The 72,089-nt window shown below is 46.4% G+C and overlaps 1 protein-coding gene across 1 annotated transcript; it reads right to left on the bottom strand.

Moving 5' to 3' along the window:
- Nucleotides 1–21,718: 21,718 nt before the first annotated feature.
- LOC311118934 (GDNF family receptor alpha-4-like) lies at nt 21,719–70,752 on the bottom strand (the record flags this gene model as incomplete). The annotated part of the gene is made up of 9 exons (XM_084193684.1): nt 21,719–21,886; nt 28,015–28,202; nt 34,847–34,981; nt 41,114–41,223; nt 51,538–51,655; nt 52,041–52,265; nt 62,817–62,897; nt 66,254–66,535; nt 70,542–70,752. 9 exons carry the CDS (start codon nt 70,750–70,752, stop codon nt 21,719–21,721), a joined length of 1,518 nt encoding a protein of 505 aa, XP_084049810.1.
- Nucleotides 70,753–72,089: the final 1,337 nt, after the last annotated feature.

Genomic DNA, 72,089 nt, shown 5'->3' with positions numbered 1-72,089 from the left:
TGTATAGAACAGAGAGAGGACTGCTGTATAGAACAGAGAGAGGACTGCTGTGTAGACCAGAGAGAGGACTGCTGTCTAGACCAGAGAGAGGACTGCTGTGTAGAACAGAGAGAGGACTGCTGTGTAGAACAGAGATCGGACTGCTGTGTAGAACAGAGATCGGACTGCTGTGTAGAACAGAGATCGGACTGCTGTGTAGAACAGAGATCGGACTGCTGTGTAGAACAGAGAGAGGACTGCTGTCTAGACCAGAGAGAGGACTGCTGTGTAGAACAGAGAGAGGACTGCTGTGTAGAACAGAGAGAGGACTGCTGTGTAGAACAGAGAGAGGACTGCTGTGTAGAACAGAGAGAGGACTGCTGTGTAGAACAGAGAGAGGACTGCTGTGTAGAACAGAGAGAGGACTGCTGTGTAGAACAGAGATCGGACTGCTGTGTAGAACAGAGATCGGACTGCTGTGTAGAACAGAGAGAGGACTGCTGTGTAGAACAGAGAGAGGACTGCTGTGTAGAACAGAGAGAGGACTGCTGTGTAGAACAGAGAGAGGACTGCTGTGTAGAACAGAGAGAGGACTGCTGTGTAGAACAGAGAGAGGACTGCTGTATAGAACAGAGAGAGGACTGCTGTGTAGAACAGAGAGAGGACTGCTGTGTAGAACAGAGAGAGGACTGCTGTATAGAACAGAGATATAACCATCATATTGAGGTCAAGATAGTCTCCTATACAGAACGTCACAATACTATGTACCATGCAGCCGCTACTGACTCCTTCTGTTAAATGCACAAGTTAAAAAGTAGGAAGCATGAGATTTGACTCACCACAGTAACAATATTTAACATTTAAGTCATTTAGCAGACGCTCTTATCCAGAGCGACATACAAATTGGTGCATTCAACTTAGGATAGCCAGTGGGACAACCACCACTGGGGGAGGGGGGGTGTAGAAGGATTACTGTTAGACTATTCCAGGTATTCCTTAAAGAGGTAGGGTTTCAAGTGTGGTTAAAGACTTCGTAACTTAATTGTAGTCACCATCTGGTTTCCCTGGAAGTATAAACATCGTTTTATGTTTTTGGGTTATTACATATTTATCAACTTATTTCCGTATATCTTCGGAACTACCCACATTGCACTATTTCTCAACGTCATATGGAGGATCTACTCTGTGGTACAGAGTTCGTATGCGAGCTCAGTAGCAAGCTCATGCTCATCACAGACTTTGTGGCTGTGTTATCTAGTGAGAGACCATTAGAATTGCAGTCTCTGGTGCCTTCTTGCCGTGGACTCAAAACGAAAGAGAAAATCCTACCTGCTCTAATTGTGTAGAACCTCGTCTGTTCTCCTTTTTACTTTTGTCAACTTCTCGGCATGTTCTCTGTGTAGTAGGCTATGGGAGTTTGGTAACTTTTTCCACCTTGGCTTAGTGCTAGCATGCTAGCTGACTTACATCCGGAATCTATCTCTTTTGGATTTTCCTCGACTGTTACCATCGGATGGGCCCCAGCCATCAATCTGTAAATCTCTCTCTGCGCTTTTGATCTGCGGTTATGTTTTAGTTATGTTGTGTTCTGGCTGGTCTCCAGTAATTGGGTTCCAGCTTGCCGACCATAGTCGTGGTGGTTGGCTAGGCTAATAGCTAGTTGGCTAGGCTGGTTAGGCTAATAGCTAGTTGGCTAGGCTGGTTAGGCTAATAGCTAGTTGGCTAGGCTGGCTAGGCTAATAGCTAGTTGGCTAAATAGTTCACGTTAGCTGGCTGGCTAGCTTGCTAAGATAACTGCATATAGCTAACATTCTTTGATAGCTGGTTAGTTGGCGTTATGTATTTCCAGAACTTTGGTTTATTTTCATGTAAGCTAGGTGTTGATAGCAACTGACTGACTCATTCAGTGCTAATGTAACATTAGCAGGCTGGTATGGCTAACGTTAGCAGGCTAGTTAGTTAGCAACCTTGCAAGTTGATTTGTAACAATAAATTCATAGTATTTGCTTATAAGTTGGCAGAAAATTCAATTGAAACCAGTAGTCATGAGTGCAAACAATTTGGTTTAAATTGAAGTTATACATTTGAAGTTAAATTATGTTGGAGTTTACGTTATCGGCAATAGGCTGGCTTGCTGTGTCCTCCATATTACATCACACCCGGGAAAAACATTTTCTGACATGACTTGGGCATTCTGATCAGTTTTATATAATAACTCCAATAATAGAAAAAATGAGGTGTAACTTTTTATTGGGACTTTTGATGCGTAAACTAATGTCAATCCATATGTTACATGCGGTTACGTTTATGCTACCGTCCCTTTAAATGCAGCATCACATACAGACAGAGCTGTAGGAGAGAACAGACACATCATGGGCTATGTAACGCACTACCTTTGGAGCAGGGTCTATAGGCTGGGATTTATTCAGCCCCAGATCGGTTTATGCTGTCTATGGTCCTTGACATGCCAAACAGATCTGGGACCAGGCTAGTTCATGTTTTCTTCCCCTGTTGTGTTTTGTTCTGTTGGTGTCCTGACTACTCCAGCCTCCTCTGTTAGGCTGGAAAGCCCCAGTCAGATTGTGTAGTTTCAGCAGGAGCTACCAACCACAACCCTGCATGTTAAAGCCACTCTACGCTGGGCGAGCTACCAACCACAACCCTGCATGTTAAAGCCACTCTACGCTGGGCGAGCTACCAACCACAACCCTGCATGTTAAAGCCACTCTACGCTGGGCGAGCTACCAACCACAACCCTGCGTGTTAAAGCCACTCTACGCTGGGCGAGCTACCAACCACAACCCTGCATGTTAAAGCCACTCTACGCTGGGCGAGCTACCAACCACAACCCTGCATGTTAAAGCCACTCTACGCTGGGCGAGCTACCAACCACAACCCTGCGTGTTAAAGCCACTCTACGCTGGGCGAGCTACCAACCACAACCCTGCATGTTAAAGCCACTCTACGCTGGGCGAGCTACCAACCACAACCCTGCGTGTTAAAGCCACTCTACGCTGGGCTGGTTCATTCCTGTACAGGCGCTCAGTTTTCCCCTCTGTTGATGTCCCAAACACACCTCAATACCCGCAGCTCTCTGCCTGTAAGTCCTCATATAGCCATAGTCAGGCTGTGTGGTTTACGGTCTCCTCCATGTGTCTCTCTCCTAACAGATAATAACACTCTGTTTCCTGACAGAGATCTCCTGTCTGAGGAAGCTGACAAAGAGACTGTTATAACACAGTTATAACAAGAAAACACCTTCCTGTGTAGTCTCCTCTGAGAGCCTCAAACAAGAAAACACCTTCCTGTGTAGTCTCCTCTGAGAGCCTCAAACAAGAAAACACCTTCCTGTGTAGTCTCCTCTGAGAGCCTCAAACAAGAAAACACCTTCCTGTGTAGTCTCCTCTGAGAGCCTCAAACAAGAAAACACCTTCCTGTGTAGTCTCCTCTGAGAGCCGGTAGCCTCAAACCCTCCTAAACGTTCCCATCGTTTTCACATGGCTGGTCTCATTGTTTAGAATCCTCTTGTCCTCAACCTGGGTATCTTATCTTAACCTTAACCTCTGTTCTTGGGTATCTTCAACCTAGTAACTAACAGGCTCCAACCCACCGGGCTGAACTTCTGAAGGACTATCTATGGGGCATTAAATTGGTAGGGCTTGGGGAGGGATTTGACCCGTGTATTGGTAGGGCTTGGGGAGGGATTTGACCCATGTATTGGTAGGGCTTGGGGAGGGATTTGACCCGTGGATTGGTAGGGCTTGGGGAGGGATTTGACCCGTGTATTGGTAGGGCTTGGGGAGGGATTTGACCCGTGGATTGGTAGGGCTTGGGGAGGGATTTGACCCGTGTATTGGTAGGGCTTGGGGAGGGATTTGACCCGTGTATTGGTAGGGCTTGGGGAGGGATTTGACCCGTGTATTGGTAGGGCTTGGGGAGGGATTTGACCCGTGTATTGGTAGGGCTTGGGGAGGGATTTGACCCGTGTATTGGTAGGGCTTGGGGAGGGATTTGACCCGTGTATTGGTAGGGCTTGGGGAGGGATTTGACCCGTGTATTGGTAGGGCTTGGGGAGGGATTTGACCCGTGGATTGGTAGGGCTTGGGGAGGGATTTGACCCGTGTATTGGTAGGGCTTGGGGAGGGATTTGACCCGTGTATTGGTAGGGCTTGGGGAGGGATTTGACCCGTGGATTGGTAGGGCTTGGGGAGGGATTTGACCCGTGTATTGGTAGGGCTTGGGGAGGGATTTGACCCGTGGATTGTGAAGGCAGTGTAAGCTTCCTCTCTTCTCCTCCCGTCTTCACAGCAGCAGCTGCTCTCCATCTATATCTCGCTGGGACAGACATGCTGGGGGCCAGTTAGGGCAGACATGCTGGGGGCCAGTTAGGGCAGACATGCTGGGGGCCAGTTAGGGCAGACATGCTGGGGGCCAGATAGGGCAGACATGCTGGGGGCCAGATAGGGCAGACATGCTGGGGGCCAGATAGGGCAGACATGCTGGGGGCCAGATAGGGCAGACATGCTGGGGGCCAGATAGGGCAGACATGCTGGGGGCCAGATAGGGCAGACATGCTGGGGGCCAGATAGGGCAGACATGCTGGGGGCCAGATAGGGCAGACATGCTGGGGGCCAGATAGGGCAGACATGCTGGGGGACAGATAGATTTTATTACATTTAGTAATAATCACACAAAGGGAGGAAATAATGTTCTCTGTAAATGAGTGTAGGCCTATGGCAAGAGAGGCTGTTGTCAAAGGCAACCACTATTATGGGATGAGTGTCTCTGTGACCTGTAGACCTCTATTATGGGATGAGTGTCTCTGTGACCTGTAGACCTCTATTATGGGATGAGTGTCTCTGTGACCTCATACAGTAAATCACTCTACAGATAGAGAAGCAGGCAGGGGGTCCAGCATGTTCAACCACTCCCTGTACCCTTTCCTCTACCTGGGGTGGCACCAGTCCCCTGTACCCTTTCCTCTACCTGGGGTGGCACCAGTCCCCTGTACCCTCTCCTCTACCTGGGGTGGCACCAGTCCCCTGTACCCTTTCCTCTACCTGGGGTGGCACCAGTCCCCTGTACCCTTTCCTCTACCTGGGGTGGCACCAGTCCCCTGTACCCTTTCCTCTACCTGGGGTGGCACCAGTCCCCTGTACCCTTTCCTCTACCTGGGGTGGCACCAGTCCCCTGTACCCTTTCCTCTACCTGGGGTGGCACCAGTCCCCTGTACCCTTTCCTCTACCTGGGGTGGCACCAGTCCCCTGTACCCTTTCCTCTACCTGGGGTGGCCCCTGTCAGCTCGTGCCATCACACAAACCCAAAGGAACTAGTCTCAGTTAACAGAGATACACAACAACCCCCTGAAACATACATACCCTGGTGTCCAACATTATTATTATGGTCTCCAAGCCTCAAATTCCTCAGACTTTTCTGTTTGATCTCTCCTCTCTCACTCTTCCTCTTTCTCCTCTCTCTCTTCCTCGCTCTCTCTTCCTCTCTTCCTCTCTCTCTCTCTTCTCTCTCTCTCATTGTAGATACTTGAGGAAATAGTTTGTTAATATGTATAATTTAGCAGCGATGCATTTTTATTTATTTAAATAATGACAAAGTATTGTGAATTATAAATATCTTGATTGGTTTTGAAAATCAAACTCCTGATGCTTTTAAAATGCGAGTAACAGTAATGTGATATTTTGTATGTAAGACGGCAGATGTTAAGCAGATCAAAACGCTCAACTAGAAAAGTGATTAAACTATGTTGAAACTGAGGATTACTAGCTAACTGATGATCTTGTAATTTACAAATGTAAATAAAATAATAACAAATGTTTTATAATTAAATGGTCAAATTCACCAGTTGTTGTCTATCTTTAAAGCTGTGTTTTAAGTGAGAAGTTGGTCTGATGCTGAACGAAAAAAAGCCTAATTCGCATGAGCACCACAATGCCTCCTCCACCCATGCTCCACCAAGGTACACCCCAATGCCTCCTCCACCCATGCTCCACCAAGGTACACCCCAATGCCTCCTCCACCCATGCTCCACCAAGGTTTTCCAGCACACAGCTTTGATCTACTACAGTAGCTGTGTTGGCATTGTACTTCATGCTATGTTTAGGCAGGTTGCTTAGGATTCAAACCTTCTCAAACAGCCTAATTCATACTCTTTGAGGAGCTGCTTCCATAATAATGGGATTTGTACCACATACAAGGTAAAGTATTGGATTCTTCACACACCACAGTAAGACATTATCCCATTACGGTACTTTTTCAACTTTTTTTTATTTTTTTTAATGAAAGCAAGCTTTGCTTTGCACCTCAGGCTTGATTGAGCTGTTTTGTCTTGTTGTAATGTGGTGCCTGCCTTTATTTCCTTAAACCTTTATTTTAGCAAAACATGCCATTGAAAAAAATATATCATAATAGCATCCTTTTTTGGCCTATAACAGGTGCCCAACATAACAGGTGTGTTGCAGCTCGGATAGATAGAGCCCGTCTGCATTCCTGGTTTCTGTAACTGTTAGCTTACCTGTGTAATATTGACATAAGCTCAGAAACACTTGTGTTTCAAACAGGGTCCTGTTTTATCATTGCTGTGCTGATCAGTGGACAGGTCATTACCTCATTACGGGGGTGGCAGCGTCATGCTGTGCCGATCAATAGACAGATCATTACCTCATTACGGGGGTGGCAGCGTCATGCTGTAGGGGTGCTTTGCTGCAGGAGGGACTGGTGCACTTCACAAAATAGATGGCATCATGAGGAAGGAAAATTATGTGGATATATTGAAGCAACATCTCAAGACATCAGTCAGGAAGTTAAAGCTTGGTCTCAAATGGGTCTTCCAAATGGACAATGACCCCAAGCATACTTCCAAAGTTGTGGCAAAATGGCTTAAGGACAACAAAGTCAAGGTATTGGAGTGGCCGTCACAAAGACCTGACCTCAATCCTATAGAACATGTGTGGGCAGAACTGAAAAGGGTTGTGCGAGCAAGGAGGTCTACAAACCTGACTCAGTTACACCAGCTCTGTCAGGAGGAATGGGCCAAAATTCACCCAACTTATTGTGGGAAGCTTGTGGAAGGCTACCTGAAACGTTTGCCCAAAGTTAAACAATGTGAAGGCAATGCTACCAAATACTAATTGAGTGTATGTAAACTTCTGACCCACTGGGAATGTGATGAAAGAAATAAAAGCTGAAATAAATCATTCTCTCTACTATTATTCTGACATTTCGCATTCTTAAAATAAAGTGGTGATCCTAACTGACCTAAAACAGGGAATTTTTACTAGGATTAAAATGTCAGGAATTGTGAAAAAGTGAGTTTAAATGTGTTTGGCTAAGGTGTATGTAAACTTTCGACTTCAACTGTATCTTTTTTTTCAGGTTGACTAAGAAAACTAAATGTGTATATTAGTTGTTGTTGAGTCAATTATACCATGCCAATTTTAAGTCTAGATTCAATCTGGACCGTGGAAGATCTGCGCTTTATGAGAGAGAGGAACAGGAAGCAGCTTAGTCAGTTGTCTCTGTCTCGGTGCAGAAGAACATCAGAACACCTCCTGACTGATTCACTCCCTTTTTAATCACATAACAAACCAATCAGAACAGACCAGGGCAACAGAACTGTGCTGGGGTCAAATAGTGATGGGAGACAGAGGCTTCCAGGACAGGGCAGGATGGGTTCAACTGTTTTAGATGGTCCTCTGTAGCTCAGCTGGTAGAGCACGGCGCTTGTAACGCCAAGGTAGTGGGTTCGATCCCCGGGACCACCCATACACAAAAATGTATGCACGCATGACTGTAAGTCGCTTTGGATAAAAGCGTCTGCTAAATGGCATATTATTATTATTATTATTATTACTTGACTAGGGTTGCAAAAATCTGGTATTGTCTCACAAAATTCCCAGGTATTCCAGAAATCCCGGATGGAAGATTGTTGGAATCAGAAGGGAATAAGCAGGGAATCCAAAAATCCTCCAACCAGGATTTCTGGGAATTTTCGGAAAGTTACCTGAATTTTTGTAACCCTATCTGTACCAGAGCCCAGGACCGGGTTGATCTGAGGAAGGTTCAGGTTGGGTCACTGTAACCCTATCTGCCCAGCACCGGGTTGATCTGTGCTATGAGGAAGGTTCAGGTTGGGTCACTGATGATCAGTTCATCAAACCCCGGTCTCTCATCACTAGAGTCAATATTTAACATGATAACATCAGTTCATCAAACCCCTGTCTCTCATCACTAGTCAACATAACATGATAACATCAGTTCATCAAACCCCTGTCTCTCATCACTAGTCAACATAACATGATAACATCAGTTCATCAAACCCCTGTCTCTCATCACTAGTCAACATAACATGATAACATCAGTTCATCAAACCCCGGTCTCTCATCACTAGAGTCAATATTTAACATGATAACATCAGTTCATCAAACCCCTGTCTCTCATCACTAGTCAACATAACATGATAACATCAGTTCATCAAACCCCTGTCTCTCATCACTAGTCAACATAACATGATAACATCAGTTCATCAAACCCCGGTCTCTCATCACTAGAGTCAATATTTAACATGATAACATCAGTTCATCAAACCCCTGTCTCTCATCACTAGTCAACATAACATGATAACATCAGTTCATCAAACCCCTGTCTCTCATCACTAGTCAACATAACATGATAACATCAGTTCATCAAACCCCTGTCTCTCATCACTAGAGTCAATATTTAAAATGATAACATGGCTTTTTAAATAAACACTGTTCTGTTTGTCCCATGTGGGGAGTAGTTCCCTGTGAAAGGTACACTCGGAAATTGCATTCGGAAAGTATTCAGACCCGTTGACTTTATCCACATTTTTGTTACGTTACAGCCTTATTCTAAAATTGCTTTAATTGTTGTATGCCAATTTACATTACATTTACATAAGTATTCAGACCCTTTACTCAGTACTTTGTTGAAGAACCTTTGGCAGCGATTACAGCCTCAAGTCTTCTTGGGTATGACGCTACAAGCTTGGCACACCTGTATTTGTGGAGTTTCTCCCATTCTTCTCTGCTGATCCTCTCAAGCTCTGTCAGGTTGGATGGGGAGCGTCGCTGCACAGCTATTTTCAGGTCTCTCCAGAGATGTTTGATCGGGTTCAAGTCCGGGCTCTGGCTGGGCCACTCAAGGACATTCAGACTTGTCCCGAAGCCACTCCTGTGTTGTCTTGGCTGTGTGCTTGGGGTCCTTGTCCTGTTGGAAGGTGAACCTTCACCCCAGTCTGAGGTCCTGAGCGCTCTGGAGCAGGTTTTCATCAAGGATCTCTCTGTACTTTGTTCCGTTCATCTTTCCCTCGATCCTGACTAGTCTCCCAGTCCCTGCCGCTGAAACACATCCCCACAGCATGATGCTGCCACCACCATGATTCACCTTAGGGATGGTGCCAGGTTTCCTCCAGGCATGACGCTTGGGATTCAGGCCAAAGAGTTCAATCTTGGTTTCATCAGACCAGAGAATCTTGTTTCTCATGGTCAGAATCCTTTAGGTGCCTTTTGGCAAACTCCAAGCGGGCTTCATGAGCCTTTAACTGAGGAGGGGCTTCAGGTTGTCAGAGTGACCATCAGGTTCTTGGTCACCTCCCTGACCAATCCCCTTCTCCCACGATTGCTCAGTTTGGCCGGGCGGCCAGCTCTAGGAAGAGTCCTGGTGGTTCCAAACTTCTTCCATTTAAGAATGATGGAGGCCACTGTGTTCTTGGGGACCTTCAATGCTGCAGAATTTTTTTAGTACCCTTTCCCAGATCTGTGCCTCGACACAATCCTGTCTCGGAGCTCTACAGACAATTCCTTCGACCTCATGGCTTGTCTTTTGCTCTGACATGCACTGTCAACTGTGGAACCTTATATAGACAGGTGTGTGCCTTTCCAAATCATGTCCAATCAATTGAATTTACCACAGGTGGACTCCAATCAAGTTGTAGAAACATCTCAAGGATGATCAATGGAAACAGGATGCACCTGAGCTCAATTTTGAGTCTCAAAGCAAAGGGTCTGAATCGTTATGTAAATAAGGTATTTTTTAAATATATATTTTTATACATTTACAATCATTTCTAAAAACCTGTTTTCTCTTTGACATTATGGGGTATTGTGTGTAGATTGAGGATTTTAAAAAATGTAATACATTTTAGAATACGGCTGTAATGTAACAAAATGTGGAAAAAGTCTAGGAGTCTGAATACATTCCGAATGCACTATATATACAAAAGTATGTGGACACCCCTTCAAATTAGTGGATTCGGCTTTTTCAGCCACACCCATTGCTGACAGGTGTATAGAATCGAGAACACAACCATGCAATCTCCATAGACAAACATTGGCAGTAGAATGGCCTTACTGAAGAGCTCAGTGACTTTCAACGTGGCACCGTCATAGGATGCCACCTTTCCAACAAGTCATTTCGTCAAATTTCTGCCCTGCTAGAGCTGCCCCGGTCAACTGTAAGAGCTGTTATTGTGAAGTGGAAACGTCCAGGAGCAACAACGGCTCAGCTGCGAAGTGGTAGGCCACACAAGCTCACAGAACGGGACCACCGAGTGCTGAAGCGTTTAAAAATCGTCTGTCCTCGGTTACAACACTCATTACCGAGTTCCAAACTGCCTCTGGAAGCAACGTCAGCACAATAATTGTTCATCGGGAGCTTCATGAAATTGGTTTCCATGGCCGAGCAGCCACACACAAGCCTAAGATCACCATGCGCAATGCCAAGCGTTGGCTTGAGTGGTGTAAAGCTCGCCACCATTGGACTCTGGAGCAGAGGAAACGCGTTCTCTGTAGTGATGAATCACGCTTCACCATCTGGCAGTCCGACGGACGAATCTGGGTTTGGCGGATTCCAGGAGAACGCTATTGTCGAGATCAGTGTGGAGGAACTTGACTGGCCTGCACAGAGCCCTGACCTCAACCCCATCGACCAACTTTGGGATGAATTGGATTGCCAACTCCGAGCCAGGCCTAATTGCCCAACATCAGTGCCCGACCTCACTAATGCTCTTGTGGCTGAATGGAAGCAAGTCCCCGCAGCAATGTTCAAACATCTAGTGGAAAGCCTTCCCAGAAGAGTGGAGGCTGTTATAGCAGCAAAGGGGGGGACCAACTCCATATTAATGCCCATGATTTTGGAATGAGATGTTCGATGAGCAGGTGTCCACATACTTTTGGTCATGTAGTGTATGTACTGTTTGCCCCATGTGGGAAGTAGTTCCCAGTGAAAGATAGGCTGATATGGGACATGGTTAGTCTTTGGCTGTGTCCCAATTAATTCTCCTCCCTCCCGAAGTGTGCACTTGTACACTTCCCTTAATGGATTTGAAAGGAAAGGGACCTGTCTGTATATGGAAACTCCCACTCAAGCCCATGCCAAGACCAAGCCGATGCCAAGACCAAGCCGATGCTACATTTGTGGGGAGTAGTGAACAAGTGCACACTTCTGGAGGTACAAGAGATCATTGGGACGTAACCTCTGACTGTAGAAAGGTAGGCTGAAACATGGAACATGGGAAGAGTGAATAGACTTACTGAGATCCATCCATATCATCTGTCTTCCCCAGGATCTCCACAATGGCAAAACATAATAGCTATATTTTTGGTGTGGTGAAGTCCACTTACATTAAAGTGGATTTACTTCTCTCTTAACATCTTAACCATCGTTTCATTTGAATATCTACATTATCACGGAATCTCTCCCAGATACAAGTATAATAAGAGTCCCAAATGGCACCCTATTCCCTATATAGTGCCCTACGCTCTATTGGCCCTGATCAAATGTAGTGCACTATATAGGGAATAGGGTGCCATTTGGCCCTTTACCTTCTTCCTCCTCCTCTCACCCTGTAAATAATGTCATGACAACAGAGATGTGCTTTACCAGATGTCATGACAACAGAGATGTGCTTTACCAGATGTCATGACAACAGAGATGTGCATTACCAGATGTCATGACAACAGAGATGTGCTTTACCAGATGTCATGACAACAGAGATGTGCTTTACCAGATGTCATGACAACAGAGATGTGCTTTACCAGATGTCATGACAACAGAGATGTGCTTTACCAGATGTCATGACAACAGAGATGTGCTTTACCAGATGTTTGTAACTTAAACATTACTATACAGTACCAAACGGTTTAGTCAAAGGTTAATTAACAGCATGTTGTACACATTCTCATCCTATGTAGTTGTGCTCAGTGTGGCTGGTAACAAAGTGAACTATGACATCACTTAGTGTGGCTGGTAACAAAGTGAACTATGACATCACTTAGTGTGGCTGGTAACAAAGTGAACTATGACATCATAACTGAAGTAAAAAGGTAGATGTAAATAAAAGAGGAGAAAGTTGCTTGAAGACGGAGTTTAAGGATATGTCCCAAATGTCACCCTATTCCCTATATAGTTTACTCCTTTTGATGAGAGTCAAAGTTAGTGCACTACATAGGGCCTAGGGTGCCATTTGGGATGCAGGCTAATTCTCTGTTCTGATGTTGTGCTGTTGTGTCTATCAGGACAGTTGGTATTGGAGGAGGTGAGTCTTCAGAATGTTCACGTTAATATATTACATGATGGAGGAAAGTTCTGAATGTTCTGGAGCCGTTAGAACTCGGTCGGTCCATTCTGACAGAGAGTTCAGCTGATCTGAGTGTTCCATAGAAAACAGAGTTCAGCTGATCTGAGTGTTCCATAGAAAACAGAGTTCAGCTGATCTGAGTGTTCCATAGAAAACAGAGAGTTCAGCTGATCTGAGTGTTCCATAGAAAACAGAGTTCAGCTGATCTGAGTGTTCCATAGAAAACAGAGAGTTCAGATGATCTGAGTGTTCCATAGAAAACAGAGAGTTCAGATGATCTGAGTGTTCCATAGAAAACAGAGAGTTCAGATGATCTGAGTGTTCCATAGAAAACAGAGAGTTCAGCTGATCTGAGTGTTCCATAGAAAACAGAGAGTTCAGCTGATCCGAGTGTTCCATAGAAAACAGAGAGTTCAGATGATCTGAGTGTTCCATAGAAAAGAGAGAGGGAAATGAGAGTAGTCTGTGAAGGGGGCAGGAAGGAGGGGAGACAGAAAATACCATCCTCTTCTTTACACATGTACAGTGCCTTCAGAAAGTATTCATACCCCTTGACTTATTCCACATTTTGTTGTGTTACAGCCTGAATTCAAAATTGATAAAAGTTGTTATTTTACATACAATACCCCATAATGACTAAATGAAAATATGTTTTTAGACATTTTTTGCAAATGTATTGATAATGATAAACAGAAATATCTAATTTACATACAGTGAGCTCCAGAAGTATTGGGACCGTGTCTTGTTGTTGTTCTGGCTCTGTACTCCAGAAGTATTGGGACCGTGTCTTGTTGTTGTTCTGGCTCTGTACTCCAGAAGTATTGGGACCATGTCTTGTTGTTGTTCTGGCTCTGTACTCCAGAAGTATTGGGACCATGTCTTGATGTTGTTCTGGTTCTGTACTCCAGAAGTATTGGGACCGTGTCTTGTTGTTGTTCTGGCTCTGTACTCCAGAAGTATTGGGACCGTGTCTTGTTGTTGTTCTGGCTCTGTACTCCAGAAGTATTGGGACCGTGTCTTGTTGTTGTTCTGGCTCTGTACTCCGGAAGTATTGGGACCATGTCTTGTTGTTGTTCTGGCTCTGTACTCCAGAAGTATTGGGACCATGTCTTGATGTTGTTCTGGTTCTGTACTCCAGAAGTATTGGGACCGTGTCTTGTTGTTGTTCTGGCTCTGTACTCCAGAAGTATTGGGACCATGTCTTGATGTTGTTCTGGTTCTGTACTCCAGAAGTATTGGGACCGTGTCTTGTTGTTGTTCTGGCTCTGTACTCCAGAAGTATTGGGACCGTGTCTTGTTGTTGTTCTGGCTCTGTACTCCAGAAGTATTGGGACCATGTCTTGATGTTGTTCTGGTTCTGTACTCCAGAAGTATTGGGAGTGTGTCTTGTTGTTGTTCTGGCTCTGTACTCCAGAAGTATTGGGACCGTGTCTTGTTGTTGTTCTGGCTCTGTACTCCAGAAGTATTGGGACCGTGTCTTGATGTTGTTCTGGCTCTGTACTCCAGAAGTATTGGGACCGTGTCTTGTTGTTGTTCTGGCTCTGTACTCCAGAAGTATTGGGACCGTGTCTTGTTGTTGTTCTGGCTCTGTACTCCAGAAGTATTGGGACAGTGACTATGTCTTGTTGTTGTTCTGGCTCTGTACTCCAGAAGTATTGGGACAGTGACTATGTCTTGTTGTTGTTCTGACTCTGTACTCCAGAAGTATTGGGACCATGTCTTGATGTTGTTCTGGCTCTGTACTCCAGAAGTATTGGGACCGTGTCTTGTTGTTGTTCTGGCTCTGTACTCCAGAAGTATTGGGACCATGTCTTGTTGTTGTTCTGGCTCTGTACTCCAGAAGTATTGGGACCATGTCTTGATGTTGTTCTGGTTCTGTACTCCAGAAGTATTGGGACCGTGTCTTGTTGTTGTTCTGGCTCTGTACTCCAGAAGTATTGGGACCGTGTCTTGTTGTTGTTCTGGCTCTGTACTCCAGAAGTATTGGGACCGTGTCTTGTTGTTGTTCTGGCTCTGTACTCCAGAAGTATTGGGACCATGTCTTGTTGTTGTTCTGGCTCTGTACTCCAGAAGTATTGGGACCATGTCTTGATGTTGTTCTGGTTCTGTACTCCAGAAGTATTGGGACCGTGTCTTGTTGTTGTTCTGGCTCTGTACTCCAGAAGTATTGGGACCATGTCTTGATGTTGTTCTGGTTCTGTACTCCAGAAGTATTGGGACCGTGTCTTGTTGTTGTTCTGGCTCTGTACTCCAGAAGTATTGGGACCGTGTCTTGTTGTTGTTCTGGCTCTGTACTCCAGAAGTATTGGGACCATGTCTTGATGTTGTTCTGGTTCTGTACTCCAGAAGTATTGGGAGTGTGTCTTGTTGTTGTTCTGGCTCTGTACTCCAGAAGTATTGGGACCGTGTCTTGTTGTTGTTCTGGCTCTGTACTCCAGAAGTATTGGGACCGTGTCTTGATGTTGTTCTGGCTCTGTACTCCAGAAGTATTGGGACCGTGTCTTGTTGTTGTTCTGGCTCTGTACTCCAGAAGTATTGGGACCGTGTCTTGTTGTTGTTCTGGCTCTGTACTCCAGAAGTATTGGGACAGTGACTATGTCTTGTTGTTGTTCTGGCTCTGTACTCCAGAAGTATTGGGACAGTGACTATGTCTTGTTGTTGTTCTGACTCTGTACTCCAGAAGTATTGGGACCATGTCTTGATGTTGTTCTGGCTCTGTACTCCAGAAGTATTGGGACCGTGTCTTGTTGTTGTTCTGGCTCTGTACTCCAGAAGTATTGGGACCGTGTCTTGTTGTTGTTCTGGCTCTGTACTCCAGAAGTATTGGGACCGTGTCTTGTTGTTGTTCTGGCTCTGTACTCCAGAAGTATTGGGACCATGTCTTGATGTTGTTCTGGTTCTGTACTCCAGAAGTATTGGGACCGTGTCTTGTTGTTGTTCTGGCTCTGTACTCCAGAAGTATTGGGACCGTGTCTTGTTGTTGTTCTGGCTCTGTACTCCAGAAGTATTGGGACCGTGTCTTGATGTTGTTCTGGCTCTGTACTCCAGAAGTATTGGGACTGTGTCTTGTTGTTGTTCTGGCTCTGTACTCCAGAAGTATTGGGACCGTGTCTTGTTGTTGTTCTGGCTCTGTACTCCAGAAGTATTGGGACAGTGACTATGTCTTGTTGTTGTTCTGGCTCTGTACTCCAGAAGTATTGGGACCGTGTCTTGTTGTTGTTCTGGCTCTGTACTCCAGAAGTATTGGGACCGTGTCTTGTTGTTGTTCTGGCTCTGTACTCCAGAAGTATTGGGACCATGTCTTGATGTTGTTCTGGTTCTGTACTCCAGAAGTATTGGGACCGTGTCTTGTTGTTGTTCTGGCTCTGTACTCCAGAAGTATTGGGACCATGTCTTGTTGTTGTTCTGGCTCTGTACTCCAGAAGTATTGGGACCATGTCTTGATGTTGTTCTGGTTCTGTACTCCAGAAGTATTGGGACCGTGTCTTGTTGTTGTTCTGGCTCTGTACTCCAGAAGTATTGGGACCATGTCTTGATGTTGTTCTGGTTCTGTACTCCAGAAGTATTGGGACCGTGTCTTGTTGTTGTTCTGGCTCTGTACTCCAGAAGTATTGGGACCGTGTCTTGTTGTTGTTCTGGCTCTGTACTCCAGAAGTATTGGGACCATGTCTTGATGTTGTTCTGGTTCTGTACTCCAGAAGTATTGGGAGTGTGTCTTGTTGTTGTTCTGGCTCTGTACTCCAGAAGTATTGGGACCGTGTCTTGTTGTTGTTCTGGCTCTGTACTCCAGAAGTATTGGGACTGTGTCTTGATGTTGTTCTGGCTCTGTACTCCAGAAGTATTGGGACCGTGTCTTGTTGTTGTTCTGGCTCTGTACTCCAGAAGTATTGGGACCGTGTCTTGTTGTTGTTCTGGCTCTGTACTCCAGAAGTATTGGGACAGTGACTATGTCTTGTTGTTGTTCTGGCTCTGTACTCCAGAAGTATTGGGACAGTGACTATGTCTTGTTGTTGTTCTGGCTCTGTACTCCAGAAGTATTGGGACCATGTCTTGATGTTGTTCTGGTTCTGTACTCCAGAAGTATTGGGACCGTGTCTTGTTGTTGTTCTGGCTCTGTACTCCAGAAGTATTGGGACCGTGTCTTGTTGTTGTTCTGGCTCTGTACTCCAGAAGTATTGGGACCGTGTCTTGTTGTTGTTCTGGCTCTGTACTCCAGAAGTATTGGGACCGTGTCTTGTTGTTGTTCTGGCTCTGTACTCCAGAAGTATTGGGACCGTGTCTTGTTGTTGTTCTGGCTCTGTACTCCAGAAGTATTGGGACCATGTCTTGATGTTGTTCTGGTTCTGTACTCCAGAAGTATTGGGACCGTGTCTTGTTGTTGTTCTGGCTCTGTACTCCAGAAGTATTGGGACCGTGTCTTGTTGTTGTTCTGGCTCTGTACTCCAGAAGTATTGGGACCGTGTCTTGATGTTGTTCTGGCTCTGTACTCCAGAAGTATTGGGACTGTGTCTTGTTGTTGTTCTGGCTCTGTACTCCAGAAGTATTGGGACCGTGTCTTGTTGTTGTTCTGGCTCTGTACTCCAGAAGTATTGGGACAGTGACTATGTCTTGTTGTTGTTCTGGCTCTGTACTCCAGAAGTATTGGGACAGTGACTATGTCTTGTTGTTGTTCTGGCTCTGTACTCCAGAAGTATTGGGACCATGTCTTGATGTTGTTCTGGCTCTGTACTCCAGAAGTATTGGGACCGTGTCTTGTTGTTGTTCTGGCTCTGTACTCCAGAAGTATTGGGACCGTGTCTTGTTGTTGTTCTGGCTCTATACTCCAGAAGTATTGGGACCGTGTCTTGTTGTTGTTCTGGCTCTGTACTCCAGAAGTATTGGGACCATGTCTTGATGTTGTTCTGGTTCTGTACTCCAGAAGCATTGGGACCGTGTCTTGTTGTTGTTCTGGCTCTGTACTCCAGAAGTATTGGGACCGTGTCTTGTTGTTGTTCTGGCTCTGTACTCCAGAAGTATTGGGACCGTGTCTTGATGTTGTTCTGGCTCTGTACTCCAGAAGTATTGGGACCGTGTCTTGTTGTTTTTCTGGCTCTGTACTCCAGAAGTATTGGGACCGTGTCTTGTTGTTGTTCTGGCTCTGTACTCCAGAAGTATTGGGACCATGTCTTGTTGTTGTTCTGGCTCTGTACTCCAGAAGTATTGGGACAGTGACTATGTCTTGTTGTTGTTCTGGCTCTGTACTCCAGAAGTATTGGGACCATGTCTTGATGTTGTTCTGGTTCTGTACTCCAGAAGTATTGGGACCGTGTCTTGTTGTTGTTCTGGCTCTGTACTCCAGAAGTATTGGGACCGTGTCTTGTTGTTGTTCTGGCTCTGTACTCCAGAAGTATTGGGACAGTGACCATGTCTTGTTGTTGTTCTGGTTCTGTACTCCAGAAGTATTGGGACCATGTCTTGATGTTGTTCTGGTTCTGTACTCCAGAAGTATTGGGACCGTGTCTTGTTGTTGTTCTGGCTCTGTACTCCAGAAGTATTGGGACCATGTCTTGTTGTTGTTCTGGCTCTGTACTCCAGAAGTATTGGGACCATGTCTTGTTGTTGTTCTGGCTCTGTACTCCAGAAGTATTGGGACAGTGACTATGTCTTGTTGTTGTTCTGGCTCTGTACTCCAGAAGTATTGGGACCATGTCTTGTTGTTGTTCTGGCTCTGTACTCCAGAAGTATTGGGACCATGTCTTGTTGTTGTTCTGGCTCTGTACTCCAGAAGTATTGGGACCATGTCTTGTTGTTGTTCTGGCTCTGTACTCCAGAAGTATTGGGACAGTGACTATGTCTTGTTGTTGTTCTGGCTCTGTACTCCAGAAGTATTGGGACCATGTCTTGTTGTTGTTCTGGCTCTGTACTCCAGAAGTATTGGGACCATGTCTTGTTGTTGTTCTGGCTCTGTACTCCAGAAGTATTGGGACCGTGTCTTGTTGTTGTTCTGGCTCTGTACTCCAGAAGTATTGGGACAGTGACCATGTCTTGTTGTTGTTCTGGTTCTGTACTCCAGAAGTATTTGGACCATTTCTTGATGTTGTTCTGGTTCTGTACTCCAGAAGTATTGGGACCGTGTCTTGTTGTTGTTCTGGCTCTGTACTCCAGAAGTATTGGGACCATGTCTTGTTGTTGTTCTGGCTCTGTACTCCAGAAGTATTGGGACCATGTCTTGTTGTTGTTCTGGCTCTGTACTCCAGAAGTATTGGGACAGTGACTATGTCTTGTTGTTGTTCTGGCTCTGTACTCCAGAAGTATTGGGACCATGTCTTGTTGTTGTTCTGGCTCTGTACTCCAGAAGTATTGGGACCATGTCTTGTTGTTGTTCTGGCTCTGTACTCCAGAAGTATTGGGACCATGTCTTGTTGTTGTTCTGGCTCTGTACTCCAGAAGTATTGGGACAGTGACTATGTCTTGTTGTTGTTCTGGCTCTGTACTCCAGAAGTATTGGGACCATGTCTTGTTGTTGTTCTGGCTCTGTACTCCAGAAGTATTGGGACCATGTCTTGTTGTTGTTCTGGCTCTGTACTCCAGAAGTATTGGGACCGTGTCTTGTTGTTGTTCTGGTTTTGTACTCCAGAAGTATTGGGACCGTGTCTTGTTGTTGTTCTGGCTCTGTACTCCAGAAGTATTGGGACCGTGTCTTGTTGTTGTTCTGGCTCTGTACTCCAGAAGTATTGGGACCGTGTCTTGTTGTTGTTCTGGCTCTGTACTCCAGAAGTATTGGGACCATGTCTTGATGTTGTTCTGGCTCTGTACTCCAGAAGTATTGGGACCATGTCTTGTTGTTGTTCTGGCTCTGTACTCCAGCAATTTGGATTTGAAATGATACATGACTATGAGGTTAAAGTGCAGACTGCCAGCTTTAATTTGAGGGTAATTTTCATCCATATTGGGTGAATCGTCACTTTTTGTACCTAGTCCCCCCATTTTAGGGGACCAAAGGTATTGGGACAAATTCACTTACAGTATATGTGTATTAAAGTAGTCAAATGTTTAGTATTTGGTCCCATATTCGTAGCACACAATGATTACATCAAGGTTGTGACTCTACAAACTTGTTCGATGCATTTGCTGTTTGTTTTGGTTGTGTTTCAGATTATTTTGTGACCAATAGAAATGAATGGTAAATAATGTATTGTGTCACATTTTGAGTCACTTTTATTTTAAATAAGAATAGAATACATTGAGTTTACAAAACATTAGGAACACCTGCTCTTTCCATGACAGACTGACCAGGTGAATCCAGGTGAAAGCTATGATCCCTTGTTGATGTCACTTGTTAAATCCACTTCAATCAGTGTAGATGAAGGGGAGGAGACAGGTTAAAGAAGGATTTTTAAGCCTTGAGACAATTGAGACATGGATTGTGTATGTGTGCCATTCAGAGGGTGAATGGGCAAGACAAAAGATTTGTGCCTTTGAACGGGGTATGGTAGTAGGTGCCAGGCGCACCGGTTTGTGTCAAGAACTCCATGCTGCTGGATTTTTCACGCTCAACAGGTTCCCGTGTGTATCAAGCATGGTCCACCACCGAAAGGACATCCAGCTAACTTGACACAACTGTGGGAAGCATTGGAGTCAACATGGGTCAGCATCCTTGTGGAACGCTTTCGACACCTTGTAGAGTCCATGCCCCGATGAATGGAGGCTGTTCTGAGGGCAAAAGGGGGTACAACTCGATATTAGGAAGGTAAAGGGGGGGGGGCAACTCAATATTAGGAAGGTAAAGGGGGGGGGGGCAACTCAATATTAGGAAGGTGTTCATAATGTTTGGTATACGCAGTGTATGTTTCTAAACCCTTCTGCATTCATGTGGATGCTACCATGATTACGGATAGTCGTGAATAATGATGAGTGAGAAAGTTAGACGTACAAATATCATGATGTGATGAGGCATATATGTGGGGAAAGGTATACAATTTCTAGAATAATGAACGTTTCCAAGAGCACAGTGGTCTCCATTATTGGGGAAATGGAAACATATGGAACTACCCAGACTCTGTCTAGGGCTGGCCGTCCGACCAAACTGAGCAACCGGGCAAGAAGGACCTTGGTCAGGGAGGTGACCAAGAACCCAATGACCACTCTGACAGAACTACAGAGTTCCTTGGCTGAGGTGGGAGAACCTGCCAGAAGGACAACCGTCTCTACAGCACTTCACCAATCTGAGCTTTATGGGTGAGTGGCCAGACGGAAACCACTCCTGTGAAAAAGGCACATGACAGCACGTCTGGAGTTTGCAAAAAGGCACGTGAAAGACTGAGAGCATAAGGCGAAACATTGTGTGATCTGATGAGATAAAACATTTCCTCTTTGGCCTGAATGCAAAGCGCTATGTCTGGAGAAAACCAGGCACAGCTCATCACCCGTCTAACACCATCCCTACCGTGAAGCATGGTGGTGGCAGCATCATGCTATGGGGGTGCTTTTCAGCAGCAGGGACTGGGAGACTGGTAAGGATAGAGGGAACAATAAATGGAGCCAAATACAGGCAAGTCCTGCTTCAGAGTGCAAACGACCTTAGACTGGGGCGAAGATTTAGGTTCCAACAGAACAATGACCCCAAGCAACGCTGGAATGGCTTCAGAACAAGAATCTGAAAGTCCTTGAGTGGCCCAGCCAAAGCGCAGACTTGAATCCCATTGAAAATCTGTGGAAAGACTTGAAGATTGCTGCTCACCGCCGCTCCCCATCTAATTTAACAGAGCTTGAGAAAATCTGCAGGGAAAAATGGGAGAAAATCCCAAAATCCAGACGTGCAAAGCTGATACAGACAAACCCAAGACGACTCAAAGCTGTAATGGCCGCCAAGAAGGGGCTTCCAGAAAGCCTTGAGCCAAGGGTGTGAATACTTACATGGGTTCACTTTGTCATTATGGGGTATTGTGTCTAGATGGGTGAGATTTCTTTTGAATTCAGGCTGTAACACAAAGTGTGGAATATGTCTAGGGGTATGAATACTTTCAGAAGGCACTGTACATACATCTCTCCCTTTCTCTCTCTCTCTTTCTCTCTCTCTCTCTTTCTCTTTATCTGTCCCTGTTTCTCTCTCTCTCCACTCCCAAGTCAGTCGGTCTGTAGTGTAGTCTATGGAGCCCCAGGGTTGGGGCTAGCCAGCAGAAGGGAGAGGCCCAGTGGAAGGGACCATCCCAGGGCAGACAGGTGGAGGGGAGGGGCTCCATGGTCCACCAGCCCTGGGGACGGCAGGGTCCAGTCTTCCCCATCACCACCCCACAGTCTATCGTTCTCATTCACCTGCATGGGGAGACACAAACACTGTTAGGAAATAGCAGTTTAAAATGTATTTCATGCACCTGGGGAGAAGGGAATTGTTTGATCAAAAAGACAGCACTACTCCGCAATTTGTCCTGACATCACAGGCTGTCTCCTGCACGTAATGCAATTACAGTACAAAATAAAGATGGCCTGAGAGTGTACTGTTCATCAAGCTGTCTCACTACAGAAACAGGAGATAGACTAGTGTCCTGTCCAGGGGGTGTACTGTTCATCAAGCTGTCTCACTACAGAAACAGGAGATAGACTAGTGTCCTGTCCAGGGGGTGTACTGTACATCAAGCTGTCTCACTACAGAAACAGGAGATAGACTAGTGTCCTGTCCAGGGGGTGTACTGTTCATCAAGCTGTCTCACTACAGAAACAGGAGATAGACTAGTGTCCTGTCCAGGGGGTGTACTGTTCATCAAGCTGTCTCACTACAGAAACAGGAGATAGACTAGTGTCCTGTCCAGGGGGTGTACTGGTACATCAAGCTGTCTCACTACAGAAACAGGAGATAGACTAGTGTCCTGTTCAGGGGGTGTACTGTACATCAAGCTGCCTCACTACAGAAACAGGAGATAGACTAGTGTCCTGTCCAGGGGGTGTACTGTACATCAAGCTGTCTCACTACAGAAACAGGAGATAGACTAGTGTCCTGTCCAGGGGGTGTCCTGTACATCAATCTGTCTCACTACAGAAACAGGAGATAGACTAGTGTCCTGTCCAGGGGGTGTACTGTACATCAAGCTGTCTCACTACAGAAACAGGAGATAGACTAGTGTCCTGTCCAGGGGGTGTCCTGTACATCAAGCTGTCTCACTACAGAACCAGGAGATAGACTAGTGTCCTGTCCAGGGGGTGTACTGTACATCAAGCTGTCTCACTACAGAAACAGGAGATAGACTAGTGTCCTGTCCAGGGGGTGTACTGTACATCAAGCTGTCTCACTACAGAAACAGGAGATAGACTAGTGTCCTGTCCAGGGGGTGTACTGGTACATCAAGCTGTCTCACTACAGAAACAGGAGATAGACTAGTGTCCTGTCCAGGGGGTGTACTGTTCATCAAGCTGTCTCACTACAGAAACAGGAGATAGACTAGTGTCCTGTCCAGGGGGTGTACTGGTACATCAAGCTGTCTCACTACAGAAACAGGAGATAGACTAGTGTCCTGTCCAGGGGGTGTACTGGTACATCAAGCTGTCTCACTACAGAAACAGGAGATAGACTAGTGTCCTGTCCAGGGGGTGTCCTGTACATCAAGCTGTCTCACTACAGAACCAGGAGATAGACTAGTGTCCTGTCCAGGGGGTGTACTGTACATCAAGCTGTCTCACTACAGAAACAGGAGATAGACTAGTGTCCTGTCCAGGGGGTGTACTGTACATCAAGCTGTCTCACTACAGAAACAGGAGATAGACTAGTGTCCTGTCCAGGGGGTGTACTGGTACATCAAGCTGTCTCACTACAGAAACAGGAGATAGACTAGTGTCCTGTCCAGGGGGTGTACTGGTACACCAAGCTGTCTCACTACAGAAACAGGAGATAGACTAGTGTCCTGTCCAGGGGGTGTACTGTACATCAAGCTGTCTCACTACAGAAACAGGAGATAGACTAGTGTCCTGTCCAGGGGGTGTACTGGTACATCAAGCTGTCTCACTACAGAAACAGGAGATAGACTAGTGTCCTGTCCAGGGGGTGTACTGGTACATCAAGCTGTCTCACTACAGAAACAGGAGATAGACTAGTGTCCTGTCCAGGGGGTGTCCTGTACATCAAGCTGTCTCACTACAGAACCAGGAGATAGACTAGTGTCCTGTCCAGGGGGTGTACTGTACATCAAGCTGTCTCACTACAGAAACAGGAGATAGACTAGTGTCCTGTCCAGGGGGTGTACTGTACATCAAGCTGTCTCACTACAGAAACAGGAGATAGACTAGTGTCCTGTCCAGGGGGTGTACTGGTACATCAAGCTGTCTCACTACAGAAACAGGAGATAGACTAGTGTCCTGTCCAGGGGGTGTACTGGTACACCAAGCTGTCTCACTACAGAAACAGGAGATAGACTAGTGTCCTGTCCAGGGGGTGTACTGTACATCAAGCTGTCTCACTACAGAAACAGGAGATAGACTAGTGTCCTGTCCAGGGGGTGTACTGTACATCAAGCTGTCTCACTACAGAAACAGGAGATAGACTAGTGTCCTGTCCAGGGGGTGTACTGGTACATCAAGCTGTCTCACTACAGAAACAGGAGATAGACTAGTGTCCTGTCCAGGGGGTGTACTGTTCATCAAGCTGTCTCACTACAGAAACAGGAGATAGACTAGTGTCCTGTCCAGGGGGTGTACTGGTACATCAAGCTGTCTCACTACAGAAACAGGAGATAGACTAGTGTCCTGTCCAGAGGGTGTACTGGTACATCAAGCTGTCTCACTACAGAAACAGGAGATAGACTAGTGTCCTGTCCAGGGGGTGTACTGTACATCAAGCTGTCTCACTACAGAAACAGGAGATAGACTAGTGTCCTGTCCAGGGGGTGTACTGTACATCAAGCTGTCTCACTACAGAAACAGGAGATAGACTAGTGTCCTGTCCAGGGGGTGTACTGTACATCAAGCTGCCTCACTACAGAAACAGGAGATAGACTAGTGTCCTGTCCAGGGGGTGTACTGGTACATCAAGCTACCTCACTACAGAAACAGGAGATAGACTAGTGTCCTGTCCAGGAGGTGTACTGTACATCAAGCTGTCTCACTACAGAAACAGGAGATAGACTAGTGTCCTGTCCAGGGGGTGTACTGTACATCAAGCTGCCTCACTACAGAAACAGGAGATAGACTAGTGTCCTGTCCAGGGGGTGTACTGGTACACCAAGCTGTCTCACTACAGAAACAGGAGATAGACTAGTGTCCTGTCCAGGGGGTGTACTGTACATCAAGCTGTCTCACTACAGAAACAGGAGATAGACTAGTGTCCTGTCCAGGGGGTGTCCTGTACATCAAGCTGTCTCACTACAGAAACAGGAGATAGACTAGTGTCCTGTCCAGGGGGTGTACTGTACATCAAGCTGCCTCACTACAGAAACAGGAGATAGACTAGTGTCCTGTCCAGGGGGTGTACTGGTACACCAAGCTGTCTCACTACAGAAACAGGAGATAGACTAGTGTCCTGTCCAGGGGGTGTACTGTACATCAAGCTGCCTCACTACAGAAACAGGAGATAGACTAGTGTCCTGTCCAGGGGGTGTACTGGTACATCAAGCTACCTCACTACAGAAACAGGAGATAGACTAGTGTCCTGTCCAGGAGGTGTACTGTACATCAAGCTGTCTCACTACAGAAACAGGAGATAGACTAGTGTCCTGTCCAGGGGGTGTACTGTACATCAAGCTGCCTCACTACAGAAACAGGAGATAGACTAGTGTCCTGTCCAGGGGGTGTACTGGTACACCAAGCTGTCTCACTACAGAAACAGGAGATAGACTAGTGTCCTGTCCAGGGGGTGTACTGTACATCAAGCTGTCTCACTACAGAAACAGGAGATAGACTAGTGTCCTGTCCAGGGGGTGTACTGTACATCAAGCTGCCTCACTACAGAAACAGGAGATAGACTAGTGTCCTGTCCAGGGGGTGTACTGTACATCAAGCTGTCTCACTACAGAAACAGACCCTCAGAACAGCCTCCATTCATCAGGGCATGGACTCTACAAGGTGTCAAAAGCATTCCACAGGGATGTTGGCCCATGTTGACTCCAGTGCTTCCCACAGTTGTGTCAAGTTGGCTGGATGTCCTTTGGGTGGTGGACCATTCTTGATACACAAGAGAAACTGTTGAGCGTGAAAAACCCAGCAGAATTGCAGTTCTTGGCATTTGTTGGTGAGACTATCCTATTCTACAATTGGTTGGTCATTACCTGGTCTATAATCACTAGGCAGAGATAGACTGGCTGAGCACAGTGTAGCGTAGAGAGAAGCAGAGAGGAGAATTAAGTGTTGATAATTGACTTCCTGTTACCCCACTTAGTTACTGTAGGAAAGCCTGGTACCTCATCATCAAACCTGTTTAACAGCCTCCTCCTCTCTCCTGGTACCTCATCATCAAACCTGTTTAACAGCCTCCTCCTCTCTCCTGGTACCTCACCATCAAACCTGTTTAACAGCCTCCTCCTCTCTCCTGGTACCTCACCATCAAACCTGTTTAACATCCTCCTCCTCTCTCCTGGTACCTCACCATCAAACCTCTTTAACGGCCTCCTCCTCTCTCCTGGTACCTCATCATCAAACCTGTTTAACAGCCTCCTCCTCTCTCCTGGTACCTCATCATCAAACCTGTTTAACAGCCTCCTCCTCTCTCCTGGTACCTCACCATCAAACCTGTTTAACAGCCTCCTCCTCTCTCCTGGTACCTCATCATCAAACCTGTTTAACGGCCTCCTCCTCTCTCCTGGTACCTCACCATCAAACCTCTTTAACGGCCTCCTCCTCTCTCCTGGTACCTCATCATCAAACCTGTTTAACAGCCTCCTCCTCTCTCCTGGTACCTCATCATCAAACCTGTTTAACAGCCTCCTCCTCTCTCCTGGTACCTCACCATCAAACCTGTTTAACAGCCTCCTCCTCTCTCCTGGTACCTCACCATCAAACCTGTTTAACAGCCTCCTCCTCTCTCCTGGTACCTCACCATCAAACCTGTTTAACAGCCTCCTCCTCTCTCCTGGTACCTCACCATCAAACCTGTTTAACAGCCTCCTCCTCTCTCCTGGTACCTCACCATCAAACCTGTTTAACAGCCTCCTCCTCTCTCCTGGTACCTCATCATCAAACTGTTTAACAGCCTCCTCTCTCCTGGTACCTCACCATCAAACCTCTTTAACGGCCTCCTCCTCTCTCCTGGTACCTCATCATCAAACCTGTTTAACAGCCTCCTCCTCTCTCCTGGTACCTCACCATCAAACCTGTTTAACAGCCTCCTCCTCTCTCCTGGTACCTCACCATCAAACCTGTTTAACAGCCTCCTCCTCTCTCCTGGTACCTCATCATCAAACCTGTTTAACAGCCTCCTCCTCTCTCCTGGTACCTCACCATCAAACCTGTTTAACAGCCTCCTCCTCTCTCCTGGTACCTCACCATCAAACCTGTTTAACAGCCTCCTCCTCTCTCCTGGTACCTCACCATCAAACCTGTTTAACAGCCTCCTCCTCTCTCCTGGTACCTCATCATCAAACCTCTTTAACGGCCTCCTCCTCTCTCCTGGTACCTCATCATCAAACCTGTTTAACAGCCTCCTCCTCTCTCCTGGTACCTCACCATCAAACCTGTTTAACAGCCTCCTCCTCTCTCCTGGTACCTCACCATCAAACCTGTTTAACAGCCTCCTCCTCTCTCCTGGTACCTCACCATCAAACCTGTTTAACAGCCTCCTCCTCTCTCCTGGTACCTCCCCATCAAACCTGTTTAACAGCCTCCTCCTCTCTCCTGGTACCTCATCATCAAACCTGTTTAACAGCCTCCTCCTCTCTCCTGGTACCTCATCATCAAACCTGTTTAACAGCCTCCTCCTCTCTCCTGGTACCTCACCATCAAACCTGTTTAACGGCCTCCTCCTCTCTCCTGGTACCTCACCATCAAACCTGTTTAACAGCCTCCTCCTCTCTCCTGGTACCTCATCATCAAACCTGTTTAACAGCCTCCTCCTCTCTCCTGGTACCTCACCATCAAACCTCTTTAACGGCCTCCTCCTCTCTCCTGGTACCTCATCATCAAACCTGTTTAACAGCCTCCTCCTCTCTCCTGGTACCTCATCATCAAACCTGTTTAACAGCCTCCTCCTCTCTCCTGGTACCTCATCATCAAACCTGTTTAACGGCCTCCTCCTCTCTCCTGGTACCTCACCATCAAACCTGTTTAACAGCCTCCTCCTCTCTCCTGGTACCTCATCATCAAACCTGTTTAACAGCCTCCTCCTCTCTCCTGGTACCTCACCATGGCTGTTAGAGCCGGTTCAAAACACACATTAGGACTGTGTTCCAAATGTAATAATAATAATAATAATAATAATAATATAACAATGGTAGGCCTTGAAATATGTCACCCTATGCACTATTCACCTGAGTGGGTATCTGTGCTCTCAGGACATTAAGTTCCGTTTCCATGGTGATGCCAGGGACTGTGGTTGCCAGGCGCTGGATGTGGTTGTTGAGGGTAGCGAGAGCTGGGCTGGGCATGCCTGGTTGGTTTGCTGCTCCTGCGGAGGACTGCTTGTCTGTCCTGTTCCCAAACGCCAGCATGGCTTTCTCTGTTCAGAATGACAGAGTAGAGTCAAGTGAGGGGCGTGTGTGTGTGTGTGTGTGTGTGTGTGTGTGTGTGTGTGTGTGTGTGTGTGTGTGTGTGTGTGTGTGTGTGTGTGTGTGTGTGTGTGTGTGTGTGTGTGTGTGTGTGTGTGTGTGTGTGTGTGTGCGCGTGCGTGCGCGCGCGCAAGCTCTCGTCCAGGGGTCTCCAACCTTTTCTAACATGAGAGCTGCTTTTAAAACATGTCGCCAGTTACTCATTTAGTCTAGCTTTCAAATTGGCCCATTCTTCTTCTCTCCCCTGGTAAGAACAGTGGGATAAATACACCTGTAGGTAGAGTCCAGTAGGATAAATACACCTGTAGGTAGAGTCCAGTAGGATAAATACACCTGTAGGTAGAGTCCAGGAGGATAAATACACCTGTAGGTAGAGTCCAGTAGGATAAATACACCTGTAGGTAGAGTCCAGTAGGATAAATACACCTGTAGGTAGAGTCCAGTAGGATAAATACACCTGTAGGTAGAGTCCAGTAGGATAAATACACCTGTAGGTAGAGTCCAGTAGGATAAATACACCTGTAGGTAGAGTCCAGTAGGATAAATACACCTGTAGGTAGAGTCCAGTAGGATAAATACACCTGTAGGTAGAGTCCAGTAGGATAAATACACCTGTAGGTAGAGTCCAGGAGGATAAATACACCTGTAGGTAGAGTCCAGTAGGATAAATACACCTGTAGGTAGAGTCCAGTAGGATAAATACACCTGTAGGTAGAGTCCAGTAGGATAAATACACCTGTAGGTAGAGTCCAGTAGGATAAATACACATTTAGTATAGCTTTCAAATATGCCCATTCTTCACCTCTCCCCTACAACTCTTCCCCGGTCCTTGGTGTACAAAATACAGTTGAAGTCGTAAGTTTAAATACACTTTGGTTGGAGTCATTAAAACTCGTATTTCAACCACTCCACACATTTCTTGTTAACAAACTATAGTTTTGGCAAGTCGGTTAGGACATCTACTTTGTGCATGACACAAGTAATTTTTCCAACAATTGTTTACAGACAAATTATTTCACTTATAATTCACTGTATCACAATTCCAGTGGGTCAGAAGTTTACATACACTAAGTTGACTGTGCCTTTAAACAGCTTGGAAAATGATATCATGGCTTTAGAAGCTTCTGATAGGCTAATTGACATCACTTGAGTCAATTGGAGGTGTACCTGTGGATGTATTTCAAGGCCTACCTTCAAACTCAGTGCCTCTTTAATTGACATCATGGGGAAAAAATTGTAGACCTCCACAAGTCTGGTTCATCCTTGGGAGCAATTTCCAAACGCCTGAAGGTACCACGTTCATCTGTACAAACAATAGTACGCAAGTATAAACACCATGGGACCACGCAGCCGTCATACCGCTCAGGAAGGAGACGCGTTCTGTCTCCTAGAGATGAACGTACTTTGGTGCGAAAAGTACATATTAATCCCAGAACAACAGCAAAGGACCTTGTGAAGATGCTGGAGGAAACAGGTACAAAGTATCTATATCCACAGTAAAAGGAGTCCTATATCGACATAACCTGAAAGGCCACTCAGCAAGGAAGAAGCCACTGCTCCAAAACCACCATAAAAAAGCCAGACTACAGTTTGCAACTGCACATGGGGACAAAGATTGTACTTTTTGGAGAAATGTCCTGATGATACAAAAATAGAACTGTTTGGCCATAATGACCATAGTTATGTTTGGAGGAAAAAGGGGGACGCTTGCAAGCCGAAGAACACCATCCCAACCGTGAAGCATGGGGGTGGCAGCATCATGCTGTGGAGGTGCTTTGCTGCAGGATGGACTGGTGCACTTCACAAAATAAATGGCATCATGAGGAAGGAAAATTATGTGGATATATTGAAGCAACATCTCAAGACATCAGTCAGGAAGTTAAACTTGGTTGCAAATGGGTCTTCCAAATGGACAATGACCCCAAGCCTACTTCCAAAATTGTGGCAAAATGGCTTAAGGACAACAAAGTCAAGGTATTGGAGTGGCCATCACAAAACCCTGACCTCAATCCTATAGAAAATGTGTGGGCAGAACTGAAAAAGTGTGTGCGAGCAAGGAGGCCTTCAAACCTGATTCAGTTACACCAGCTCTGTCAGGAGGAATGGGCCAAAATTCACCCAACTTATTGTGGGAAGGTTGTGGATGGCTACCCAAAACGTTTGACCCAAGTTAAACAATTTAAAGGCAATGCTACCAAATACTAATTGAGTGTATGTAAACTTCTGACCCACTGGGAATGTGATGAAATAAATAAAAGCTGAAATAAATAATTCTCTCTATTATTATTCTGACATTTCACATTCTTAAAATAAAGTGGTGATCCTAACTGACCTAAGACAGGGAATTCTTACTAGGATTAAATGTTAGGAATTGTGAAAAACTGAGTTTAAAATGTATTTGGCTAAGGTATATGTCAACTTTCGACTTCAACTGTATGTGTTTTCTGTCAATTTAACTGGTAAAATAATGGTTAATAAACAACTCTAAAATTATATTTGGGATTTTCCAGAATTCTGTTTTCTCTGTTTTATGTTTCCTGGTTTGGGATTTTTTTTTCATTTTTTATACATTTTTTATACTAGAAAAAACAAACATAAAATGAGTTCTGAGTCATAATTCCCCTTTAATTATTATAGAGAGGAATGTTTCTGCTGCAGCACGTCATGACAGAGTTAATAATCACCACCCAATTGATACAAATAATCATTATACGGTATAGTTCTGTCAGGTAAGCCTACTTTGCAATGCAAATAGTCTGGGTAGCCATTTGGTTAGCTGTTCAGGAGTCTTATGGCTTGGGGGTGGAAGCTGTTAAGAAGCTTTTTGGAACTGGACTTGGCGCTCCGGTACCGCTTGCCGTGCGGTAGCAGAGAGAACAGTCTATGACTAGGGTGGCTGGAGTCTTTGAACATTTTTAGGGCCTTCCTCTGACACCGCCTGGTATAGAGGTCCTGGATGGCAGGAAGCTTGGCCCCAGTGATGTACTGGGCTGTACGCACTACCCTCTGTAGTGCCTTGCGGTCGGATGCCGAGCAGTTGCCATACCAGGCGGTGATGCAACCAGTCAGGATGCTCTCGATGGTGCAAATGTATAACTTTTTGAGGATCTGAGCACCCATGCCAAATCTTTTCAGTCTCCTGAGGGGGAATAGGCTTTTTCGTGCCCTCTTCACGACTATCTTGGTGTGTTTGGACCATGATAGTTCGTTGGTGATGTGGACACCAAGGAACCTGAAGCTCTCGACCTGCTCCACTACAACCCTGTGGATGAGAATGGGGGCGTGCTCTGCCCTCCTTTTCCTGTAGTCCACAATCATCTCCTTTGTCTTGGTCACGTTGAGGGAGAGGTTGTTATCCTGGCACCACACGGCCAGATCTCGGACCTCCTCCTTATAGGCTGTCTCATCGTTGACGGTGATCAGGCCTACCACTGTTGTTTCGTCGGCAAACTTAATGATGGTGTTGGAGTCGTGCCTGGCCATGCAGTCATGGGTGAACAGGGAGTACAGGAGGGGACTGAGCACGCACCCCTGAGGGGCCCCCGTGTTGAGGATCAGCGGGGCAGATGTGTCGTTACCTAACCTTACCACCTGGGGGTGGCCCGTCAGGAAGTCCAGGATCCAGTTGCAGAGGGAGGTGTTTAGTCCCAGGGTCCTTAGCTTAGTGAAGAGCTTTGAGGGCACTATGGTGTTGAATCCAGAGTGACTTACAGTTGGTGCGTTCATCTTAAGATAGCTAGGTGGGACAACCATATTTCACAGGCATAGAAAGTAAAAATTTTCCTCAATACCGTAGCTGTCAGTCAGAGCTGGGGGGGTCAAGTGCAAGTGCTAGTTAAGTGTTATTTTATTTTGGGTCGAGGTGAGGAGGAGGATTATTTAAGATACTGTTTGAAGATGTTTTCGGAAGCTAGACAGAGACTCTGCTGTCCAAGTTTCAAGGGGAAGCTGGTTCCACCATTGGGGTGCCAGGACAGAGAAGAGCTTGGACTGGGCTGAGCGGGAGCTGACCTCTCATTGGGGTGCCAGGACAGAGAAGAGCTTGGACTGGGCTGAGCGGGAGCTGCCGTCCCATTGGGGTGCCAGGACAGAGAAGAGCTTGGACTGGGATGAGGGGGAGCTGCCCTCCCGTAGGGGTGGGAGGGCCAAGAGACCAGAGGTGGCAGAACGGAGTGCTCGGGTTGGGGTGTATAATAGGGCCTATGGTCCAAACAAAGGTTCCTCATACCCACAAGCTGGTGTAAATAGCAAATCTGATGGTTCGTATAGATCTGAACAAAGCCGATGAGCTGGCTGTTTTTAACTGCCCTGCCGTATCACAGACCGGGAGTGGATAGGCTATATAGCTATAGCTGCCTTTACTGGCTTGGGATACGCGTCGTCTGCTAGGTTAACGTTGAGTGAACATAATCCTGGTAGAACGTGAGTGCAGACTGGGGGTCGTCAAACGTGTGGCAAGCTCCCTGGAAGGTAATCCTCAGGTCTAGCCGGGTGAATCAGGCCAAAACTGACTCCTGCCTTGTGAAGGTGGGCTTTTACGCCTTTGTATGCAGCCTTAAGATTCACGTTCTCTGTTCTCAGCGTGTTGTATTTGGCCTCCAGCTCGGTTAGCCATTCGTCGATGTTAGTCTTCGAAGTTTCCAAGTACTTGATTGTTTGTGCTTGGGTGGAGACAGTTTCTTGCGATGTCGTCACTGTTGACTGGAGTTCTGTCATAATTTCAGCACCGCCGCCATGTTTTTCTGGGTCCCAGACATATCAAAAACACTCCCCAATTGTTGCTAAAGCCAGTAAATCTGCAAAGTGCGTACTCTTTTGGAAAATTAAAAAGTTTAAGGCCTAAAAATATCGACCCTTAGCGGAGAAGACGTCTTTTCGTAGCCATGTTGAAACCAAGCCCCCCTAGTGCATTACTTTCAGCCTGAGCCCTATGGGCCCTGTGCATTGGATGCTTCTTTCATTAGGGTCATAGTGTGATGCGGACCACTAGTCCATGAACCATTAGAACCGAACGCCGCCATTAGAAATGTGTTCATCCTTATCATAACTTCTACTGTACCAGATGGCGAGAGACGGAGAGAGAGAGATGGAGAGAGAGAGATGGAGAGAGAGAGAGAGAGACAGAGAGAAAGAGAGTGAGAGAGAGTGACCGAGAGAGAGAGGAGACTAAAGTTTTGACTAAAGTCTCTATAATGGCTTGGCTCTATAGAGATGATTGAGTGAGTCTCTATAATGGCTTGGCTCTAACGAGATGATTGAGTGAGTCTCTATAATGGCTTGGCTCTATAGAGATGATTGAGTGAGTCTCTATAATGGCTTGGCTCTATAGAGATGATTGAGTGAGTCTCAATAATGGCTCTATAGAGATGATTGAGTGAGTCTCTATTATGGCTTGGCTCTATAGAGATGATTGAGTGAGTCTCTATTATGGCTTGGCTCTACAGTGATGATTGAGTGAGTCTCCATTATGGCTCTATAGGATGATTGAGTGAGTCTCCATTATGGCTCTATAGAGATGATTGAGTGAGTCTCCATTATGGCTCTATAGAGATTATTGAGTGAGTCTATAATGGCTTGGCTCTATAGAGATGATTGAGTGAGTCTCTATAATGGCTTGGCTCTATAGAGATGATTGAGTGAGTCTCCATTATGGCTTGGCTCTATAGAGATGATTGAGTGAGTCTCTATAATGGCTTGGCTCTATAGAGATGATTGAGTGAGTCTCAATAATGGCTCTATAGAGATGATTGAGTGAGTCTCTATTATGGCTTGGCTCTATAGAGATGATTGAGTGAGTCTCTATTATGGCTTGGCTCTATAGAGATGATTGAGTGAGTCTCTATAATGGCTTGGCTCTATAGAGATGATTGAGTGAGTCTCAATAATGGCTCTATAGAGATGATTGAGTGAGTCTCTATTATGGCTTGGCTCTATAGAGATGATTGAGTGAGTCTCCATTATGGCTCTATAGAGATGATTGAGTGAGTCTCCATTATGGCTCTATAGAGATGATTGAGTGAGTCTCCATTATGGCTCTATAGAGATGATTGAGTGAGTCTCCATTATGGCTCTATAGAGATGATTGAGTGAGTCTATAATGGCTTGGCTCTATAGAGATGATTGAGTGAGTCTCTATAATGGCTTGGCTCTATAGAGATGATTGAGTGAGTCTCCATTATGGCTTGGCTCTATAGAGATGATTGAGTGTCTCTATAATGGCTTGGCTCTATAGAGATGATTGAGTGAGTCTCTATAATGGCTTGGCTCTATAAGGAGTTTATAAATGAAATACTCTCTCTTCTATCTTCTTTCTATGAATGATTTCCTTCCATGTTATTTAGGTATAACTGATGACGGATCTCCAGTGCCAGACAGGCATCTGAACCAACACCAGTTTATTGTACAGTATGACGAGGGTCTGAACCATTTGTTCATAGTGTTAGTGGTGTTATGGTAGGCACATTAGATAGTGTTACTACGGTTGGAGTGTGTTGGCGGCAGTGTTACTATGGTTACTACAGCTATAGTGTGTTGCTGTTGATTGACAGTGTTTCTACGGTTACTATAGTGCACGTTGAATGGCGCTTTCACTCACTCAGGCAGACGTTGTCATGGAAATATTCAAGGAAGTCATCGCACTGCTCCTTGTAGTTCCCGGAGGCCGAGCACGAACACCACGGACCCACATTAGACGTTGAGTTATCCAGGTAGTTAGGAGTGATGGCAGTGCCTGGAGAGAGAGAAGGCAGGGGGGGGTGGAAGATGGGGGAAGAGAGGGAGGGATGGAAGGAGGGGAGAGAGAGGGAGGCAGGGAGGGAGGGATGGAAGGAGGGGAGAGAGGGAGGCAGGGAGGGATGGAAGATGGGGGAAGAGAGGGAGGCAGGGAGGGATGGAATGAGGGGAGAGAGAGGGAGGCAGGGAGGGATGGAAGATGGGAGAGAGAGGGAGGCAGGGAGGGATGGAAGGAGGGGAGAGAGGAAGGGAGGGAGGGAGGGATGGAGGGGGGGAGAGGAAGGCAGGGAGGGAGGGATGGAGGGGAGAGAGAGGGAGGGAGGGATGGAAGGAGGGGAGAGGGAGGCAGGGAGGGAGGGATGGAGGGGAGAGGGAGGCAGGGAGGGAGGGATGGAGGGGAGAGAGGGAGGGAGGGAGGCAGGGAGGGATGGAAGATGGGGAGAGAGAGGGAGGCAGGGAGGGATGGAAGATGGAGAGAGAGGGAGGCAGGGAGGGATGGAAGGAGGGGAGAGAGAGGGAGGCAGGGAGGGATGGAATGAGGGGAGAGAGCGGGAGGCAGGGAGGGATGGAAGATGGGGGAAGAGAGGGATGGAAGGAGGGGAGAGAGAGAGGGAGGCAGGGAGGGATGGAAGATGGGGGAAGAGAGGGAGGCAGGGAGGGATGGAATGAGGGGAGAGAGAGGGAGGCAGGGAGGGATGGAAGATGGGGGAAGAGAGGGATGGAAGGAGGGGAGAGAGAGGGAGGCAGGGAGGGATGGAAGGAGGGGAGAGAGGAAGGGAGGCAGGGAAGGAGGGGGGAGAGGGAGGCAGGGAGGGATGGAAGGAGGGGGGGAGAGGGAGGCAGGGAGGGAGGGATGGAGGGGGGGAGAGGGAGGCAGGGAGGGAGGGATGGAGGGGAGAGAGAGAGAGGGAGGCAGGGAGGGAGGGATGGAGGGGAGAGAGAAGGAGGGAGGGAGGGATGGAAGATGGGGAGAGAGAGGGAGGCAGGGAGGGATGGAAGGAGGGGAGAGAGAGGGAGGCAGGGAGGGATGGAAGATGGGGGAAGAGAGGGAGGCAGGGAGGGATGGAAGGAGGGGAGAGAGAGGGAGGCAGGGAGGGATGGAAGATGGGGGAAGAGAGGGAGGCAGGGAGGGATGGAATGAGGGGAGAGAGAGGGAGGCAGGGAGGGAGAGGGAGGCAGGGAGGGAGGGATGGAGGGGAGAGAGAGGGAGGCAGGGAGGGATGGAAGGAGGGGAGAGAGAGGGAGGCAGGGAGGGATGGAAGATGGGGAGAGAGAGGGAGGCAGGGAGGGATGGAAGATGGAGAGAGAGGGAGGCAGGGAGGGATGGAAGGAGGGGAGAGAGAGGGAGGCAGGGAGGGATGGAATGAGGGGAGAGAGCGGGAGGCAGGGAGGGATGGAAGATGGGGGAAGAGAGGGATGGAAGGAGGGGAGAGAGAGAGGGAGGCAGGGAGGGATGGAAGATGGGGGAAGAGAGGGAGGCAGGGAGGGATGGAATGAGGGGAGAGAGAGGGAGGCAGGGAGGGATGGAAGGAGGGGAGAGAGGAAGGGAGGCAGGGAAGGAGGGGGGAGAGGGAGGCAGGGAGGGATGGAAGGAGGGGGGGAGAGGGAGGCAGGGAGGGAGGGATGGAGGGGGGGAGAGGGAGGCAGGGAGGGAGGGATGGAGGGGAGAGAGAGAGAGGGAGGCAGGGAGGGAGGGATGGAGGGGAGAGAGAAGGAGGGAGGGAGGGATGGAAGATGGGGAGAGAGAGGGAGGCAGGGAGGGATGGAAGGAGGGGAGAGAGAGGGAGGCAGGGAGGGATGGAAGATGGGGGAAGAGAGGGAGGCAGGGAGGGATGGAAGGAGGGGAGAGAGAGGGAGGCAGGGAGGGATGGAAGATGGGGGAAGAGAGGGAGGCAGGGAGGGATGGAATGAGGGGAGAGAGAGGGAGGCAGGGAGGGAGAGGGAGGCAGGGAGGGAGGGATGGAGGGGAGAGAGAGGGAGGCAGGGAGGGATGGAAGGAGGGGAGAGAGAGGGAGGCAGGGAGGGATGGAAGATGGGGAGAGAGAGGGAGGCAGGGAGGGATGGAAGATGGGAGAAGAGGGAGGCAGGGAGGGATGGAAGGAGGGGAGAGAGAGGGAGGCAGGGAGGGATGGAAGGAGGGGGAAGAGAGGGAGGCAGGGAGGGATGGAAGATGGGGGAAGAGAGGGGGGCAGGGAGGGATGGAAGGAGGGGAGGAGAGGGAGGCAGGGAGGGAGGGATGGAGGGGGGAGAGGGAGGCAGGGAGGGAGGGATGGAGGGGGGAGAGGGAGGCAGGGAGGGAGGGATGGAGGGGGGAGAGGGAGGCAGGGAGGGAGGGATGGAGGGGAGAGAGAGGGAGGCAGGGAGGGATGGAAGGAGGGGAAGAGAGGGAGGCAGGGAGGGATGGAAGATGGGGGAAGAGGGAGGCAGGGAGGGATGGAATGAGGGGAGAGAGAGGGAGGCAGGGAGGGATGGAAGATGGGGAAGAGAGGGAGGCAGGGAGGGATGGAATGAGGAGAGGGAGGCAGGGAGGGATGGAAGATGGGGGAGAGAGGGAAGGAGGGAGTGAGGGAGGGAGGGATGGAAGGAGGGGAGAAAGGGAGAGAGGGAGGGAGTGATGGAAGAAGAGAAAGATGATATATCTATGCAACAATTCATGTTTTTACACAGTCAGATGGGGAATCTTAATGGTACAAGACGACAAGCTTGTTGCGCTCCACTTTTTCAGAATAGCTTGTTGGTTGAGACAGACTGCTCTGACACACAACTAACAGCCTTACCAAAAAGAAATGTTGTGTTCCAAAATAACAATTCCCAGAGTGTATTGTTGTCCACAGACTATGAATGGGAAATATTTAATGATTGAAGATGAAAGCCTTGTTGAGTTTTCAGACTAAAGCTTCAGTTGGAGAAGACAGGTGAGCTGTGTTTGGGTGCTGAAACACTCTAGCTAACAGTGTTTGTTTGTTTGTAGGTTGACTGGTTTTCTGGGATGCATCCCAAATAGCACCCTATCCCCTATATAGTGAACTCATTTAGACCAGGGCCAATAGGGTGCCATTTGGGACGAACCCCTGGAAGATGTTGTTGTTGTTGTGTTTTGTCTGTTGGATGTTTGGAGACTGAGAGCCTTGCAGCTATCTAGTAGCTTCTTCAAATTGCTGCACTTTGAGGCACAAAAACGCCCTATTTACCTCCATCCATTTCTCTCTGGCCCCTTAAGCACCTAACAACAGCTAGCATCTCTGTCTACTGTTAGTTGAGATGTCTTTTCTGTCTCTTTCTCCATCTCTCTTTTTAACAGTTGAGGTCTGATGAGTCAGGGTTAGGGTCAGGGTTAGGGTTAGGGTTCTCCAACGGGCAGATCGTGAGTTACCAGTAGAGTAGTAGGGATGGAAGGTGAGAGCTCTCTCTCTCTCTCTCTCTCTCTCTCTCTCTCTCTCTCTCTGTCTCTGTCTCTCTCCCTCTCTCTGTCTCTCTCCCTCTCTGTCTCTCTCTCTCTCTCTCTCTTTAACTCTGTCTCTCTCTCTCTCTCTCTAACTCTCTCTCTCTCTTTAACTCTGTCTCTCTCTCTCTCTCTATAACTCTCTCTCTCTCTCTCTCTCTCTCTCTCTCTCTCTCTGTCTCTCTCTCTCTGTCTCTCTCCCTCTCTCTGTCTCTCTCTCTTTAACTCTGTCTCTCTCTCTCTCTCTCTAACTCTCTCTCTCTCTTTAACTATGTCTCTCTCTCTCTCTCTCTATAACTCTGTCTGTCTCTCTCTCTCTCTCTCTCTCTCTCTCTAACTCTCTCTCTCTCTTTAACTCTCTCTCTCTCTCTCTCTCTCTCTCTCTCTGTCTCTCTCCCTCTCTCTGTCTCTCTCCCTCTCTCTGTCTCTCTCTCTCTCTCTCTCTCTCTCTCTCTCTCTCTCTCTGTCTCTCTCTCTCTCTCTCTCTCTCTCTCTTTAACTCTGTCTCTCTCTCTCTCTCTCTCTAACTCTCTCTCTCTCTCTTTAACTCTGTCTCTCTCTCTCTCTCTCTATAACTCTCTCTCTCTCTCTCTCTCTCTCTATAACTCTGTCTCTCTCTCTCGCTCTCTCTAACTCTCTCTCTCTCTCTCTCTCTCTCTCTCTCTCTCTCTCTATATATATATATATATATATAACTCTGTCTGTCTCTCTCTCTATATAACTCTGTCTCTCTCTCTCTCTCTCTCTCTCTCTCTCTCTCTCTCTCTCTCTCTCTCTCTCTGTCTCTCTCTCTCTTTAACTGTCTCTCTCTCTCTCTCTCTCTCTCTCTCTCTCTCTCTCTAACTCTGTCTCTCTCTCTCTATAACTCTGTCTCTCTCTCTCTCTTTAACTCTCTCTCTCTCTCTCTCTCTCTCTCTATAACTCTGTCTCTCTCTCTGTCTCTCTCTCTCTAACTCTTTAACTCTGTCTCTCTCTCTCTCTCTCTCTCTCTCTCGCTGTCTCTCTCTCTCTCTCTCTCTCTCTCTCTCCCTCTCCCTTCATCTCTCTCTCTTCTCCCCCTGTCTCTCCTTCCTTTTTGTTTTAGACGGAATCTAAAACAAAAATCCAGAAAATCACATTGTATGATTTTTAAGTAATTAATTTGCATTTTATTGCATGACATAAGTATTTGATACATCAGAAAAGCAGAACTTAATATTTGGTACAGAAACCTTTGTTTGCAATTACAGAGATCATACGTTTCCTGTACGTCTTGACCAGGTTTGCACACACTGCAGCAGGGATTTTGGCCCACTCCTCCATACAGACCTTCTCCAGATCCTTCAGGTTTCGGGGCTGTCGCTGGGCAATACGGACTTTCAGCTCCCTCCAAAGATTTTCTATTGGGTTCAGGTCTGGACTGGCTAGGCCACTCCAGGACCTTGAGATGCTTCTTACGGAGCCACTCCTTAGTTGCCCTGGCTGTGTGTTTCGGGTCGTTGTCATGCTGGAAGACCCAGCCACGACCCATCTTCAATGCTCTTACTGAGGGAAGGAGGTTGTTGGCCAAGATCTCGCGATACATGGCCCCATCCATCCTCCCCTCAATACGGTGCAGTCGTCCTGTCCCCTTTGCAGAAAAGCATCCCCAAAGAATGATGTTTCCACCTCCATGCTTCATGGTTGGGATGGTGTTCTTGGGGTTGTACTCATCCTTCTTCTTCCTCCAAACACGGCGAGTGGAGTTTAGACCAAAAAGCTCTATTTTTGTCTCATCAGACCTCATGACCTTCTCCCATTCCTCCTCTGGATCATCCAGATGGTCATTGGCAAACTTCAGACGGGCCTGGACATGCGCTGGCTTGAGCAGGGGGACCTTGCGTGCGCTGCAGGATTTTAATCCATGACGGCGTAGTGTGTTACTAATGGTTTTCTTTGAGACTGTGGTCCCAGCTCTCTTCAGGTCATTGACCAGGTCCTGCCGTGTAGTTCTGGGCTGATCCCTCACCTTCCTCATGATCATTGATGCCCCACGAGGTGAGATCTTGCATGGAGACCCAGACCGAGGGTGATTGACCGTCATCTTGAACTTCTTCCATTTTCTAATAATTGCGCCAACAGTTGTTGCCTTCTCACCAAGCTGCTTGCCTATTGTCCTGTAGCCCATCCCAGCCTTGTGCAGGTCTACAATTTTATCCCTGATGTCCTTACACAGCTCTCTGGTCTTGGCCATTGTGGAGAGGTTGGAGTCTGTTTGATTGAGTGTGTGGACAGGTTTCTTTTATACAGGTAACGAGTTCAAACAGGTGCAGTTAATACAGGTAATGAGTGGAGAACAAGAGGGCTTCTTAAAGAAAAACGAACAGGTCTGTGAGAGCCGGAATTCTTACTGGTTGGTAGGTGATCAAATACTTATGACATGCAATAAAATGCAAATTAATTACTTAAAAATCATACAATGTGATTTTCTGGATTTTTGTTTTAGATTCCGTCTCTCACAGATGAAGTGTAAAAATTACAGACCTCTACATGCTTTGTAAGTAGGAAAACCTGCAAAATCGGCAGTGTATCAAATATTTGTTCTCCCCACTATATACATGACATACTATATACATGACATACTATATACATGACATACTATATACATTACATACTATATACATTACATACTATATACATTACATACTATATACAAGTGTTAGTTCTTACCCATGAGGCCGGTGTAGGCAAGGAGACAGACTGCGTAGTTGTCCTGCTTACAACCGCTGGCAACGTGCTCTGAGGGCTGGCAGTCATACTGAAACTGGGCCCAACGGGACCTGGGGGGGGAGAGACCACGGGTATTAGACTAATGACTGTTAGACCAAGGGTATTAGACTAATGACTGCTAGACCAAGGGTATTAGACTAATGACTGTTAGACCAAGGGTATTAGACTAATGACTGTTAGACCAAGGGTATTAGACTAATGACTGCTAGACCAAGGGTATTAGACTAATGACTGCTAGACCAAGGGTATTAGACTAATGACTGCTAGACCAAGGGTATTAGACTAATGACTGTTAGACCAAGGGTATTAGACTAATGACTGTTAGACCAAGGGTATTAGACTAATGACTGCTAGACCAAGGGTATTAGACTAATGACTGCTAGACCAAGGGTATTAGACTAATGACTGTTAGACCAAGGGTATTAGACTAATGACTGCTAGACCAAGGGTATTGGACTAACATGGATACCAAGGGTATTAGACTAATGACTGCTAGACCAAGGGTATTAGACTAATGACTGTTAGACCAAGGGTATTAGACTAATGACTGCTACACCAAGGGTATTAGACTAATGACTGCTAGACCAAGGGTATTAGACTAATGACTGTTAGACCAAGGGTATTAGACTAATGACTGCTAGACCAAGGGTATTAGACTAATGACTGTTAGACCAAGGGTATTAAACTAATGACTGCTAGACCAAGGGTATTAGACTAATGACTGTTAGACCAAGGGTATTAGACTAATGACTGCTAGACCAAGGGTATTAGACTAATGACTGCTAGACCAAGGGTATTAGACTAATGACTGCTAGACCAAGGGTATTAGACTAATGACTGCTAGACCAAGGGTATTAGACTAATGACTGTTAGACCAAGGGTATTAGACTAATGACTGCTAGACCAAGGGTATTAGACTAATGACTGTTAGACCAAGGGTATTAACTAATGACTGCTAGACCAAGGGTATTAGACCAATGACTGCTAGACCAAGGGTATTAGACTAATGACTGTTAGACCAAGGGTATTAGACTAATTACTGTTAGACCAAGGGTATTAGACTAATGACTGTTAGACCAAGGGTATTAGACTAATGACTGTTAGACCAAGGGTATTAGACTAATGACTGCTAGACCAAGGGTATTAGACTAATGACTGTTAGACCAAGGGTATTAGACTAATGACTGCTAGACCAAGGCTATTAGACTAATGACTGCTAGACCAAGGGTATTAGACTAATGACTGTTAGACCAAGGGTATTAGACTAATGACTGTTAAACCAAGGGTATTAGACTAATGACTGTTAGACCAAGGGTATTAGACTAATGACTGTTAGACCAAGGGTATTAGACTAATGACTGCTAGACCAAGGGTATTAGACTAATGACTGTTAGACCAAGGGTATTAGACTAATGACTGTTAGACCAAGGGTATTAGACTAATGACTGCTAGACCAAGGGTATTAGACTAACATGGATACCAAGGGTATTAGACTAATGACTGCTAGACCAAGGGTATTAGACTAATGACTGCTAGACCAAGGGTATTAGACTAATGACTGTTAGACCAAGGGTATTAGACTAATGACTGCTAGACCAAGGGTATTAGACTAACATGGATCTGCTATGATATACAGTACCATACCTCATCCCCACTACACCTCCTGTCTCTTTCCATCCATCATCATCATCATCATCATCATTTAGACCTCCTCTTCTCTTCTCCTCTCTAGCTCCTCTTCTGTCCCTGTCCCATCCTTCATGCCATATTAATGATGTCTCCCTGTCTGTCCCTGTCCCATCCTTCATGCCATATTAATGATGTCTCCCTGTCTGTCCCTGTCCCATCCTTCATGTCATATTAATGATGTCTCCCTGTCTGTCCCTGTCCCATCCTTCATGTCATAGTAATGATGTCTCCCTGTCTCTCCCTGTCCCATCCTTCATGTCATATTAATGATGTCTCCCTGTCTGTCCCTGTCCCATCCTTCATGTCATATTAATGATGTCTCCCTGTCTCCCTGTCCCATCCATCATGTCATAGTAATGATGTGTGTGAAGCAGCAGCTCTCTCTCTCTCTGTGTGTGTGTGTGTGTGTGTGTGTGTGTGTGTGTGTATGAGTGTGTGTACATGTATGTGGTTAGTGAAGGAATTCCAAGATTGCCAGTCAGTTAATAATGTTTGACTGAAGTGAGATTGGCAGTCAGTTAATATTATCAGACCCTAACCCTGGAGTGAGATTAGCAGTCAGTTAATATTATCAGACCCTAACCCTGGAGTGAGATTAGCAGTCAGTTAATATTATCAGACCCTCACCCTGGAGTGAGATTAGCAGTCAGTTAATATTATCAGACCCTAACCCTGGAGTGAGATTAGCAGTCAGTTAATATTATCAGACCCTAACCCTGGAGTGAGATTAGCAGTCAGATAATATTATCAGACCCTAACCCTGGAGTGAGATTAGCAGTCATATTATCAGACCCTAACCCTGGAATGAGATTAGCAGTCAGTTAATATTATTAGACCCTAACCCTGGAGTGAGATTAGCAGTCAGTTAATATTATTAGACCCTAACCCTGGAGTGAGATTAGCAGTCAGTTAATATTATTAGACCCTAACCCTGGAGTGAGATTAGCAGTCAGTTAATATTATCAGACCCTAACCCTGGAATGAGATTAGCAGTCAGTTAATATTATCAGACCCTAACCCTGGAGTGAGATTAGCAGTCAGTTAATATTATCAGACCCTAACCCTGGAATGAGATTAGCAGTCAGTTAATATTATCAGACCCTAACCCTGGAATGAGATTAGCAGTCAGTTAATATTATCAGACCCTAACCCTGGAATGAGATTAGCAGTCAGTTAATATTATCAGACCCTAACCCTGGAGTGAGATTAGCAGTCAGTTAATATTATCAGACCCGAACCCTGGAGTGAGATTAGCAGTCAGTTAATATTATCAGACCCTAACCCTGGAGTGAGATTAGCAGTCAGTTAATATTATCAGACCCTAACTCTGGAGTGAGATTAGCAGTCAGTTAATATTATCAGACCCTAACCCTGGAATGAGATTAGCAGTCAGTTAATATTATCAGACCCTAACCCTGGAGTGAGATTAGCAGTCATATTATCAGACCCTAACCCTGGAGTGAGATTAGCAGTCAGTTAATATTATCAGACCCTAACCCTGGAGTGAGATTAGCAGTCAGTTAATATTATCAGACCCTAACCCTGGAGTGAGATTAGCAGTCAGTTAATATTATCAGACCCTAACCCTGGAGTGAGATTAGCAGTCAGTTAATATTATCAGACCCTAACCCTGGAGTGAGATTAGCAGTCAGTTAATATTATCAGACCCTAACCCTGGAGTGAGATTAGCAGTCAGTTAATATTATCAGACCCTAACCCTGGAGTGAGATTAGCAGTCATATTATCAGACCCTAACCCTGGAGTGAGATTAGCAGTCAGTTAATAATGTCATCATAATGTCAAATTATATTTCCCTTCATTACTTTCCAACCCCACCACCCCTTCCCCAATTGGAGTAAACTAGTGAACAACAACGCTTAAGCCTCTACTTCCAGCCCATACATACTATATACATTTTATGGACACAGTCAAATTCTACAATAATTATATTTTGTTTGTTTTTACTCCTGAACTTCCTCCGATCATTTTCATGATGTCCATCTGGTTTTCTTCTATATTCCATATTTTTCTAACTGTGCTCTTTCACAAAAGCTCTCAACCTATAACCTATATACTTATGGCATAGCAGTGCGGTCGTGTTCTTTGTTGTGTGTCCGTGTAAATAGCCTGTTTTTTGTATTTTGTTTGTATTTTTCGTACATATTTCCCTATTACACTTGTCATCCTTCTACAAAATATACTTTCCTGCAACCCGCCTCACTCAATGTGGAACGGATTCTATTATTGACTTACCTTTTATCTAGAATCTCCAGTTGAAACTAGCTAGCCAGCTAACTAGCTACTTGCTATTAGCCACCGTTAGCGGCTTTCACCCAGAACATCTGACTTTCTGCTGGAATAACTGAATCACTGGACATTAACACCGGATCGTATTAAAACCGGATGGATGTTGCTGCTGGCTAATCACTGCTGCCCCCGAAGCTAGCACCAGTTAGCCTTGAGCTAGCCTTGAGGTGGGGTTTCAAGTGTCTCCGGAAGGTGGTGAGTGACTCTGCTGTCCTGGCGTCGTGAGGGAGCTTGTTCCACCATTGGGGTGCCAGAGCAACGAACAGTTTTGACTGGGCTGAGCGGGAACTGTGCTTCCGTAGAGGTAGGGGGGCCAGCAGGCCAGAGGTGGATGAACACAATGCCCTCATTTGGGTGTAGGGACTGATCAGAGCCTGAAGGTACGGAGGTGCCGTTCCCCTCACAGCTCCGTAGGCAAGCACCATGGTCTTGTAGCAGATGCAGGCTTCAACTGGAAGCCAGTGGAGTGTGCGGAGGAGCGCGGTGACGTGAGAGAACTTGGGAAGGTTGAACACCAGACGGTAGGGGTTTAATGGCACAGGCTGGGACAGACAGGGAGCCCAGTCAACAGCGAGTTGCAGTAATCCAGACGGGAGATGACAAGTGCCTGGATTAGGACCTGTTCCGCTTTCTGTGTAAGGTAGGGTCGTACTCTGCGACTGTTGTAGAGCATGAACCTACAGGATCGGGTCACCGCTTTGATGTTAGCGGAGAACGACAGGGTGTTGTCCAGGGTCACGCCAAGGTTCTTTGCACTCTGGGAGGAGGACACAACGGAGTTGTCAAACGTGATGGCGAGATCATGGAGCAGGCAGTCCTTCCGCGGGAGGAAGAGCAGCTCCATTAGCGGTTTTTCAACATTTTCCGTGGCATGCACTACCTACCAGCCAGCTCTAGCCTGGACTATTATCGGCCAGTCTGCACAGCGCGTTATCGACCCAGAACATATCGGTTTTTCTGCCGGAATCACTGAATCACTGGACCTTTAATACCGGATCATCGCAACTAGCTAGCTGCAACCAAATGGATGTAGTTGTTGGCTAATCAGCCCTGAGCTAGCCTCGAGCCAGGCCCATCTCCCGGCTATCTACCTCTCTGTCAACCGGACGGGACCTCCTAGTGTTGACACGGAGCCCCGCCGATCCAACACGACTGGTCTGCCGACGAAATTGTCTGATGTGGTTTCAACAGGCTTCCCGTTACGACGTCGACCATGAAGATCCATCTGCTAGCCCCGGCCCGCTAGCACACGCAAGCCGTGGCCTCTTGCTCGCCAGTGCTGTAGCAGCCCCCGAACTACCTCCGAACTCCCCTATTGCTGTTCACCGGACCTTATGATAACTCAGCTATACAGCTGATGCCTGCTGGACTGTTCCTTTTTACAGTACCTCATCCTGTTTATGTTTAGCCTCAGCCCAAACTGTGTCGCCATTACCAGCTGTTGTCTTAGCTCTCTCGAATTACGCCTGTGATTGCTTTATGCCTCTCTCCCATGTCAATATACCTTGCTTATTGCTGTTTCAATTATTTCTTATTGTACTATTTCACTGTAGATCCCCCAGCCGAGCTCAACCTGCCTTAGATAGCTCCTTTGTTCCACCCCCCATACACGCAGAGACTCAATCGGTGCCTCCAGTGATGCTATCTCCTTCATCTTTACCCAACGCTTAGGTTTCCCTCCACTGTACTCATATCCTTGTCTGTACATAATGCCCTGAATCTATTCTACAACGCCCGGAAATCTGCCACTTTTATTCTCTGTACCCAACGCACTAGAAGACCAGTACTTAAAGCCTTCAGCCGTATCCTTATTCTACTCCTCCTCTGTTCCTCTGGTGATGTAGAGGTTAACCCAGGCCCTGTAGCCACCAGTATCACTCCTACTCCCCTGGCGTTATCATTTGTTGACTTCTGTAACCGTAAAAGCCTTGGTTTCTTGCACATTAACATCCGAAGCCTCCTCCCTTAGTTTGAGTTATTCACTGCGTTAGCACACTCTGCCAACCCTGAGGTTCTAGCAGTGTCTGAATCCTGGCTCAGGAAGGCCACCAAAAATGCAGAAATGTCCATCCCCAACTACAACATTTTCTGTCTCAATAGAACTGCCAAAGGAGGTGTGGTTGCAATCTACCGTAGAGATAGCCCCCAGAGCTCTATCATACTATCCAGGTCTGTGCCCAAACAGTTTGAGCTTCTACTTCTAAAAATCCACCTTTCCAGAAATAAGTCTCTCACTGTTGCCGCTTGCTACAGACCCCACTCAGCCCCGAGCTGTGCCCTGGACACCATATGTGAACTGATTGCCCCCCATCTATCCTCAGAGTTCGTACTGCTTGGTGACCTAAACTGGGATATGCTTAACACCCCGGCCAACCTACAATCTAAACTAGATGCCCTCAATCTCACACAAATTATCAACAAACCTACCAGGTACAACGCTAAATCTGTAAACATGGGCACCCTCATAGATATCATCCTGACAAATCTACCCTCTAAATACACCTCCGCTGTCTTCAACAAGGATCTCAGCGATCACTGCCTTATTGCCTGCGTCCGTAACGGGTCCGCGGTCAAACGACCACCCCTCATCACTGTCAAACGCTCCCTAAAACACATTAGCGAGCAGGCCTTCCTAATTGACCTGGCCTGGGTATCCCGGGTATCCTGGATGGATATTGACCTCATTCCGTCAGTAGAGGATGCCTGGTTGTTCTTTAAAAGTGATTTCCTCTCAATCTTAAATAAGCATGCCCCATTCAAAAAATTCAGAACTAAGAACAGATATAGCCCCTAGCAAAGGCTAGCTTTTTCAAACAGAACGTTGCATCCTGTAGCACTAACTTCAAAAAGTTTTGGGACACTGTAAAGTCCATGGAAAATAAGAGCACCTCCTCCCAGCTGCCCACTGCACTGAGGCTAGGAAACACTGTCACCACCGATAAATCTACAATAATCGAGAATTTCAACAAGCATTTTGCTACGGCTGGCCATGCTTTCCACCTGGCTACCACTACCCCGGCCACCAGCTCTGCACCCTCCGCTGCAACTTGCCCATGCCCCCAACCGAACGCTGCTTGCACCCACCCACCCGACCAGAATCACTACTCTCGGTGGGTCTGACCTAGAGTATGTGGACAACTACAAATATCTAGGTGTCTGGTTAGACTGTAAACTCTCCTTCCACTCACATTAAGAATCTCCAATCAAAAGTTAGATCTAGAATCGGCTTCCTATTTTGCAACAAAGCCTCCTTCACTCATGCTGCCAAACATGCCCTCGTAAAACTGACTCCGGTTTCAACTCGCTATTTTAGCCAAAGACTGTTATACTAGCTGTCTAGTGTTTTATAAATGTGCAATAAGCATAAAACACAAATATATAAGGAATTGGCAACTCGTTCTGATTCTGAGAAATAAGGTAGGCCACTTGATTTCAACATCTGAACAAAGTGGACAGGCTAACACGCTGTTCAAACCGTTGGAGACGGACAGGAGGGTGTGTTCATAACAATTCAACTGTTCAACCTTGCTAGCTAGCAAATAGATCCACGTTGGCTAAACTTGAAATATAAAGATTAGCTGGCTAATCACTAGCACGTGGGCTTGAGAGATTGTTGATGAGGGCTGTGTTAATGTTCTATAGCCTAATGCCTGCTTCATGAACTTAGTCATTATTACTGAATGTGTTTATGGATGGTTCTAGTTACATTTGTAACATAAAAGGGCCTTTTCATAGACAGACTTGAAAGACAAATACGTGTTTATTGCAAAAAAAGAAGCAGGTTAAACTATTTTGATAAAATAATTAAATTATTAGCAGGTCTTACGGTTGTGGAAGACTTATATTTATCCTAGGTATAATTCCACAAGCCCTGAATTAATTAGATTATTGCTGACTGTTTGAAATGTAGTGTATTTGACCTGTAATTGTACAACAATGCTTATTTAGAGAAAACATAGCTGTAAACAATTATATATATCAGGAATCACCCATAAGTTAGAAAAAAATGGAGATATGATTTTTAGGCCATATCGCCCAGCCCTAGACCATCCAACAGTATACCATAGTAATATGTTGAACTGGACCATCCAACAGTATACCATAGTAATATGTTGAACTGGACCATCCAACAGTATACCATAGTAATATGTTGAACTGGACCATCCAACAGTATACCATAGTAATATGTTGAACTGGACCATCCAACAGTATACCATAGTAATATGTTGAACTGGACCATCCAACAGTATACCATAGTAATATGTTGAACTGGACCATCCAACAGTATACCATAGTAATATGTTGAACTGGACCATCCAACAGTATACCATAGTAATATGTTGAACTGGACCATCCAACAGTATACCATAGTAATATGTTGAACAGGACCATCCAACAGTATACCATAGTAATATGTTGAACTGGACCATCCAACAGTATACCATAGTAATATGTTGAACTGGACCATCCAACAGTATACCATAGTAATATGTTGAACTGGACCATCCAACAGTATACCATAGTAATATGTTGAACTGGACCATCCAACAGTATACCATAGTAATATGTTGAACTGGACCATCCAACAGTATACCATAGTAATATGTTGAACTGGACCATCCAACAGTATACCATAGTAATATGTTGAACTGGACCATCCAACAGTATACCATAGTAATATGTTGAACAGGACCATCCAACAGTATACCATAGTAATATGTTGAACTGGACCATCTAACAGTATACCATAGTAATATGTTGAACTGGACCATCCAACAGTATACCATAGTAATATGTTGAACTGGACCATCCAACAGTATACCATAGTAATATGTTGAACTGGACCATCCAACAGTATACCATAGTAATATGTTGAACTGGACCATCCAACAGTATACCATAGTAATATGTTGAACTGGACCATCCAACAGTATACCATAGTAATATGTTGAACTGGACCATCCAACAGTATACCATAGTAATATGTTGAACTGGACCATCCAACAGTATACCATAGTAATATGTTGAACTGGACCATCCAACAGTATACCATAGTAATATGTTGAACTGGACCATCCAACAGTATACCATAGTAATATGTTGAACTGGACCATCTAACAGTATACCATAGTAATATGTTGAACTGGACCATCCAACAGTATACCATAGTAATATGTTGAACTGGACCATCTAACAGTATACCATAGTAATATGTTGAACTGGACCATCCAACAGTATACCATAGTAATATGTTGAACTGGACCATCCAACAGTATACCATAGTAATATGTTGAACTGGACCATCCAACAGTATACCATAGTAATATGTTGAACTGGACCATCTAACAGTATACCATAGTAATATGTTGAACTGGACCATCTAACAGTATACCATAGTAATATGTTGAACTGGACCATCCAACAGTATACCATAGTAATATGTTGAACTGGACCATCCAACAGTATACCATAGTAATATGTTGAACTGGACCATCCAACAGTATACCATAGTAATATGTTGAACTGGACCATCCAACAGTATACCATAGTAATATGTTGAACTGGACCATCCAACAGTATACCATAGTAATATGTTGAACTGGACCATCTAACAGTATACCATAGTAATATGTTGAACTGGACCATCTAACAGTATACCATAGTAATATGTTGAACTGGACCATCCAACAGTATACCATAGTAATATGTTGAACTGGACCATCCAACAGTATACCATAGTAATATGTTGAACTGGACCATCCAACAGTATACCATAGTAATATGTTGAACTGGACCATCTAACAGTATACCATAGTAATATGTTGAACTGGACCATCCAACAGTATATAGCTCTGGACTGCTAAGGTAAGCTCCTATTGACCTCAACACCCACACACAGACCCCCCCTCCCCCACCCACCCACAGACCCCCCCTTCCCCACATACACCCCCCCACCCCACCCACCCCCATACGTAGTCGCCCCCCCCCACCCCCATACGTAGTCGGCCCCCCCACCCCACCCACCCCCATACGTAGTCGCCCCCCCCCACCCACCCCCATACGTAGTCGGCCCCACCCACCCCACCCCCACCCCCATACGTAGTCGGCCCCACCCGCCCCACCCCTACCTGCATACGTAGTCAGCCCCCCCCCCCACCCCCATACGTAGTCGGCCCCCACCGCCCCCCCCCCACCCCCATACGTAGTCGGCCCCCACCGCCCACACACTACACACACTACACCCACACACACTCACACACACACACACCCCCCCCCACCCCACCCCTACCTGCATACGTAGTCAGCCCCCCCCCCCACCCCCATACGTAGTCGGCCACACCCGCCACCCCCCCCCACCCCACCCCTACCTGCATACGTAGTCGGCCATACAGATGCTCAGTGCAGCCAGACAGTTGGGTTTGTCTTGGTCTTCGTAGGAGCAGGCTGGTATGATGGTCTGTCTCCGTCTCTCAGCACACGCCATGTCTGGACAGGGTTAGACTGGGTTAGGGTTACACACACTACACACTACACCCACACACCCACACACACTCACACACACCCACACACTACACCCACACACACACACACTACACACACTACACACACCCACACACTACACCCACACACTACACCCACACACAGTACACCCCCCCCCCCCCCCCCCCTACCTGTGCAGGGGCAGAACAGCAGCCCCCCCCCCCCTACCTGTACAGGGGCAGAACAGCAGCCCCCCCCCCCCTACCTGTACAGGGGCAGAACAGCAGCCCCCCCCCCCCTACCTGTACAGGGGCAGAACAGCAGCCCCCTCCCCCCCCCCCCTACCTGTACAGGGGCAGAACAGCAGCCCCCCCCCCCCCCCCCCCCCTACCTGTACAGGGGCAGAACAGCAGCTCGTGGGTGTAGTCAGGAGGGACCCGGTCGAAGAACTTCCTGAGAGCCCTGTTACACCTGGGCCTGTTACAGGGGCCTGAGCGGGCCGACGGCTGGATGCAGGCCGAAACATACTCTGTACGGAGCTTCTGACACGTCTCGTCCACGTTACACGCCTTCGCTGCATCTAGGCAACGGTTCAACGTCGTTTTGCCGACCTCATCTATTGGAAACAAAACAAGGAGTAGATGTAATTTGGAACGCAACCTCTGTGCTTAATCCTCTGTCATTTGAGGCATATTCAATTTCACCCAATGATTAATACGACTATTTGGAGTCTGTCGTGACAAGCCTCCTGCGTCTGCAAATGAAATTACAATGATTAATTCTATGTACAATTAAAAGTAATCTAAAATGTGTCTTATCTGCAGTAGGTATGTATTGAATATAACATGAATCAGGTGTTGGATGTGTCTGTTCCGTCGGGACACTGTCTGGGTTTAATTAGCCCTCATCGTTTAAAATCACATTTTGGAGGGTTAATGCAGAGCTGAGTGTGTGTGTGTGTGTGTGTGTGTGTGTGTGTGTGTTTATTGAGGGTGAATGAAGAACAGAGAGACAGCTCCACCATTCTGCCCCTTCACAACACCACTCTTAATTCCAAATGAAGTCTTAGCTTCCTGACTAACCCATCTGTGATTCCTGACTAACCCATCTGTGATTCCTGACTAACCCATCTGTGATTCCTGACTAACACATCTAATGCTGTGTAAACAACAGGTGTAGGCTAACAGTGAAATGCTGACTGACGGGCCCTTATCAATAATGCAGAGAGAAAGACAATAGAGAAGTAAAACATGTAATAATAAAAGTAATAATAAATACACAATGAGTAACGATAACTTGGCTACAGTGAGGGAAAAATGTATTTGATCCCCTGCTGATTTTGTACGTTTGCCCACTGACAAAGAAATGAGCAGTCTATAATTTTAATGTTAGGTTTATTTGAACAGTGAGAGACAGAATAACAACAAATATATCCAGAAAAACACATGTCAAAAATGTTATAAATTGATTTGCATTTTTAATGAGGGAAATAAGTATTTGACCCCCTCTCAATCAGAAAGATTTCTGGCTCCCAGGTGTCTTTTATACAGGTAACGAGCTGAGATTAGGAGCACACTCTTAAAGGGAGTGCTCCTAATCTCAGTTTGTTACCTGTATAAAAGACACCTGTCCACAGAAGCAATCAATCAATCAGATACCAAACACTCCACCATGGCCAAGACCAAAGAGCTCTCCAAGGATGTCAGGGACAGATTGTAGACCTACACAAGGCTGGAATGGGCTACAAGACCAACGCCAAGCAGCTTAGTGAGAAGGTGACAACAGTTGGTGCGATTATTCGCAAATGGAAGAAACACAAAATAACTGTCAATCTCTCTCGGCCTGGGGCTCCATGCAAGATCTGAGATGATCTTGAGTGATCATGAGAACAGTGAGGAATCAGCCCAGAACTACACGGGAGGATCTTGTCAATGATCTCAAGGCAGCTGGGACCATAGTCACCAAGAAAACAATTGGTAACACACTACTCTGTGAAGGACTGAAATCCTGCAGCGCTTGCAAGGTCCCCCTGCTCAAGAAAGCACATATACATGCCCGTCTGAAGTTTGCCAATGAACATCTGAATGATTCAGAAGAGAACTGGGTGAAAGTGTTGTGGTCAGATGAGACCAAAATTGAGCTCTTTGGCATCAACTCAACTCGCCGTGTTTGGAGGAGGAGGAATGCTGCCTATGACCCCAAGAACACCATCCCCACCGTCAAACATGGAGGTGGAAACATTATGCTTTGGGGGTGTTTTTCTGCTAAGGGGACAGGACAACTTCACTGCATCAAAGGGACAATGGACGGGGTCATGTACTGTCAAATCTTGGGTGAGAACCTCCTTCCCTCAGCCAGGGCATTGAAAATGGGTCGTGGATGGGTATTCCAGCATGACAATGACCCAAAACACACAGCCAAGGCAACAAAGGAGTGGCTCAAGAAGAAGCACATTAAGGTCCTGGAGTGGCCTAGCCAGTCTCCAGACCTTAATCCCATATAAAATCTGTGGAGGGAGCTGAATGTTCGAGTTGCCAATCGTCAGCCTCGAAACCTTAATGACTTGGAGAAGATCTGCAAAGAGGAGTGGGACAAAATCCCTCCTGAGATGTGTGCAAACCTGGTGGCCAACTACAAGAAACGTCTGACCTCTGTGATTGCCAACAAGGGTTCTGCCACCAAGTACTAAGTCATGTTTTGCAGAGGGGTCAAATACTTATTTCCCTCATTAAAAAGCAAATCAATTTATAATATTATTGACATGCGTTTTTCTGGATTTTTTTGTTGTTATTCTGTCTCTCACTGTTCAAATAAACCTACCATTAAAATTATAGACTGATCATGTCTTTGTCAGTGGGCAAACGTACAAAATCAGCAGGGGATCAAATGCTTTTTTCCCTCACTGTAGGCTGAGATTATTACATATAAAAGCACTAAACCTCTCTCTAAAAGCTTCACTTATCCCAAAATGTTACTTAAACCCTAAATGGTTCTCAAGTAGATTACTAAGAAAAGCTCATCCATTGTTTAAAAATGGCCTTTTTGCCTTTGTGCAGATTGCCATGTCTCATTTTCCATTAATTGAAAATGAAACTTTTAAAAAGGTATCTCTCTTTTTCAAACAAGCATTGCAGAGCTGGCTATAATGTCAATGTCATCTCCCTGAAAAGATAGAACAAATATTACAACAAATATTATGGCTGAACTCAAATGTGCTGGTTGATAAAATACCTGTATTTATGGGAAAGATGTTGGAAAAGGGTATTTTGTTTTTAAATGATATTGTAAATTGGAATGGTAGAGTTATGCCTTTCATGGAGTTATCAGAATTGTATGGGAAGGTCTGCTCAATCCAAGATTACAACCAATTGATTACAGCATTACCCCAAAATGGAGGAGGCAGGTGGCAGCGGGAGGAGGTAGGGAACTGGTCTGTCTGCCCAGTATAAAGGATCAAGGGAGGAGGCAGGGAACTGGTCTGTCTGCCCAATATAAAGGATCAAGGGAGGAGGTAGGGAACTGGTCTGTCTGCCCAATATAAAGGATCAAGGGAGGAGGTAGGGAACTGGTCTGTCTGCCCAATATAAAGGATCAAGGGAGGAGGTAGGGAACTGGTCTGTCTGCCCAGTATAAAGGATCAAGGGAGGAGGTAGGGAACTGGTCTGTCTGCCCAATATAAAGGATCAAGGGAGGAGGCAGGGAACTGGTCTGTCTGCCCAATATAAAGGATCAAGGGAGGAGGTAGGGAACTGGTCTGTCTGCCCAATATAAAGGATCAAGGGAGGAGGTAGGGAACTGGTCTGTCTGCCCAATATAAAGGATCAAGGGAGGAGGTAGGGAACTGGTCTGTCTGCCCAGTATAAAGGATCAAGGGAGGAGGTAGGGAACTGGTCTGTCTGCCCAATATAAAGGATCAAGGGAGGAGGCAGGGAACTGGTCTGTCTGCCCAATATAAAGGATCAAGGGAGGAGGTATGTGATGTGATGGGAGTCTGTTGGATGACTAATGTGATGGGAGTCTGTTGGATGACTAATGTGATGGGAGTCTGTTAGATGACTAATGTGATGGGAGTCTGTTGGATGACTAATGTGATGGGAGTCTGTTAGATGACTAATGTGATGGGAGTCTGTTGGATGACTAATGTGATGGGAGTCTGTTGGATGACTAATGTGATGGGAGTCTGTTGGATGACTAATGTGATGGGAGTCTGTTGGATGACTAATGTGATGGGAGTCTGTTGGATGACTAATGTGATGGGAGTCTGTTGGATGACTAATGTGATGGGAGTCTGTTGGATGACTAATGTGATGGGAGTCTGTTGGATGACTAATGCGATGGGAGTCTGTTGGATGACTAATGTGATGGGAGTCTGTTGGATGACTAATGTGATGGGAGTCTGCTGGATGACTAATGTGATGGGAGTCTGTTGGATGACTAATGTGATGGGAGTCTGTTGGATGACTAATGTGATGGGAGTCTGTTGGATGACTAATGTGATGGGAGTCTGTTGGATGACTAATGTGATGGGAGTCTGTTGGATGACTAATGTGATGGGAGTCTGTTGGATGACTAATGTGATGGGAGTCTGTTGGATGACTAATGTGATGGGAGTCTGTTGGATGACTAATGTGATGGGAGTCTGTTGGATGACTAATGTGATGGGAGTCTGTTAGATGACTAATGTGATGGGAGTCTGTTGGATGACTAATGTGATGGGAGTCTGTTGGATGACTAATGTGATGGGAGTCTGTTGGATGACTAATGTGATGGGAGTCTGCTAGATGACTAATGTGATGGGAGTCTGTTGGATGACTAATGTGATGGGAGTCTGTTGGATGACTAATGTGATGGGAGTCTGTTGGATGACTAATGTGAAGGGAGTCTGTTAGATGACTAATGTGATGGGAGTCTGTTGGATGACTAATGTGATGGGAGTCTGTTGGATGACTAATGTGATGGGAGTCTGTTGGATGACTAATGTGATGGGAGTCTGTTAGATGACTAATGTGATGGGAGTCTGTTAGATGACTAATGTGATGGGAGTCTGTTAGATGACTAATGTGATGGGAGTCTGTTGGATGACTAATGTGATGGGAGTCTGTTAGATTACTAATGTGATGGGAGTCTGTTAGATGACTAATGTGATGGGAGTCTGTTGGATGACTAATGTGATGGGAGTCTGTTGGATGACTAATGTGATGGTAGTCTGTTGGATGACTAATGTGATGGTAGTCTGTTAGATGACTAATGTGATGGGAGTCTGTTAGATGACTAATGTGATGGGAGTCTGTTAGATGACTAATGTGATGGGAGTCTGTTGGATGACTAATGTGATGGGAGTCTGTTGGATGACTAATGTGATGGGAGTCTGTTGGATGACTAATGTGATGGGAGTCTGTTGGGTGACTAATGTGATGGGAGTCTGTTGGATGACTAATGTGATGAGAGTCTGTTGGATGACTAATGTGATGGGAGTCTGTTGGATGACTAATGTGATGGGAGTCTGTTGGATGACTAATGTGATGGGAGTCTGTTGGATGACTAATGTGATGGGAGTCTGTTGGATGACTAATGTGATGGGAGTCTGTTGGATGACTAATGCGATGGGAGTCTGTTGGATGACTAATGCGATGGGAGTCTATTAGATGACTAATGTGATGGGAGTCTGTTGGATGACTAATGTGATGGGAGTCTGTTGGATGACTAATGTGATGGGAGTCTGTTGGATGACTAATGTGATGGGAGTCTGTTAGATGACTAATGTGATGTTAGATGACTAATGTGATGGGGGTCTGTTGGATGACTAATGTGATGGGAGTCTGCTGGATGACTAATGTGATGGGAGTCTGTTGGATGACTAATGTGATGGGAGTCTGTTGGATGACTAATGTGATGGGAGTCTGTTGGATGACTAATGTGATGGGAGTCTGTTGGATGACTAATGTGATGGGAGTCTGTTGGATGACTAATGTGATGGGAGTCTGTTGGATGACTAATGTGATGGGAGTCTGTTGGATGACTAATGTTATGGGAGTCTGTTGGATGACTAATGTGATGGGAGTCTGTTGGATGACTAATGTGATGGGAGTCTGTTGGATGACTAATGTGATGAGAGTCTGTTGGATGACTAATGTGATGGGAGTCTGTTGGATGACTAATGTAATGGGAGTCTGTTGGATGACTAATGTGATGGGAGTCAGTTGGATGACTAATGTGATGGGAGTCTGTTGGATGACTAATGTGATGGGAGTTTGTTGGATGACTAATGTGATGGGAGTCTGTTGGATGACTAATGTGATGGGAGTCTGTTGGATGACTAATGTGATGGGAGTCTGTTGGATGACTAATGTGATGGGAGTCTGTTGGATGACTAATGTGATGGGAGTCTGTTGGATGACTAATGTGATGGGAGTCTGTTAGATGACTAATGTGATGGGAGTCTATTAGATGACTAATGTGATGGGAGTCTGTTGGATGACTAATGTGATGGGAGTCTGTTAGATAACTAATGTGATGGGAGTCTGTTAGATGACTAATGTGATGGGAGTCTATTGGATGACTAATGTGATGGGAGTCTATTGGATGACTAATGTGATGGGAGTCTGTTGGATGACTAATGTGATGGGAGTCTGTTGGATGACTAATGTGATGGTAGTCTGTTGGATGACTAATGTGATGGTAGTCTGTTAGATGACTAATGTGATGGGAGTCTGTTAGATGACTAATGTGATGGGAGTCTGTTAGATGACTAATGTGATGGGAGTCTGTTGGATGACTAATGTGATGGGAGTCTGTTGGATGACTAATGTGATGGGAGTCTGTTGGATGACTAATGTGATGGGAGTCTGTTGGGTGACTAATGTGATGGGAGTCTGTTGGATGACTAATGTGATGAGAGTCTGTTGGATGACTAATGTGATGGGAGTCTGTTGGATGACTAATGTGATGGGAGTCTGTTGGATGACTAATGTGATGGGAGTCTGTTGGATGACTAATGTGATGGGAGTCTGTTGGATGACTAATGTGATGGGAGTCTGTTGGATGACTAATGCGATGGGAGTCTGTTGGATGACTAATGCGATGGGAGTCTATTAGATGACTAATGTGATGGGAGTCTGTTGGATGACTAATGTGATGGGAGTCTGTTGGATGACTAATGTGATGGGAGTCTGTTGGATGACTAATGTGATGGGAGTCTGTTAGATGACTAATGTGATGTTAGATGACTAATGTGATGGGGGTCTGTTAGATGACTAATGTGATGGGAGTCTGTTGGATGACTAATGTGATGGGAGTCTGCTGGATGACTAATGTGATGGGAGTCTGTTGGATGACTAATGTGATGGGAGTCTGTTGGATGACTAATGTGATGGGAGTCTGTTGGATGACTAATGTGATGGGAGTCTGTTGGATGACTAATGTGATGGGAGTCTGTTGGATGACTAATGTGATGGGAGTCTGTTGGATGACTAATGTGATGGGAGTCTGTTGGATGACTAATGTTATGGGAGTCTGTTGGATGACTAATGTGATGGGAGTCTGTTGGATGACTAATGTGATGGGAGTCTGTTGGATGACTAATGTGATGAGAGTCTGTTGGATGACTAATGTGATGGGAGTCTGTTGGATGACTAATGTAATGGGAGTCTGTTGGATGACTAATGTGATGGGAGTCAGTTGGATGACTAATGTGATGGGAGTCTGTTGGATGACTAATGTGATGGGAGTTTGTTGGATGACTAATGTGATGGGAGTCTGTTGGATGACTAATGTGATGGGAGTCTGTTGGATGACTAATGTGATGGGAGTCTGTTGGATGACTAATGTGATGGGAGTCTGTTGGATGACTAATGTGATGGGAGTCTGTTAGATGACTAATGTGATGGGAGTCTATTAGATGACTAATGTGATGGGAGTCTGTTGGATGACTAATGTGATGGGAGTCTGTTAGATAACTAATTTGATGGGAGTCTGTTAGATGACTAATGTGATGGGAGTCTATTGGATGACTAATGTGATGGGAGTCTATTGGATGACTAATGTGATGGGAGTCTGTTGGATGACTAATGTGATGGGAGTCTGTTGGATGACTAATGTGATGGGAGTCTGTTGGATGACTAATGTGATGGGAGTCTGTTGGATGACTAATGTGATGGGAGTCTGTTGGATGACTAATGTGATGGGAGTCTGTTGGATGACTAATGTGATGGGAGTCTGTTAGATGACTAATGTGATGGGAGTCTGTTGGATGACTAATGTGATGGGAGTCTGTTGGATGACTAATGTGATGGGAGTCTGTTGGATGACTAATGTGATGGGAGTCTGTTAGATGACTAATGTGATGGGAGTATGTTGGATGACTAATGTGATGGGAGTCTGTTGGATGACTAATGTGATGGGAGTCTATTGGATGACTAATGTGATGGGAGTCTGTTGGATGACTAATGTGATGGGAGTCTGTTGGATGACTAATGTGATGGGAGTCTGTTGGATGACTAATGTGATGGGAGTCTGTTAGATGACTAATGTGATGGGAGTCTGTTGGATGACTAATGTGATGGGAGTCTGTTGAATGACTAATGTGATGGGAGTCTGTTGGATGACTAATGTGATGGGAGTCTGTTAGATGACTAATGTGATGTTAGATGACTAATGTGATGGGAGTCTGTTAGATGACTAATGTGATGGGAGTCTGTTAGATGACTAATGTGATGGGAGTCTGTTGGATGACTAATGTGAAGAGAGTCTGTTGGATGACTAATGTGATGGGAGTCTGTTAGATGACTAATGTGATGGGAGTCTGTTGGATGACTAATGTGATGGGAGTCTGTTAGATGACTAATGTGATGGGAGTCTGTTAGATGACTAATGTGATGGGAGTCTGTTGGATGACTAATGTGATGGGAGTCTGTTGGATGACTAATGTGATGGGAGTCTGTTGGATGACTAATGTGATGGGAGTCTGTTGGATGACTAATGTGATGGGAGTCTGTTAGATGACTAATGTGATGGGAGTCTGTTGGATGACTAATGTGATGGGAGTATGTTGGATGACTAATGTGATGGGAGTCTGTTGGATGACTAATGTGATGGAGTCTGTTAGATGACTAATGTGATGGGAGTCTGTTAGATAACTAATGTGATGGGAGTCTGTTGGATGACTAATGTGATGGGAGTCTGTTGGATGACTAATGTGATGGGAGTCTGTTAGATGACTAATGTGATGGGAGTCTGTTAGATGACTAATGTGATGGGAGTCTGTTGGATGACTAATGTGATGGGAGTCTGTTAGATGACTAATGTGATGGGAGTCTGTTGGATGACTAATGTGATGGGAGTCTATTGGATGACTAATGTGAAATGAGTCTGTTGGATGACTAATGTGATGGGAGTCTGTTGGATGACTAATGTGATGGGAGTCTGTTAGATGACTAATGTGATGGGAGTCTGTTGGATGACTAATGTGATGGGAGTCTGTTGGATTACTAATGTGATGGGAGTCTGTTAGATGACTAATGTGATGGGAGTCTGTTGGATGACTAATGTGATGGGAGTCTGTTAGATGACTAATGTGATGGGAGTCTATTAGATGACTAATGTGATGGGAGTCTGTTGGATGACTAATGTGATGGGAGTCTATTGGATGACTAATGTGATGGGAGTCTGTTGGATGACTAATGTGATGGGAGTCTGTTGGATGACTAATGTGATGGGAGTCTGTTAGATGACTAATGTGATGAGAGTCTGTTGGATGACTAATGTGATGGGGGTCTGTTAGATAACTAATGTGATGGGAGTCTGTTGGATGACTAATGTGATGGGAGTCTGTTGGATAACTAATGTGATGGGAGTCTGTTAGATGACTAATGTGATGGGAGTCTATTAGATGACTAATGTGATGGGAGTCTGTTGGATGACTAATGTGATGGGAGTCTGTTAGATGACTAATGTAAATGTTGAGCGGCTTCACTGCAAGTAGATTGTATGTTTTAAATATAAAAAATAAATAAATAGACAGCCCCCTCCAACACCCAGAGAAATTGTTGTTGATAGACAGCCCCCCCAACACCTAGAGAAATTGTTGTTGATAGACAGCCCCCGTCCTCTAAAACCCAGATACAGGTTGTTTTAACAGACAGCCCCCGTCCTCTAAAACCCAGATACAGGTTGTTTTAATAGACAGCCCCCCCTCTAAAACCCAGATACAGGTTGTTTTAATAGACAGCCCCCCCTCTAAAACCCAGATACAGGTTGTTTTAATAGACAGCCCCCCCTCTAAAACCCAGAAACATGATGTTGTATTAATAGACAGCCCCCATCCTCTAAAACCCAGATACAGGTTGTTTTAATAGACAGCCCCCCCTCTAAAACCCAGAAACATGATGTTGTTTTAACAGACAGCCCCCGTCCTCTAAAACCCAGATACAGGTTGTTTTAATAGACAGCCCCCCCTCTAAAACCCAGATACAGGTTGTTTTAATAGACAGCCCCCCTCTAAAACCCAGATACAGGTTGTTTTAATAGACAGCCCCCCCCTCTAAAACCCAGATACAGGTTGTTTTAATAGACAGCCCCCCTCTAAAACCCAGATACAGGTTGTTTTAATAGACAGCCCCCCCTCTAAAACCCAGATACAGGTTGTTTTAATAGACAGCCCCCCCTCTAAAACCCAGATACAGGTTGTTTTAATAGACAGCCCCCCCTCTAAAACCCAGAAACATGATGTTGTATTAATAGACAGCCCCCCTCTAAAACCCAGATACAGGTTGTTTTAATAGACAGCCCCCCCTCTAAAACCCAGATACAGGTTGTTTTAATAGACAGCCCCCCCTCTAAAACCCAGATACAGGTTGTTTTAATAGACAGCCCCCCCCTCTAAAACCCAGATACAGGTTGTTTTAATAGACAGCCCCCCCTCTAAAACCCAGAAACATGATGTTGTATTAATAGACAGCCCCCCTCTAAAACCCAGATACAGGTTGTTTTAATAGACAGCCCCCCCCCTCTAAAACCCAGATACAGGTTGTTTTAATAGACAGCCCCCCCCCTCTAAAACCCAGATACAGGTTGTTTTAATAGACAGCCCCCCCTCTAAAACCCAGATACAGGTTGTTTTAATAGACAGCCCCCCCCTCTAGGGGGCAGGTATCTCAGGGTAGACACTCACCTGCAGCCATGTAGGCCAGGTGTACGTAGTCGAAGCCCCTCTCCTCTGGTTCGTATGGGTAACTCTCCACCAGACTCTGTCCTGCACACAGACACACGTGAACGTTTTCAGGAATCACCCAATAAATGTTTAATAATTTAAGTGAAGTACCTTGCAAAAGTATTCACCCCCCTTGGCGTTTTCCCTATATTGTTGCATTACAACCTGTCATTTAAATTGATTTTTATTTGGATTTCATGTAATGGACATACACAAAATAGTCCAAATTGGTGAAGTGAAATGAAAAAAATTACTTGTTTCAAAAAATTCTAAAAAATAAAGAACTGAAAAGTGGTGCGTGCATATCTATTCACCCCCTTCGCTATTTACATTTACATTTACATTTTAGTCATTTAGCAGACTAAAATGAAGCCCCTAAATAAGATCTGGTGCAACCAATTACCTTCAGAAGTCACATAATTAGTTAAATAAAGTCCACCTGTGTGCAATCTAAGTATCACATGATCTCAGTATATATACACCTGTTCTGAAAGGCCCCAGAGTCTGCAACACCACTAAGCAAGGGGCACCACCAAGCAAGTGGCACCATGAAGACCAAGGAGCTCTCCAGACAGGTCAGGGACAAAGTTGTGGAGAAGTACAGATCAGGGTTGGGTTATTAAAAAATATCCCAAACTTTGAACATTCCACGGAGCACCATTAAATCCATCATTTAAAAATAATGGAAAGAATATGGCACCACAACAAACCTGTCAAGAGAGAGCCGCCCACCAAAACTCATGGACCAGGCAAGGAGGGCATGAATCAGAGAGGCAACAAAGAGACCAAAGATAACCCTGTCTCTAACCCTAACCTCTATATGCCCCTCTCTTTATCCACTGCCCCTAACCTCTATTTGTCCCTCTTTTTATCCACTGTCCCTAACCCTAACCTCTATATGTCCCTCTTCTAGCCCCCCCCCCCCAGCAGGGCTGGGTGTTATAGTCTCACCATGCAGGACAGACTGGTGCTATAGATTAGGGTTAGGGTTACAGACTGGTACTATAGATTAGGGCTGGGTGTTATAGTCTCACCATGCAGGACAGACTGGTACTATAGATTAGGGCTGGGTGTTATAGTCTCACCATGCAGGACAGACTGGTGCTATAGATTAGGGTTAGGGTTACAGACTGGTACTATAGATTAGGGCTGGGTGTTATAGTCTCACCATGCAGGACAGACTGGTACTATAGATTAGGGTTAGGGTTACAGACTGGTACTATAGATTAGGGCTGGGTGTTATAGTCTCACCATGCAGGACAGACTGGTGCTATAGATTAGGGTTAGGGTTACAGACTGGTACTATAGATTAGGGCTGGGTGTTATAGTCTCACCATGCAGGACAGACTGGTGCTATAGATTAGGGTTAGGGTTACAGACTGGTACTATAGATTAGGGTTAGGGTTACAGACTGGTACTATAGATTAGGGCTGGGTGTTATAGTCTCACCATGCAGGACAGACTGGTACTATAGATTAGGGTTAGGGTTACAGACTGGTACTATAGATTAGGGTTAGGGTTACAGACTGGTACTATAGATTAGGGTTAGGGTTACAGACTGGTACTATAGATTAGGGCTGGGTGTTATAGTCTCACCATGCAGGACAGACTGGTACTATAGATTAGGGCTGGGTGTTATAGTCTCACCATGCAGGACAGACTGGTACTATAGATTAGGGTTAGGGTTACAGACTGGTACTATAGATTAGGGCTGGGTGTTATAGTCTCACCATGCAGGACAGACTGGTACTATAGATTAGGGTTACAGACTGGTACTATAGATTAGGGTTAGGGTTACAGACTGGTACTATAGATTAGGGCTGGGTGTTATAGTCTCACCATGCAGGACAGACTGGTACTATAGATTAGGGTTAGGGTTACAGACTGGTACTATAGATTAGGGCTGGGTGTTATAGTCTCACCATGCAGGACAGACTGGTACTATAGATTAGGGCTGGGTGTTATAGTCTCACCATGCAGGACAGACTGGTGCTATAGATTAGGGTTAGGGTTACAGACTGGTACTATAGATTAGGGCTGGGTGTTATAGTCTCACCATGCAGGACAGACTGTGCAGGACAGACTGGTGCTATAGATTAGGGTTAGGGTTACAGACTGGTACTATAGATTAGGGCTGGGTGTTATAGTCTCACCATGCAGGACAGACTGGTGCTATAGATTAGGGTTAGGGTTACAGACTGGTACTATAGATTAGGGCTGGGTGTTATAGTCTCACCATGCAGGACAGACTGGTGCTATAGATTAGGGTTAGGGTTACAGACTGGTACTATAGATTAGGGCTGGGTGTTATAGTCTCACCATGCAGGACAGACTGGTGCTATAGATTAGGGTTAGGGTTACAGACTGGTACTATAGATTAGGGTTAGGGTTACAGACTGGTACTATAGATTAGGGCTGGGTGTTATAGTCTCACCATGCAGGACAGACTGGTACTATAGATTAGGGTTAGGGTTACAGACTGGTACTATAGATTAGGGTTAGGGTTACAGACTGGTACTATAGATTAGGGTTAGGGTTACAGACTGGTACTATAGATTAGGGCTGGGTGTTATAGTCTCACCATGCAGGACAGACTGGTACTATAGATTAGGGCTGGGTGTTATAGTCTCACCATGCAGGACAGACTGGTGCTATAGATTAGGGCTGGGTGTTATAGTCTCACCATGCAGGACAGACTGGTACTATAGATTAGGGTTAGGGTTACAGACTGGTACTATAGATTAGGGCTGGGTGTTATAGTCTCACCATGCAGGACAGACTGGTCCTATAGATTAGGGTTAGGGTTACAGACTGGTACTATAGATTAGGGCTGGGTGTTATAGTCTCACCATGCAGGACAGACTGGTACTATAGATTAGGGTTAGGGTTACAGACTGGTACTATAGATTAGGGCTGGGTGTTATAGTCTCACCATGCAGGACAGACTGGTACTATAGATTAGGGTTAGGGTTACAGACTGGTACTATAGATTAGGGCTGGGTGTTATGGTCTCACCATGCAGGACAGACTGGTACTATAGATTAGGGCTGGGTGTTATAGTCTCACCATGCAGGACAGACTGGTACTATAGATTAGGGCTGGGTGTTATAGTCTCACCATGCAGGACAGACTGGTCCTATAGATTAGGGTTAGGGTTACAGACTGGTACTATAGATTAGGGTTAGGGTTACAGACTGGTACTATAGATTAGGGCTGGGTGTTATAGTCTCACCATGCAGGACAGACTGGTACTATAGATTAGGGCTGGGTGTTATAGTCTCACCATGCAGGACAGACTGGTACTATAGATTAGGGTTAGGGTTACAGACTGGTACTATAGATTAGGGTTAGGGTTACAGACTGGTACTATAGATTAGGGCTGGATGTTATAGTCTCACCATGCAGGACAGACTGGTGCAGGCTCCAATAAATACTGAGGCAGTTCTTCTCTCTCTTCATGCCTCGTTTACACTGGCAGCCGTGGAGCGGGGAGGAGAGCAGTGCCGTGACTGCGTTCTCACACTGGTTCCTGGCCCCAGGGCCCAGCTTCACACTGCCGTCCCCCGCCACACACTGTCTCAGCGTCCGCAGACGAGGGCTGCACGCATCATCACTGGAGCAGGTGTCACCAGCCTGTAGACAGTCTCTGTCCCTCCCTGCAGACACAGAGAGGGGGAGCCCTGGGGAAAAGAGAAACAGTAGGTCAGGGGTCAGGGGTTATGATTAGAGGTCAGGGGTTATGATTAGAGGTCAGGGGTTAGGGTTAGGACTAGTTGATGATATGTCATCTTTTAGATTACAGTATAACAGCAGGGGTCAGGAACAGGTCAGGAACAGGTCAGGAGCAGGACAGGAACAGGTCAGGAACAGGACAGGAACAGGTCAGGAACAGGTCAGGAACAGGACAGGAACATGTCAGGAGCAGGTCAGGAACAGGTCAGTATAAAAGTAGGGGTCAGGAACAGGTCAGGAACAGGACAGGAACAGGTCAAGGACAGGAACAGGTCAGGAACAGGTCAGGAACAGGTCAAGGACAGGAACAGGTCAGGAACAGGTCAGGAACAGGTCAGGAACAGGTCAGGAACAGGTCAGGAACAGGTCAGGAGCAGGACAGGAACAGGTCAGGAACAGGACAGGAACAGGTCAGGAACAGGACAGGAACAGGACAGGAACAGGTCAGGAACAGGACAGGAACAGGTCAGGAACAGGTCAGGAACAGGTCAGGAACAGGTCAGGAACAGGACAGGAACAGGTCAGGAACAGGTCAGGAGCAGGACAGGAACAGGTCAGGAACAGGACAGGAACAGGTCAGGAACAGGACAGGAACAGGACAGGAACAGGTCAGGAACAGGTCAGGAACAGGTCAGGAACAGGTCAGTATAAAAGCAGGGGTCAGGAACAGGTCAGGAACAGGACAGGAACAGGTCAGGAGCAGGACAGGAACAGGTCAGGAACAGGACAGGAACAGGACAGGAACAGGTCAGGAACAGGTCAGGAACAGGTCAGGAACAGGACAGTATAAAAGCAGGGGTCAGGAACAGGTCAGGAACAGGTCAGGAACAGGTCAGGAACAGGTCAGTATAAAAGCAGGGGTCAGGAACAGGTCAGGAACAGGTCAGTGTAACAGTAGGGGTCAGGAACAGGTCAGGAACAGGTCAGGAACAGGTCAGGAACAGGTCAGTATAAAAGCAGGGGTCAGGAACAGGTCAGGAACAGGTCAGTGTAACAGTAGGGGTCAGGAACAGGTCAGGAACAGGTCAGTGTAACAGCAGGGGTCAGGAACGGGTCAGTTAAACACAGAGCAGAGCAGAGTAAAACACCCCTTACACAGAGCACAGACAGACAGTTCAAAGAAACACAGTTAAAATAAATTATGAGAAATAATTTGCCTTGTCAATTATATTAGTTCCACCCTGCAGCGCTCTCTCTCTGTTTATCTAGCGGAGGTGAATAATTACATTTCATCCTGCATCTCTCTGACAGACAGACAGTCTGTAGATAGAGGTGAATGTCCAACAACCAGTTGTGTATATGTTTGTTTCCAGTAGTACTCTGTATAGACAGCTCTATGATGGCCATGTTTACTTCATTGCTTCCCACAGTTGTGTCAAGTTGGCTGGATGTCCTTTAGGTGGTGGACCATTCTTGATACACGGGAAACTGTTGAACATGAAAAACCCAGCAGCGTTACAGTTCTTGACACCAACCAGTGCACCTGGCACCTACTACCATACCCCGTTCAAAGACCCTACTACCATACCCCGTTCAAAGACCCTACTACCATACCCCGTTCAAAGACCCTACTACCATACCCTGTTCAAAGACCCTACTACCATACCCCGTTCAAAGACCCTACTACCATACCCCGTTCAAAGACCCTACTACCATACCCCGTTCAAAGACCCTACTACCATACCCCGTTCAAAGACCCTACTACCATACCCCGTTCAAAGACCCTACTACCATACCCTGTTCAAAGACCCTACTACCATACCCTGTTCAAAGACCCTACTACCATACCCCGTTCAAAGACCCTACTACCATACCCCGTTCAAAGGCACTTACATTTTATGTCTTGCCCATTCAGCCTCTTTATTGGCACACACACACACACAATCCTTCTCAATTGTCTCAAGGCTTAAATATTATTCTTTAACCTGTCTCCTCCACACTGATTAAAGTGGATTTAACAAGTGACATAATTAAGGAATTATAGCTTTCAGATGGATTCACCTGGTCAGTCTGTCATGGAAATGCGGATCGAGGGAGAGCTCGGTTTGTTGTTTTGAAAAGTTTGCCGTTTTGAAAGTTGATTTGAAAGTTGCTTAGTAGCTAGCTAACTTTTTAGTATGGATCCCGCGACGCAGTTGGCAACAGTTGCTGAGACTGCTACTCTCTGTCCAGGGGATCCTGCCAACCAAGGCCGGATCTGTTCTGGGTTTGTGGCTGTCCAGATCCCTGCTGTGTGGCTGTCCATATCCCTGCTGTGTGGCTGTCCAGATCCCTGCTGTGTGGCTGTCCAGATCCCTGCTGTGTGGCTGTCTAGATCCCTGCTGTGTGGCTGTCCAGATCCCTGCTGTTTGGCTGTCTAGATCCCTGCTGTGTGGCTGTCCAGATCCCTGCTGTTTGGCTGTCTAGATCCATGCTGTGTGGCTGTCCAGATCCCTGCTGTTTGGCTGTCCAGATCCCTGCTGTTTGGCTGTCTAGATCCCTGCTGTGTGGCTGTCCAGATCCCTGCTGTTTGGCTGTCCAGATCCCTGCTGTTTGGCTGTCCAGATCCCTGCTGTGTGGCTGTCCAGATCCATGCTGTGTGGCTGTCCAGATCCCTGCTGTGTGGCTGTCCAGATCCCTGCTGTTTGGCTGTCCAGATCCCTGCTGTGTGGCTGTCCAGATCCCTGCTGTGTGGCTGTCCAGATCCCTGCTGTGTGGCTGTCCAGATCCCTGCTGTGTGGCTGTCCAGATCCCTGCTGTGTGGCTGTCCAGATCCCTGCTGTGTGGCTGTCCAGATCCCTGCTGTGTGGCTGTCCAGATCCCTGCTGTGTGGCTGTCCAGATCCCTGCTGTGTGGCTGTCCAGATCCCTGCTGTGTGGCTGTCCAGATCCCTGCTGTGTGGCTGTCCAGATCCCTGCTGTGTGGCTGTCCAGATCCCTGCTGTGTGGCTGTCCAGATCCCTGCTGTTTGTTGTTTTCCATCTTCCCTGTGACCTACCCTGTCTGGAACTGCGAGGAGTAACAGCATAACCTACATTGCTACCATGACAAAGACCAAAGCTGGCGGGAGAACCGTTGAGGACAGTGGTGTCTCTCTATCACACATGAAGGATCTTTTAAACGTTCTACAAACAGTTGTTACAACAACAAGAAAATAGCTTCAAGTGCTTTGTCCAAATACTGGTTGATTCGACTAATAAAATAATGGAGGACCCGACCAGAGAGGTCCAGGACCTGAAGAACAGTTTGCAGTTCTCCCAGGGTCAGCTCAATGAGTTGAAACAGGAGAACAGCAAGATGACAGCAATCTGTAAGTCATTGAGAGAGGAAATCAGTTCTGTTTGTGAATCCATGATAACAATGATGGATAAATCAGTCTCGATGGACAATCAAGCTGGAACAACATGGTTGTGGACGGAATTACAGAATCTCCACATGAGACCTGGATGGAGTCTGAGGACAAAGTGAGGGAAATGATCTCTGAGAAACTGAAGATGGACCACAGGAAGGTTCAGGTGGAGCGCCCCCACAGGACTGGAAAACCCACCACCGGCCCAGGTGACAGGTCCAGGCTGATAGTGGTTCAAGGACAGGGTAGCTGTTCTGGAAAGAGCTAAGAACTTGAGAGGAACGTATATCTTCCTCAACGAGGACTATCCTGAAGCCGTGCACCAGAAGAGGAAATAACTTATTCCAGCCATGAAAGCTGCCAGAGCGCGTGGGGACATTGCTTACATCCGCTATGACAGGCTCATTGTCCACCCTCCCTCCCAAAAGGGATGAGAGAGCCAAGCCGTCGGGAGTCCAGTAGAGATCTGACGGCATAGGCCGGGCCCCCCTCGATGTCCAGGGGGGATGGAGGGGTGTCGTGGGGGACAGCATCAGCCAGGGGACCAGGAACCACCGGCATGAGAAGGGAGACATGAAAAGAAGGTGAGATACGGTAGTCAATGGGAAGCTGTAAACTATACGTCACCTCGTTGACCCTCCGGAGAACCTTGAACGGTCCCATAAACCGGGGGCTCAGCTTCTGGCAGGGCAGGCGGAGTGGGAGGTTCGTGGTAGAAGGCCAGACACGATCCCCAGGGTGGTACACGGGGGTCTCTGCCTGCTCCTTTTGACGGTGGGCGGCGCGATGGAGTCTCACGTGAGCATCGCTCCACACTTCTTCTGCGCGCCTGAACCATTCATCAATCGCAGGACCCCCTGGAAGGGGGTCAACCCAGTGGAGGAGCGAGTTCTGGGTGTACTCCGCCCATGGAAGGAATCGAACCCACTACCCCTGCCGGTCCTGGCAGTGACTCCTCAGGAACCTCCCCAGCTCCTGGTTCATCCTCTCCACCTGCCCGTTGGACTGAGGCCTATACCCGGAAGTGAGGCTGACCGTGACCCCGAGCTTCTCCATAAAGGCTCTCCATACCCGTGATGTGAATTGGGGGCCACGGTCAGAGCCCCAGAAGGACATAATGCCGGAAGACCTGCTGGACCAGTGCCTCAACGACCTGGAGAGCAGTAGGGAGACCAGATTAAACGACAGGATTTTGAAAATCTATCCACAACCACCAAAATGGTGGTGAAACCGTCAGAGGAGTGACGTCCTGTGCCAAGGTGGGCCACCAGTACTTCTCAAAGATGGATTGGGTAGTGTGAGTAATACCTGGATGTGTGTGTCCAGGTCAGCAGCCGATCCCTTATCCCCGTGGGAACGTAGATGCGCTCGGGAGGACAGTTAGTGGGTGCGGGCTCCCTCTCCAGAGCCTGGCGAATGTCCACATCTACGTCCCAGACCACAGGAGCTACAACTCGGGAGGATGGGATTATAGGTGCATTCTGAACAGGACCCTCTCCCGAATCGTAGAGGCGGGACAGAGCATCGGCCTTGGTGTTCTTTTAACCTGGGGCGATAGGTCAGCGTGAAGTCGAACCTTGTGAAGAAAAGGGCCGACCTTGCTTGGTGCGGATTCAGCCTCCTCACTGTCCGTATGTACTCCAGGTTCCAATGGTCGGTGAGGACCAGTGTCTCCACTCCTGGTTTCACATCAGATCAGAAGATTGACGAGTGACTGAAGAGACTGCCTGGGAGCTATCTGGGAGAGCTGGGCAGATCAGCTCAATCAGACCGCGCAACTGAGAGATGTCAATTCTGCCAATAAGAGGATTGTATGAAATATTCTGCAAGCATGCATTAGTCTCACCTGGAATTCTTGTCTCCACATTTGCGTCGAACATTTTTTTATCTCCAGGGCATCTCGTCTCGTTATCGTCATAATTTTACTCAGGAAAAATTGTTTGTTGACAACTATTTTCCGTCATAGTTATTGTTGAATGTTAATGAACACTGCTGTGGATCAATGAAAAAAAGTATTATGAAATTAACATAGTATTACATATTACTTACCTATTAGAATTGTTGACTTTCCTGCCAACAAAACATAGTGTTTTAACTAGGGCTGTCAAAAATAGCGCGTTAACGACGTTAATTAGTTGTTTGCTGTTAATTACGTCAATTTTTTTTATCGCATTT

This window comes from Coregonus lavaretus, assembly GCF_964263955.1.
Source record: "Coregonus lavaretus genome assembly, contig: HAP1_SCAFFOLD_2390, whole genome shotgun sequence".
NCBI lineage: Eukaryota > Metazoa > Chordata > Actinopteri > Salmoniformes > Salmonidae > Coregonus > Coregonus lavaretus.
This window is presented reverse-complemented; position numbering and strand designations above follow the sequence as displayed.